This window comes from Miniopterus natalensis, chromosome 6 (genome assembly GCF_054644295.1).
Source record: "Miniopterus natalensis isolate mMinNat1 chromosome 6, mMinNat1.hap1, whole genome shotgun sequence".
Taxonomy (NCBI): Eukaryota; Metazoa; Chordata; class Mammalia; order Chiroptera; family Miniopteridae; genus Miniopterus; species Miniopterus natalensis.
The window spans coordinates 36,894,852-36,966,940 of record NC_142086.1 but is presented as its reverse complement, the minus strand read 5'-3'; the positions used below and the strand labels follow the sequence as shown (position 1 = coordinate 36,966,940).

General features: G+C 41.4%; 1 protein-coding gene across 1 annotated transcript; it reads left to right on the top strand.

Moving 5' to 3' along the window:
- Positions 1–36,388: 36,388 nt before the first annotated feature.
- On the top strand, positions 36,389–69,961 carry CCDC80 (coiled-coil domain containing 80). Its single transcript, XM_016200213.2, has 8 exons — positions 36,389–36,943; positions 37,344–39,247; positions 46,291–46,447; positions 58,187–58,323; positions 59,946–60,094; positions 65,630–65,733; positions 68,184–68,264; positions 69,287–69,961. Exons 2-8 carry the CDS (start codon positions 37,355–37,357, stop codon positions 69,631–69,633), a joined length of 2,868 nt encoding a protein of 955 aa, XP_016055699.2. The 5' UTR covers positions 36,389–36,943; positions 37,344–37,354; the 3' UTR covers positions 69,634–69,961.
- Positions 69,962–72,089: the final 2,128 nt, after the last annotated feature.

Here is a 72,089-nt window from a genome sequence, read left to right as displayed (position 1 = left end):
GTTAAATGGATGTTTTACTTGAAACTAACTACTCTTCTGGGACCTTACCTTTGGCAAGATATCTATCTCAGATTAAAGCACATCCCCTGGCCATTACTCAGCATTTCTGGGAAACTCTCCAGCCATCCAAGTTTGCAATAATCTTCTTGTTTGGCTGAATTGCCAATCAAAACAACATCATCCTCCCTGGTCCAACACATTTTCCTTAGCATGGTGGAATCAGTCCCTACTGAGTTCACACAGGGAATTTGGAGAACTGCAATTATAGTCAACGAGCTATACAAGAGACTACTATAGGGAACCTGCTTTCTCCCCATGTCAGGAATTCTCTGCTGTCAAAGGAAAAGCACATCCCAGTAAAACAAAGACCTGGGGGATTGGTTTCAAAGACCCAGCCATTTTATTGTCCAAGTCTGCAAAAATAAGCATGGTCTCTTCTGGGGCAGTGCCCTTATAATTCAGCTATTGTCTAAACTCCAAAACCCTAGAAGTTTTGTTTGGCTTGTGGCTTAGCAATAACACAGTTGCTGTCAATCTCCAGGCAGACACAACTCTGTCTGGTCCACAGCGCAAAGCCCATCTTCACTGGGAAACGTGGGATAGTTTCTTTGTTTGAGTCAGTAAAGCTCCAAGAGAAGGAAAATGTTAATTTCAGACCTACAAGTTGCTTTCTTTCCTCAGCAGACCCTAGGGTGGTAAAGGAGAGGCACCTCAGTAATAGCAGCCACTTGCTTTGAGTCTGAGAAACATTTGACTTTTTTCATCCATAAAGAAGCAAGGGGCAAAAAGCATTAGATGAAGTTCAGGTGGTAAAAAGATTAAGAATCCTCCAAGGAAATAAATTTTAAGTCCGACAATCCTTCAAACAATTTTTCCAAGAGATTTTATGTTTTACTAATTCTCCCTTTGGAAGGTTTGCATAATAATAACTGATATTTACATAATGCTCACTCTATGCCAGGCCCTAGTCTAGTGCTTTTAAAGAAATTGTACATATAATGTCCTTACATTCTCATAACCACTCTATGAAGTAAGTACTATTTTTATTCCCACTTCAAAAATGAGGCACCTAAGGCACAAGGAGGATCAGTAACTTGCCCAAGTTTTCACAGTACTTTGAATTCAGGCATTCTAGCTCCAGAGGCATAAGATCCTCCAGAAAGAAAATAAAAAGAATTTAAACGCAGACAAGGTAGCATTAGTCATTTCTTTCCTTTGATTTAGGTGGCCATGTTTATATCTGAGTGGCAAGAACTGATCTACATGTTCCCACCAGCATAAATATTCTATGTCTCTGGAATTCAGTTCTCTACCTCTTTGTTCTAACCACTCCCTACCTGACCTGGCAGGCTACTCAGGGAGCTGCTGGTATCATGGACTGATTGTGCTTGAAATGATGCCCAGGAATGTGGCATATGTCCACCTGTCAGAAGAGTCACCGTAAAGCAAAGCCCTCCGCTGGGGTTTCTGGGTGGGTTGGATCACTTTCCTTTCAGATCTGTCACAGAAACCCACACGTAGACTCTGGTTAGGCGGTATTTCATTTTCCAGAACTCAGCATTTGATTGCCAAATTTCTACTCAAAAGGTAACATTTTATGAAACACCAGATGTTCTTTAGGGTCTGACTAACGTTAAGTGTAAAAGCAGCCATGAGTTCATAAGAATACAACGATAATCTCAGTAAAGCTTTTTTTTTTTATTAATAATCTCTGAGGTCACTGACTTATAACTGAGTTCATCAATTCAACTAGATGATGATGTTATAAAGTGAATACAATCAGCTGTAATGAAAAGAAATGCTCGGTAGCTGAGCTCATTCAGGTTACAAAATAAATCTTTGTCATTAATTGGGGGGTTTTTTGTGTTTCACTTTATGACTCAGCTTTTCCTATTTTAATAGTTTCTACTTTATAATCATTATTTCACATCATAGACTCATGGTGATTGCTTTCAGTTCTAAGATCTCTAAGAGTTAAACAAACATTAGGACCACCTGGGCCAATCACCTTGTTTTGTGAATGAAAAGGCTGGGACCCAATCAGGTTAAGGGGCTTCTCAAGGTCTTGCAGTGAGTAAGAAGGCGGGAAATGATGTCTCAGCTCTCTTGGTAGCTAAAGGGTTCAGCTTCCTCCAGCCAGAGCTGGTGATCGGCAGCAGGGAGGAGAGCAGAGGCAGTTTAACCCTGCCTTTAATTCCCTTCCCGCCCCTGCCGTGGGCACCCTGTGCTGAGCACTGGGAGTCACGCTGCTGACTCAGAGTAGAAGGGCGAGGCAGGGCGGGATAGAGGCCTATTCGCTGGAGGGCGGCTTGTCTCCCGAAGTTTTCTGCCCCCTCGAATGTTTCAGTCCTTAACTTGAGGTTATTTTCCACCTAATGCTTTCGGTCACTGGATACCTAGGCCGTGTCCTCCTCAAAAACAGGAGATGGTTTTGGGCCTACAGTTAAAAAGCTGTCACAGTCTTGGTGACAGCAAAATAGATTTTTACTTTTTTATTATCATTTTTGTTAAGAACACTCCAAAGAAGTTAAGGGGCCTAAATGGCATCTATAATTGCTTATATTCTGTCACAATGTATGTGTGTATTTATTTATTTATTTGCATTTATATGTATGTTTCTGAATCTAGGATATCAGTTTCTGAACTAGGAAGGAAGTCAAGTGAGTTTCATTTTTGTCTCAGAGTTTGAACTAAGTTGGACTGAATTAAATGCTGATGGAAACTGTCGAATGTAGTGATAAACAATAGTCTGTAAGTAGATGTGGAGATCCGTGTTTCTTTGGAATCTTGTTCCACTTTAGTTACAGACTATGCATAAGAAAGAGTGATACAAGATATTAATTCCCCTAACTCGACATTTTATGAAGTTAAGCTTTTAAGGAAACATTTCATTAATATGCTTCATTCATTGAATGAGGGAAATACTATGGGCCAAGCACAGTCATAATTAAGGCACTCCCCCACCCACCCCTTCACTTGGTGGTAGCTGCTAAAGGAACATAATGAAAGAAAAAGGAGGTCTTTTTATTTATGGCAAATATCACAGGAGCCTTAAAAGCTGGGTATAATTTTCCTGTTAAGTGGTAAAAACAACCTCTACAAGTTTCTCTGACCTGACCATGATCTTGTGGCATGCTTAAGGAGGAACCTGCAGACTATTTTAAGTACTAGAGTGTTCTATTTACCTAGTTTACTTCCCTTGTATTTGCAGAAGTCAGTTTGTTCTCAGCTTCACTGGCTTACCTATTTCCTTGGATAAATAACGCCAAAGTGGACTCTGAATCATACTTGCCTCAGAATATTGGAGTGCATGTCCTGTGACCTCCTGTATCCAAGGTCTTCAGAGAATAAAGAGAAAACACCCTGAAACATCCTAATGAGTTGGCAGAGGCCATAAAACAAGGCCCTGTTGTGAGACGGGATTTCATTGAATCTTCTGAGGGAAGGGAATATTTATTCTAATTTCGACATAGTGTGGAGGGTGTTGGCTGGATGCCAGATAAGGAAATGAAACCTGTAATGAAAAAACCCCACATGAGAAATCCAACCACATCTATCCTAATACTCATTTGAATTTTGTAAAACAGCTTTTACGAAGTAACCAGATAAGTTTGAACATTACTTTATATCCACCTAGTGCACCAATGTCCCTGGGGTTAGAATGCCCTTCAGCTCCATCAACAGAGAGATAAGGGCATTCCAAACTTTATACCAGCCAAATGACTCATGTCTGAGCCAGGAAGAAACCCAGATAGGAAAGCTGAGCCTGGCCCTCATCAGCTACACGCTGCCTGTAGAAGCCAACTTAGCTGCAAAGAAACTCCGAACAGCCAAGAGCAAAACTTGACAAGCCAGAGGGTTATCTCAGCGACCTTACCTTAGACCTGGTTTGGAGGGTGTACCTAGATCAATAACTTTTTAAATTTATTTATCTTTATTGTTGAAAGTTTACAGATATCCCCCTTTTTTTCCCCCCTTGATCCCTTCCACCCCTAATCCACACCCACCTCCAGGCCTTCCCCACACTATTGTCTGTGTCCATGGGTTATGCATTTATGCATATAAGTTCTTTGATTAATCTCTCCCCATGCACTCCCCCACCCCGGCCTTTCCACTGAGATGCATTGGTCTGTCCCATGTTTCTTTATCTCTGGATCTATTTTATTCCTCAGTCTATTTTGTTTATTAGATTCCACACATGAGTGAGATCATGTAAAACAGAATCAGGAAGAATCAGAAAACCTGTATAAGCTAATAACAACTGATGAAATCCAAGCAGTAATAAAAAAAAACCTCCCAGTAAACAAAAGCCCTGGTCTGGACAGCTTCACAGGGAGCTTTCTAATTCTTTAAGTTGTAGGGTTAGATAGTTTAGGAATGTATACTCTGCAGCTTTGGGGTGAAATGTTCTGTAAATATCAATTAAATCCATCTGATCTAGTGTACCATTTAGTCACTGTTTCTGTGTTGACTTTTTGTCTGGAAGATCCATCCAGTGAAATCAGTGGGGTGTTAAAATCCATGACTATGATTGTATTGCTGTTGATCTCTACCTTAAAATCCTTAAGGTTATTATTGATAGGTCCTTATTTATTGCCATCTTAATTCTTTATGCCTATGTTTCTCTCTCTATTTCTTTTTTTTTTAATTTTTAAATATATCTTTATTGATTTCAGAGAGAGGAAAAGAGAGGGAGAGAGAGAGATAGAAACATCAATGATGAGAGAATCATTGATCAAACCCACAACCTGGGCATGTGCCCTGACTGGGAATCAAACCCCTGATCACCTGGATCCTAGGTCGACGCTCAACTGCTGATCCACGCCCAGCAGGGCTCACCATCTATTTTGAATGATATCCTTACTGGATAGAGTAGTCTTGGTTTCAGATCTTTGTTTTGCATGACTTTGAATATTTCATGCCATTCCCTTCTGGCTTGTAGAGTTTCTGATGAGAGGTCAGCTGACAGCCTTATGGAAACTCCTTTATATGTAACAGATTGCTTTTCTCTTCCTGCTTTAATATTCTCTTTGTCTTGAATTTTTGGCATTTTAATTATGATATGTCTGGGTGTGGGCCTCTTTAGATTTTTCTTGCTTGGGACTCTTGTGCTTCCTGAATTTGTGTTACTTTTTCCTTGACCAGGTTAAGAAAGTCTTCTGCCATTATTTCTTCAAACAGTTTCTCTAACCCTTGCTTACTTTCGACCTCCTCTGGCACTCCTGCCATGCAACTATTGTTACATATCATGTTGTCCCACAGCTCCCTTAGATTGTCCTGTTTTTCAATTGTTTTTTCTTTTTTGGGTCTCTGATTGAATGATTAATTCACTGATCTGATCCTCAGTTTCCTCTAATCTGCTGTTTATTCCTTCCAATGCATTCTTTATTTCTGCTATGTTGTTCTTAATTTCCTTCATAGTTTCCATATTTTTTTTCATGCTGTTGAGCATCCTTATGATCAGTATCCTGAACTCTATATCTGATAGATTGTTTATCTCCATTTCATTTATCTTTTTTTCTGGAGACTTGTCTTGTTCTTTCATTTGGGGCTTTTTTGTGTGTGTGTGTCTCTCCATTTTGGCTGCCTATTTGGGTTTGTTTCTATGTATTAGGTAGACCTGCTAGGACTCTCAGTCTTTGTGGAAGGTCTCTGGTGCAGGCCAATGTCAGATGCTGTTTGTGACTGGCCTTGAGTACCCTGTTTGGAGCTATCAACCACCCAAGGCTTGGGGCCGCCTCTGTTGAAGCTGGGTGTTTGGACAGGACCAAGATGCACACCAAAGTCTGATTTTACAAGGTCTGGGGCCAGAAGCATATCAGGCAAGGACTCAAAGCACTCTGAAGTCTGCCTCTCAAGCAGGCTGATTAATCTGATTCTCTTAATGAGCCTCAGGCTATAGAAACTCCATAGGGTAGGGCAAGAGGTTTTCCAGCAGGGTGGGCAATTGCTTCCCCCTCAGGAATAGCTGCTTGGAAGGTAAATGTCTGCCTCTGCAGTACGGGGGGGATGACTTGGTACAGGAATCCAGAGGGGTGCCCTCTGAGCTCTATCTCCAGGGCTCACAACCCTGGCTTATCCTACAAAGCTCCAATCCACTCTGCCCTCCCTCTGCTGGAGCCCAAGGTGAGTGGCTGCACAACAAACTTTGTGTGTTGGCTCTTTAAGGGGGTGCCTGCATTGCCAGCCACCTCTCCCTGGCAGACAGAAACCTGGCTGCTTTTCACAGCCAGATGTTATGTGGGCACCTTTCTCAGCTCTGGTGCTCTTGGCTGGGAAGCCCAGCCTGGGGTTTAGGCCCCAGAGTCCTCAGTGGGAACCCCCACAGCTGAGATCTCCCTCTGGACCTTCAGCTGCTGCCTGTGGGAGCCCAGCCAGCCCTCTCAGGCCTCTGCACTTCCTACCAGTCTCTGTGGTCTCCACTTTACCTTCTTGGTTATGAGGGTGCTCTCCAGCTCGTCTTCAGTTGCAGTTGATTATTCAGGGTGGTTTTTCTATATTTTAGTTGTAACTCCAGTTAGATCCTGGGAGAGTGTCAGTGTAGCTTCCATTCAGTCTGCCACCATTTTTAATCTCTATATCAGTAAATTTAAAATGGTTGAAAGCATACAAAATATGTTCTCTTACTATAGTGGGACAAAATAAGAAATTAATAACTGTATGAAATTGTGGAAATTGATAGATATGTGGAAATTAAACAGCATACTCCTAAATAACCAATGGGTCAAACACCACCAAAACTGACTCAAAAAGAAACAAAAAAATCTGAACCAATCTCTAACAAGTAAAGTGATTGAGTCAGTAATTATAAACCTCCCAACAAAGAAAAACTTAAAAAAATTAAAACCATCTAAACAAAGATTGCTTCACTAGTGAATTCTACTAAGTATTTAAAGAAAAATTAACAGCAATCCTCTCAAACTCTCTCAATAGAGGAGGAGAGAATACTTCTCAACTCCTTTTATGAGGTCAGTATTACCCTGATACTAAAACCAGAAAAAGACATTATTAAAAAGAAAGAAAACAGTAGAACAATATCCCCCATGAATATAGATACAAAAATTCTAAATAAAATTTTAGCAAAATGAATCCAATAATATGTAAAAGAGATAATATATTATAACCAAGTTGTATTTATTTCATGAGTGTAGTAGTGGCTTAATATTCAATCAACATAATTGACCATATTAAGAACTAAAAATGGAAAACAAACTGTAGTAACAATTGGATATCTTTATGCAAAACAAAATAAAACAGCAAAATAAGTTTGATCCATATCTCACATTAACTTAAGATACATCATAGGCCTAAAAGATCAAAACTATAAAACTTCTAGATAAAACAGAAAAAAAACCTTTGGTACCTTGGGTTAGACAAAAAATTATTTTATCCAATACCAAATCCACTACCCATAAAAAAAAAAATTAAAAAAAAAGACCTGACTGGGTTGCCAAGTGGTTGGAGCATTGTGCACCAAAAGGGGGCAGGTTGGATTCCCAGTCAGGGCACATACCTAGGATGCAAGTTCAATCCCCAATTGGGGCACATGTGGGAGGCAACTGATCGATGTTTCTCCCTCACATCGATGTTTCCCTCTCTCTTCTTTCCTCTCTTTTTAGAATCAATAGAAACATATCCTCAGGTGAGGATTAAAGAAAAAAGATAAATTAAAGTTAATGAAAATTAAAAACTGCTCTTTGAAAAACACTGTTAAGAGAATGAAAGGCCAAGCTATAGATGGAATACAATTTTACAAAGCATATATATGGAAAAAGACTTCTTCTAGAATATATAAAGAATCCTCAAAAGTCAATAATATAAAAACCAACTACCTAATTTTTAAAAATGGGCAAAATACTTGAACAGGCACATTGCTTCATCAATGAAGAGAGATTACAAGTAAGTAAATGACAAGATACTCAACATAGTTAGTCATTAGGAAAATGTAAATAAAATCATAATGAGATAACACTACACACCTGTTAGAATGGCTAAAGTTTAAAAAGACTAACCATATCAACTGCTGATGAAGATGCAGAGGAGCTACTGGTGGGACTGTAAAAATGACACAACTGTTTTGGAAAACAGTTTGGCAGTTTCTTAAAAAGTTAAAGGTGTATCTAGTCCACAGTCTCGTCATTTCTCTCTTGGGTATTTACATGAGAGAAGCAAAAACCTATGTCTACACAAAGACTTATATTTATATATTCTTTGCAGCTATATTTGTAGTAGCCCAAACCTCAAAACAACTGAAACATTTATCAATAGATGAAGAGATAAACTGAGGTATATCCACACATTGGAATACTACTTGCTCAGCAATAAAAATAAATGAATGATTGATAAATGTAGCAACATGGATGGGTAGTAAAAAATTATCAAGTGAAAGAAGACAGACCAAAGAGCATATACTGTATAATTTTATTTACATAAAATTCTAGAAAATGTACACTAATCTGTAGTGACAGAAAACAAACTTTGCTGGTAACAGGGAGTGGAGGGAACTGTGAAGTACTGAGAGATCACTAAAGACCACAGGAAACTTTTGGGGGTGATGTACATATCTACTCTCGTGAGTTTGAGGATGGTCTTATGGGTGTATATAATCTCAAATTTTATATATATATATATATATATATATATATATATATATATATATATATATATACACACACACACACACACATATCTGTGTATTTGAGGATTATATTCTCAAATTTTATCAAATTAAATACTTTATTTTATTATTTTTTATATTGCATACTTTAAATATGTGCAGTTTATTGTATGTCACTTATATCTCAAAACAAAAGTTTTAAAAATAACAGAGAATTATGACCATAGGTAATTTGAATTTAAAAAAATCTAAATCCAGTGGTTAAAAAAAAAAAAAAGTTTTGGTGTTGTGGCTAAAATCCCTTCTTCCTCCTAGTGTTAAGTAATAATAAATGAGAATACTTAGTGAAAACTAACCATGATTAGGCATAATTTTAGGTACTTTGCCTTTATTAGTTTGTTTAATACAACATACCTTTGAGGTAGATAACCTCATTATTATAACATTTCATAGTTGGGCAAACTGAGGCACAGATAAACTTAATCAAGCACACTGGTTAAATTAGCCAAGCCAGGATTTACATCCAGGCTATCTGGCTTTAGTATGTTCACTCCTGAGCACTGCACTATCTCAGACAAAACTCTCAAATGTCTGTGAACTGAACTTACTGGCTTAAAGTAGAAATATTAGAACTAGGAGGGAGACCTTCAGAGAACCAGAAAGGAGGTTGAATGGGGCCCAGAAAGAGTCACCCAAGTAGTCTAGATCTGGCTGTACACCTGTCCTGCAAAGGGCCCACCTGGGTCTATGCTTGATGTGTCACCATCTGTGTCAAATGTTTCAGCTGAGACTTTAACTCTTTCCTTCAGTTGTGCAGGTTGACTGTTTCTGTACCTCGTCAACCTTGATACTCAAGACCCTTTACCAGCTTTCACAAGAAATCCAACCACACTAAGCATATACAGAATTTTGTTGTTTTCATGAAGATCTGGGGATTCATGGGAAAGAGTCACACCTCCCAGCACATAGCATTTACTCTGTTCCTCCACCTCATGCCACTATCACCTTCTCTATCTCTCTTCCCTTCTCCAGCCCATCTCCAACCGCTCCTTACATTTGCCCTGGAATGCTTGGTCTCAGTCTTCCTCTTATTTTTCTTGTTTTAAGATTTCCACTTAAAACCTTGACTATGGCTTGTACTCTCTTCACAAGCCTATCAGAGCCATTTCTCTCTTAGGAAATTCTCGTGTCAGCTGCTAAGAAAATAAAATTGTCTCCATATCCTAACAGAAGCTCTCTGCCCAGCTTACGGAGGCTGACCTGACTGTGTGCTGCTGTTGTGATCACATCTAGAAGAAATGCATGGAGAACAGGCAGGGACCCTCCTTCCAGATAGAACCTCAGCACTTGGGTATTGAAGCAAAGGCCAAAGCTCAATGCACCCCTTAGGAATCCCGCCAGATTTCCTCGAACTGATGATACTAGGTATCTCCTGGTGACTAGTGGGCCACCTGCATCAGTTTGGGCGGTTCTGTTAAGGAGGAAACAGAAAGGCTTGCACACTTCTCCCCTCCCCACATGCTTTGCACAGCTGCCTCGCCCGGGCTTGCAAAACATACTTTCAAATGAGAAGGCCTCCTTGACAGAGGGGGCATTTATAACTCAGGATCTCGAGTCTCCCAGGGCGGGGAAAACAGAACTAGGATGATCTCAGCCACCGACGGACAGGATCGCCCCTGCCACCCTGTCTGCAATTGCAGGTGGGAGAGGAAGGGGTGGGAAGGAAGGAAGAGAAAGCCCATGGGCCCCTCTCCAACAGTGCTAAGTGTGGGAGCAGAATAAACACTGCGAAAGGAAGTGAAATCTCCTGATGGGACAGTCTTTGCTGTGTCGCCCCCTCACTCCAGAGATGACTAAGCTGATTCACTCATGGCACATCCACTTTCAAATGGAGAACAGCAGTTAGGGGTTGAGAGAGGAGGAGGGGACAGGCCACAGTGGCCGAGATACAAGAGCAGAGAAGGCGTGGGCCGAGGGATCTGCAGCGGCATCTTTCTTTCTTTCTTTCTTTCTTTCTTTCTTTCTTTCTTTCTTTCTTTCTTTCTTTCTTTCTTTCTTTCTTTCTTTCTTTCTTTCTTTCTTTCTCTCTCTCTCTCTCTCTCTCTCTCTCTCTCTCTCTCTCTCTCTCTCTCTCTCTCTCTCTCTCTTTCTTTCTTTCTTTCTTAAAAATATATCTTTATTGATTTCAGAAGGGGGAAGGAGAGGGAGAGAGACAGACACATAAATGATGAGGGTCATTAGCCACCTGCCTCCTGCAGGCCCCCAACCGGGGATGGAGCCCGCACCCCGGCTCGTGTCCTGAGTGGGAATCCAACCTCCATCTCCTAGATCCTAAGTCGATTCTCAACCGCTGAGCCACTCCCTGCAGCTGCAACTGCAGCCGCCCCTTTCAACTAGCAATCAAAGTGTTTTACAAAAGCTGGAATTAGTTGCCAACACTTTTTTAAAAGAGGGATTATTCTACATAAAAAAAATATATATATCAGAATTCACGAATATGCGCTAATCTGGCAACCTCACCTCTATTACTTGAACAGCTTCTTGGAAGGTCTCCCTGTTTACAATCTGATTCAAGCCCAGTGGCCAGAGGGATCCTTTTACATGTAAATCAAATCATGTCACTTCACTCATCAAAAATTCCCCAGGACATTTCCTGTCTCATTCGGAGTAAAAACCGGAGTCCCCGCAAGACCCTGAGGCCTTCAGGTCGCAGATTCAAGTTCTGACTTTTTTTTCTGCGTGTCCTCGGGTAAGTAACTATTCTCACTTTCTCATCTGTAAAATGAAGCGAATAATCATATCTTGCTCATAGGGTTGTTGCAAAGACAAAGTTAATATAGAAAAACCCCTTAAAAGAGCGCCTGGCCCCGGGCTGCAGCCCTGCTGGCGCCCTTGACCTGCCCCGGGAGGGCCGCCCCCGAGCCTTTGCAGGCGCTGCCCCCGCGGCCCTGGCTCCCACACCCCCCTCGATATTGGCTCCCTCACCTCCTCCCAGCCTGCTCGCCAGTACTTGGGATGAACAAAAAATTTAAAAATTAAAAGCTGAAATGAAGAACAACAACAACAAGAAGCCAGCCAGGAAGAGGTGAAATGAGTATTGACTGAATTCAGGAAGGAGATGGAGGAAACGGTTATCTCAAAATGACTCCTTTACAGGGTAAAGGAGAAGATGATTAAATAAAAATTTAACAAGGAGCATTGAAGAAAGACTGGAAGATAACTAGGAGAGTTAAAGATGTACAGTAATTTTTTTCTAGAAAATCATGATGAACACCTAAGGTTATAAACAAGATACGGAGCAGCACTGCCTGGTTTAGGATTTACCAAATTATTTATTAGTCTAGATTTTTTTCTGTCTGAGCATCTAGACCAGTTTGTCACCACCCCTGGGTATCAGAAAACTCTTTTCTTTTCTTTTTAATTTTTATCGATTTCAGAGAGAGGAAGGGAGATGGAGAGAGAGAGAGATAGAAACATCGATGATGAGAATCACTGAAGGGCTGCCTCCTGCACGACCCCAGTAGGGATCCAGCCTCCAACCCAAGCATGTGCCCTGAAGGGGAATCCACCCGGGATCTCCTGGATCGTAGGTCGATGCTCAACCACTGAGCCACGCCAGTGGGACTGTCAGAAAACGTTTTTGCCAATATTTCCATTCTGCTTCTTTCTTGCCCTGTCCCCCCGGGATGCAGAGCACCCTCACTCCTTGTCCTCGCCTCCAGGAAAGGCTGAGACCACCCATCCCCAGGCTCCCCAGACTTTCCAAGCAGCAAATCGGTGCCACAGATGAGGCTCCCTCACTCCCCCTCCATCCCTCTCCTTCCCCTCCAATCTCCAGGTCTTCCTTTCACCCTTTGCTTCTATTTCTTTTTTTTTTTTTTTAAATATATCTTTATTGATTTCAGAGAGAGGAAGGGAGAGGGAGAGAGAGAGATGGAAACATCAATGATGAGTCATTGATTGAGCCCACAACCCGGGCATGTGCCCTGACCGGGAATTGAACCCCAATTGCCTGGATCCTAGGTGGACGCTCAACCGCTGAGCCACGCCTGGCCAGGCTGCTTCTATTTCTATTCAGCATGCCAGCTGTTATTGCCTTCACTCATTCATCAATAAGATTTATTTTATTCAACTAAGTACCTGGTATCGTCCCCCACCCTACCCTCAGCCCCCAGGGAATTCTGAACAATTTTATAGTTTGTTTATTTTTCTTATTTTCAGAGAACTCTGAACAATTACAAGTGGAGACTTCAGTACAAGTAGCTAAAATAGATATCACCTCTTCAGAGTCAATGGGAGCATGGGAGAGGGGCACTTTCCACATTCCCTCCCAGGTCCTGGGGGAGCTGAGGCTACATAAAAGGGTCTCTTCTAGGCAGTTTGGAAGATTGCTTGTGTGCCCCATCCCACCCTTAGCCACGCCTGTGCTGGGCTCCACAGCAGTGGGCATCGTAGAACTGGAGGCCCTAATCAAACTATAAGGAAAAAAAAAAGACATTTTCTCTCTCTCCCCCACCTTATCCTGAAGAAGTGAGGCTTAAGGTGGAGAGACCCAAACTCACCAAAGTGGACTCAGAGATACATAAGCCACTAAGGGATGCAAATGAATATCATATGATTGAAAAGTTGTCAAAATACTAAAAACCTCAGGGTGGGGAAGGGGAACAGAAATATAGGAAGACAATATCTCGAAAGATTTGTGCAGATGCTTGGCGTCGCTTGAATTCGAGCTAAGAGTGGTGAGGCTCGAGTATAAATGGCTTTCCCTTAGCAGCCTTTTTTTTTAGAGGAGGGAGGATTTTATGGACACAGATGCGGACTAAAATCCTTTATTTTCTTTTAGGAAGCTGGTCTGCTGGAGCCCTTATCTGCCCCTTCAAATTAGATCATTGTTTTGCTAACAGGTTTTAGGGTGGGAGAGAGTTCTGTGAATTTGCTCCAGAATAGATAGTGTCGGTTTAACTGAGACTCACCCTTTGATTACAGAGTTTTCCCTACACCTGAAACAAAACCTACTTCCCTGTCCTGTCACATCTCTCCTCTCTTTTAACTAGAAGCGTGGCTCTGTGGCCTGCGTGGGGAGGAAGTGAGCCAAGCCAGTGTTCCCACCCGAGTGGAACCCAGCGAGCACGGGATGACTCTGTTCAGGATGGTCACTGTCACCGCACACAGTGGCTTATGGAACAAGAGGCATGGGGCCAGGGAGGATACATGAACGAGGCCAGACATAAAGAACATTCACGAATGCTTTTTAATTAAAATTGAAGTTTGCACACATATGTCAATTCTATAAATACAAATTCTGGAGACATTCTAAATTTGTACATTTTCACATCTGAAGGCCATGTTAACCTACATTTTTGTAGTTATGCAATACACCACTTCCCCCAGTTTTCTGCTCAACTTTAATACTACTGCAGCCCATAGTTATTTAAGATGTTTCTAACTCCGTTTTGACTTTTGAAATTAGACATATTTGTAAATATAAAATAGACTGCAATTTAAAACCCAGAAACAAATGCCTTTCAGCCTGTCATCCACATTGAGAATATCAGGGTTTCTGGGGCATTTCTGTGCATGTCCCCACTCCCTTCAGATTCCACCCTCGGCCGCAGGCACGTACTTGCCCACATCTGCTGTCACTTGCTGCCCCTGGACGCAGCCTGGCTGCTGTTCACAAATAGTGGTTAAGACCACATTCTGAAGGCTGACTACCTGAGATTACTTCGCGGCTTTGACACGTCTTAGCTGTGTGACTTCAGAAAAGTCACTGAATCTCTCTGCTTATATTTGCTCATCTTTAACATAGGGGATAATTTGGTATTTATCTCATAAGACTATTGTAAGGAAAATTAATTTATATGTGTAAGTACCCAGAACAGTGCCTGGCAGTGTTATGTGAGTGTTAGAGGTCATTACTCTCCAATCCTGGCGTTCATGTTCTTCCTCGTGGGCCCTCTTGGGCTGCTTCACTTTCTGATAATCTAAACCCTCCCTGTTTCTTTTAATCTCAGATAAATCTCCTCTTTCCTCTGAAACCATTGTCTGTACCATGTCCTTTATACAGCATATCCTTCATAACTGTGTATTTTTTCCTAAGGTACCTTTTATCTGCTTCAATTAGAGTGAAGTTTCCAAGGACAGTAATGCTGTTTTAAGCATTTTTTTTGTATCTCCTGTGTCCTGTACAGTGTTTTGTACACATAGGCCCTCAAGTAATTTTTGTTATTGGGATTAGTGAAAACAGTGACAATGCAGAATTTGGAAAAATGGAGAAGCTCTGTTTTGGGTGTGTTGGCTGTCATTCTAACACCGAAGAGTCCAAACAGTTTATGCAGGAAGGCAGAATGTTCATCCCTTCTGGATTGGAGAGCCGGCATGGTCACAGTTTCCTTGGTTGACACCATGTGGGTTTTATTTGAAATGTTGTCTCTGCAAACCAGATGGGAATTTTCATTTATCCTCAGTTTTGTCTGTTAAGGTAAAGAGGATGAGATGCTTTAACCAATGTGGTTCCAATTCAGTGTTTCTCCCGCAATAGTCAGCAAGTCCCTCTGCAGAAAGTTCTGCAGGGCTTTGACGTGCAGGTTGCTCAGCACTTTGTCACCACACATGAGTATCTAGAAGGCAGGGACCCTACATGGACCAATGTGACTGATGTTCCTCTGGGATTCTGGGTGTGTTTGTCCCAGTGACTTAGGCCATGCCAGCAGCGTCTCCTGAGTTCTAGAATAAAATGACATCATAAATTTATGAAATCTTTCCACCCAGGGTTCTAACCTTGTACAAGCCTCTAATCCATTTTTAGAGTTATCTAAGACACAAATGTGATTATGTTATACTCACTCCTTCAATGGCTTGTTGCCTCACTCAGAGCAAGAGCAACATGCATGTGTACAGATTGACACAGGCTCCCTCGCTAAACCTGAATGTCAATGGTCACATGTCTTAGACACAGGTGATATAGCCCAGGGGAAGAGGAGAACCTTACCCTAGGGGGGAATTGACAGAGGCACCTTCACCAATTTGCCTGCTTTCAGAGAATTGTAATGTATTATGGTTATGTGTGCCTGGCTAAGTGTATTTACAGTACTGTGTAGTGTTTGGTTTAAACTAGACAAACTCCTGCCCGGCCGAGCGTGGCTCAGCAGTTGAGCATAGACCTAGGATCCAGCTAGATCGAGATTTGATTCCCGGTCAGGGCACATGCCTGGGTTGCAGGCTCGATTCCCCAGTCAGGGGCATGCAGGAGGCAGTCAATTAATGACTCTCTCATCATTCATGTTTCTATTGTTCTCCCTTCCTCTCTCTGAAATCAATAAAGATATAGTTAAAAATTAATTAATTAAATAAATAAACTAGACAAACCCCACAAAATAGATAAGTGGCTAAAAAAAAAAAAGATTTCTGAAAAAAAAACCAAAAAACATTCCACATCCTGAAGATAATGCTAACAGTACAAACACAAGGAAATAAGAAAACATGTCAACCTGACACATTTCTTACTTTTAGTTGTTAAAAGATAAATGGGCATATTAAAATTTTTGAGTTTATTTGAGCAAAAATCAATTTGACTCTGGCAACATACAATCTAGGAGATAGAAAGGAGCTCAGAGCAGCTGTGCAGAAGGAAAAAATTTTATAGGCAGAAGGGAGCAGAAACAAGGACGTTATACTGGTCAAAAAATATTGTAAGATTATTTTCCTTTGGGGGATGGTAGAGGTCTATCAATCAGATTATCTAACTAGTACTGATAAGGCAATTCCTGATTGAGTCTAAGATTCCATTTCTGAGAGAGCCAGAACTGTAACTAAATTAAGTCTCAGTTTGGTGACATGGGGCTTAGCATAAGTGACTCCACTTTGGGTCTGTTGTTTTTAACATAGTATAAATATAAACTCTGTCAACCCTGAAATGATGTAAAAACATTGATGATTTCAGTGGATCTGGCAGTATGCTACATTGTAGGTACTTTTGCAAAGGTAAGTTCAAAAGAAACCCATACTGTGAAAAAGGCTTTATAAAAATGATATTTCCATTAATAAGTGATTTTGTTGCTGAAAATGATTTAATTTATCAAGTACTTTTATTTTTCTACACACCTATAAAATTTGAAAATAGAACTGTCTTAACTATTTTTTAAAATCTTCTTTCCAAAAAGATTCAGAGTAGCTTTCACCCATTTGTTTAAAATATATAAAAGTGCAACATCTTGCAGTTCACTTGAAAGGATAATTGATAATAGGACAGATGCTAATTTACTAGTTCATTTCATTAAAGGCTTTTGCCTAATTTGTGATGATTTGATTACTTATTCAAATTCTGGCAGCAAAGAAGAGTGAATAGAGGTGTCTTTTCACCCTGCTGTCCTTTCTTTATTAGACACCTTTTAACAAGTTAAAACATCCATCTCTGGAACATAATTTTGCTTTTACATCAAATAATTTTCTTTTCTCCAAAACCATACATTTTTCTGAACTGTTGTGTGTCACCAGACAGATAAAAGCCACGCAGGAGGTGTGACCACAACTGATCATGTTGTTCGTTCCCCAAAAGGAAGTTTTGGCCACAACTGTGTACTGTTCTTGCTGGGACTCCACGTTGTTGGGGATTTTTCTGCAGAAATAAAGAACTGGCCGGCATTCAGTTAAAATTGAACACAGACCCAGGGACTCCGATTTTAAGATTTCCTGTGAGTTAATCACATAAATGAAAAGTATTAAAACTGCAATTTCATTTAATCTTCATGAGAAAATTAGAATTGTGACATACTCAACATTGTATGCACACACACTGTTGGGATTAAGAGAAGCAAGGAAAAATTACACTGATATTTTACTGTCCTGTATTTCATAGGGTAACAGGGGCCAACTCAGCAGTTAATCCAGAAAGTGTTTCTGTTTCTAGATCAATGGCTTCTTGTTCGCCTTTCCTCTGGAGGATCACGCCCACAGGCGGCAGCCGTAGCAAATGCCAACCGTCTGACTCGTGGCCTGTCCTGCCTACTGCCCCACTTACCTCCAACTTTCCCTCAGACCCAACACCGCATTCCAGCAGAGTCCTTCGGGGAGAGAATAAAATATATCGGTTAGGATTAGGTTCACCTGAGAATAATATGGACCACTTCTCGCCCTGCCACCAACCCCCCCACACAAGTGCCTTAAAAATTAGAAGTGTCATTCCCTCATAGAAAGTGAGCCCAAGGATGCTGTCAACACGGCGACCATCAGGGAAACAGCCTTTCTGTAGGATTCTGCTGCAGCGAGGGGGCTGGGCCTTGCTCTCACGGGGCAAGGCGACTGCTGGAGCTCCACCATCGCACCAGCAGGCGAAGGGAAGGCAAAGAAGGGCCTCTTGATCTTTCAGGAGAACTCCTAAAATGTCACGCAGTACTTCTTTCTACCTATGCCATATGGGCCAAAATTAATCACATGGTTAGCCTGAGCTGAAAGAGAGATTGAGTGTATATATTTTTTGTTACACTCTAAGCGAAAATGGGTTTCTTACTGAAGGAGGGGAGAATGAATATTGAAAGACAACTATCAGTCTCTGTCATACGTCTCATTTCTGTTCCTCTCCCTCCCTCTTTCTCTAAAAATCAATAAAAATGTATATTTTTAAAATTTTATTTTATAAAGATAGCAAAGACCATATCAATTACGCAAAGGTGACCCTTTTGTACTATGGAATCTAATTCCTTTTATTCCATTTCCCAGAGAATTTTAAGTTTTCAGCCCAGAAGCCAAACTCTAGAAGGCTACACTTCCCTGACAATGGGTTTTCAGTGTGACTCATCTTTGCTCCGATCCAAAGGCCAGTGATTCCTCCAACTATTTTGTTTTTTTATTCTACCCCTCATCTTATTATTAGTAGCCATAGAAACTGGATAATATCAAATATAGTCATATTCACAACATGTACTCAGAAGTCTAAAGTTCTAAGTGGTGCTGTTCAAAGTGTGAATCATTATTCTTTAAAAAGTGAATAAAATTATAGGGCCTATACCATCAAATATCTCAATGTTTCCAAATTTCTAGATATTAAGGCATTGTGAGATCCCAGCTATTTGATAATGGACCAATTACCTCTTTATATGGATATTTTTGGCTCATTAAAAAGATATTTTCTTCTGTTCAAATTCCAAATTTTGGAAAAATCATCTTCTTGTTATTTCAGGTTCTTTTATAAAAATTTTATGAGTTATTTAGAGCATCTGCTATCTCTCATTTGATACTTATTAAATTCACTTCTTTATTTTTGCTAACTTTCTTCTTTTTAAAAAATATATCTTTATTGATTTCAGAGAGAGGAAAGGAGAGGGAGAGAGAGAGAGAGACAGAAACATCAATGATGAGAGAGTCATTGATCGAGCCCACAACCCGGGCATGTGCCCTGACCGGGAATCAAACCCGAATCGCCTGAATCCTAGGTCGACGCTCAACCGCTGAGCCACGCCAGGCAGGGCTGTTTCTGCTAATTTTCTAATTTGTCTTCTTAGGTTTTTTTCTTTAACATTAACTTAAAATCATTAGCCTTTTCAAAAATTGAAGGTGTCAGTATTATTCCTTTGGTGGTGTTCTTGTGGTTTTGTTTTATCTCTTTTTCATTTTTTCTGATTCACATCAGAAGAAGGAGAGTACAGCAAGTAAGAGAGCTGAAGGCACACAGAGAATGAGATAAAATAACAGAGGTTATAGGGAGTATAGGCTGTCATATGACATTAGTTAGACAACTAATTCCTTCAAAAACCTTATCTCCATTCATTATATTATGAACTCACTGGATGTATCTTGCCACAACCTGAAGGGTGAACTTCCTCTGGGTCAACCAGCTAGAGTTACACCTATTTAGAGCAGAAAAAAAAGCATTAAATAGCTTTTATGGTGGGAAATTTCAGTGGGAGAAGAGGACTGGAGAATTTACAGGTGGGCAGTAATGACTGGAAGTAGGCCAGAGCCCTGCCATGACCATAACCAGACAACTGAAGTGGAGTGATATTAAACCTGATCACCAAGAAATGACAGTTAACACCAAGATGTGTGATAGTAAATCCCAAGGGGTCAAGACTAAGAACTATGGTGAAAAAAGGAAATTGTGTTTGTCACATGCAGGCAGGTGGGGCAGGTGAGATGGACAGAGTTTTAGAGGCATTTACAAGGACCTCTTCTCTTGCCTTGTGGTTCTTAAAGGATGCCGATGTCTCTGGATCTGGGACCTCTGCAGAAATGATCTAGAGCCCTGCAAAAGTAGCCACGAGAACAGAAATTTCTACAAAACATTCTGTGTGATGTCAGTTTTGGATCACATTTTGAGAGTAATGTTTTTATCCAAGGATGATTAGATGTTGCTAATCTACCATGTTTTTAAAAGCTTTCTTTAAATACTTATAATGATAGAAACATGCTGTAGCTACTAAGCAGGGCTCATGGGAATGGTATTAGAACACAAAGCTATGGTCTTAAGGTCTTTTGTTTTGATGTAATACACTGTGTGAATGACTAACTGCTTACCAGTAGTTTAGTAATTGAGGTCTGCACAAAAACAAAATGAGATACATTGTGACTAAAGGCACAGTAAAAATTAAAGATGCAAATTAGATAATGGGTAGAAAAAGCAGATTAACGGAGATTTGTAAAATATAAAAAAAACTAGACTTCCTCTTAGAAATCATCTTGAAACATACTACCTTTCAAAAGGAGTAGTTTCAGATGGCTTTCCAAATGTATGTTGAGAAGAAGTAAAGGAAATATATTAATCTTGTGACAAATGGAAAAGAAATACATTAAGTAATAATAATATTTTGGCATGCTCATGTTAACCAGACAAAAAGTTTCAAGCCTAATGACTTTCCAACAGTATAAAAACATTATGAAAGAAGGCTCAGCAAAATACAAATTTAAAGTTTCTTCTTTTGACTTTGGATATTAAAAAAATGTTAAATCAGAAGAAAATCTTTCCCCAGATTTTAAATAAAGAAAAAGCAGAAGATTTATACAATTCAATGATAAATTAAAATTTTAATAGCTATCAAAATAAATCATACTTAGGAATAAAAGCAATAATGGCTTCCCTTGTAAAATAGAGGTGACAATAATGCGCCTACCTTATCAGGTGAGTCACCTAAATAAAGTACTGGCATAAGGACATTGCCCAATGTATGTTTGTTTCCTCTCTTCAAAGACAATGACCAAAATGTAACTATAAATATTCCTCCTGATCACTTAGGACAAAATAAATTGTTATGGGAATTACTTTTCACTCTTAGGTTAACATCAGAGAACTGCAGTAGAGGCAGAAAAATGTTTAGAAAATTACTTCCTGTCTTCCAAGAATTCACTCCCATTTACTCTCTCACACAATGACACTATTGGACTTGGCAATGGTGACTAATACCCTACCCACCCACTATTTTGCTACTTTGATGTCTGTAATTAACAGAGTTCAATATTTAAGAGCTAAGGTGACTCTTGAAAATTTCATTCTTTCTACAGAATTATAAAGTGATTAAGAAAGACAACATAAAGGCACTTCATGGAAAGCTGGTCATTTGATGGAAAACTCAAGATCTCTGTAATTATGAGATCTGGGTTTCAACTCCAGCTACACACATAAGCACTGTGTGTCCTTGCCTGTGAAATGGAGATGATACTTTCTGTGAGAGTAAAACGGAGCATCTAGAACATTCGGCTCGCTGTTTGTCTCACAGTATTCACTCATTTATTCATTCATTTAGCAAATATTTAATGAGATTTTACAGTGTCTGGCAGTGTGTTAGGCACTGGAGGCAACAGTGAAAAAGTAGACATGGTTCCTGATCTCCAGCTTAACAATATGGCAGAAGAGACAGAAATTAAGAATGATACGATAGTTTAATAAATAGCTGAAAATTAATTCTGACTAAAAATTACTTTCTTTTCCTTTCTCCTCATTTGTAATAAAGAGTACTTATCCTTTCTACTTTCACTTATGAGAATTAAATGAATTAATGAATGTGAATCCACTTTGGAAATTCTAGAGCTCTGTACAAATGTCCATTGCTGTATCTGTAACACAAATTTATCAAGCATGTGCTCATTTCAAGGCCACAGGGAAAGTACACAGATTAGTTGGACACAGGTCCTGCCTGCCTCTGCTGGGGAAAGGTAGGGCGACTGGGCACTGTGAGCTGTAATTCCACGCAGAAATACTGAGAGGTGCTTTTAGAGAGGGCAGAGAAAGTAATTGGATATTTGGAGGAAGCAGAGAAACTCAGTTGGGAGTGCTCAGGGAAGGCTTCATGGAGCAGGTGCATTAGAACTGGCCTTGACAGATGGGGCTCTTGGACTTGAGGCGAACAGGAAACAAAATAAGCCAAAGCACAGAAGTGGGGGAACAGGCGCAACAAAGAAACAGCATGTGGTGCATTTTGGTTAAATTGAAGGAGGCATTAATGGCAGTAGGGTGATAAGGGTTTGGAAAGTAGTCTGAGATCAAATCATAAAGGGCTTTGAATGACGAGTTAAAGAGTGTGGCCTGTTTTCTTGACAGTTGGAAGCCATTTAAGGAATTCGACCAAGAAAATAACACAACTGGAGCTAGGGGTCGGGAGGAGCACTCATCCTACAAAAGTGTGTCAAATGGATCATTATGACTATTGATATAATCTTGCTGAAGGGTATGGAGAGAGAGTTTTGAAGTTTTATATTTTGGTCGTCTTGAAATCCAGGGTCCTGAAGCTGTCAGAGTTGGAGTGGTCTTGGGAACTTGAAGTATCTTTGTATTTGGCAATACTGACACAGGTAGAAAATAAACTTCTCTGAATACTAGGAAACTCATAATATAGATCCAAAGAAAACACATTTCTTTGGTGAAAATAAAGCACTCTTTGTAAATACATCTCTCATTTGTCTTCCCAGGGAATCACATTTTCTATAATCTCATTATCATAGAAATAGGGAAGGAGATAAAAATAAGTGTTTGAAAAACTAAGCTGCTATGACTCACCATTCTCCGAGGCACACAGCAGACCTCCCAGCTGCTTCATACTCACTCAGGGCCATAACTAGCACTCAGTAATACCGGATCAGAGCAGCTTAATGAAATATCCCTGCTTCTGGAACTCCCATAGGCTGTGTGCACAGGACAAGCTGACCCTAACCTCCTCCCTCCACACCCATGAGCCTCTCGGAGCCAGAACAGCTGTGGGAAGTGAGTGGTGGCTGGTCAGCCAATCAATATGCAGCTGACAGAAGACAGGTTCCATTTGTGACTTTACAGAGGAAGCCAAGTTGCCCTGCCCAGTTGTGTTCAGAAACTCTCGACTGAAAGACAATAACAGATGTTCATTTAAGAAAAAAAAATACAAGCCCCAAACAATTTTACTACATAAACACATGCCGGTGAATATTTGAAGAATAAGAGCACTTTCTGCCAGCCCTCACAGGGCGTCTGGAGACAGACACAGAGAAGGGTCTGCATATTTCTCATCTGTCACATTTCCGTGATGAACCCCAGAGAGTGTGAGACACTGTCTTGGTATGCTCCACAGAGGAGCTCTCAAGGCTTGTGCTGGGTTTATTTAGATCCAGAGGCAAATATGGGACTGGGCTTCCTATTCCCAAGGCAAGGAGAACTAATTATGTAGGAGCAAGATAGGTAGCTGAAGACTTTGTCAATATTACTTCATGAAAAAGTCATCCCATTAAATAAACACATTTGGCACAAATTTACCAACATAGAGGAAAATGACACTAAGTCATCCAGATATGCTGTTAAAGAATTCAAAGTCTAGAATTTAAAATCCTCTTTATCCAAATAAGCAACCAGTGACTCAGGTTGGGCCCTCAGTCATGAACGAATTATGTAAGAAAGGGAGGCAGCCAGAGGTTAAGCCCTTTCTCCTAATGAAGAGCAAGTAAGTCAGAAACTCTCCGAGAGGAGAATGCTCCCTCAGGGCCTGTTCAGAAGCTTCCCCTTGCTGTCTTGGCCCAAAGGCCAGCCTGACTATGGCCAAGGTGTGACATGAGACCTGTAAAGGGCAAGGAAGGGGCTGGAAAGGTCTTAAAAGGCTGTTTGGGCTGGTCTTTGAACTCTAGTCTATACCCATGGTTCTCTTATCTGAAGCTGCTTCCAAAGTCTTCTTACTTCAATTCTGAGAAGACCTAAACTTCCACCTCAGTATCAGGATTTCCTGACCACCCAAATCTTCCCTGGGGCATAACTCGGTAATTAGGGAAGGACCAAAGTGTGTTCCAGGGTAAACTAGAGGTTATGCCTGTCTAGGGCAGTCTTTCTTGGTAATCCACTGTTAAGGTAGAACCTTGGGGTAGAGAGAAATTTACTTTAAGAATTTTAGGTAATGCCCCTGAGGATTATAGGAGTGGTAATGAACTTCAATTGGCACTTGGACTGATGCGCTGGATCCAAAACACTAGAGGCAGGTCAAGAGGCCAAGCCAGGGTTCATAAAGCAGAGGTCACAGGCAGAGATGGCACAGACCAGGTCAGGAATAAATGAGTGTAGGTATATTGAATCACCTAAAACTATGATCCACAGTCATTCTTAATTGCTTTCAGTGACAAACATCCCAGGGGATGCTTCCCACCTTGCATAAACTGTTTTCAGTATAATTAATTAATGGAATTATCTTAGATTTCTGAAGATGCTTCTTGACACAACAGGTTGGGACTTGTCTCTTTGGGGTAGACGTATATCTGCTATTTTTGCTGCAGATTTGTGTAGGGTGGGAAAGATTAAATAATTTAAAAAATATTATTAATATAATGTATTTCATTTTATATGTATGTTTTCATATTGTTTTGAGGAGCTCCCTTGAAGGTCTTTGTTACTCAATAAAAATTTAATCCTGAGGGAGGGCCACCAAAAGTAATCTATCTCAACAGGTACTAAATGTCACAGCAAATAGTTGAAAGTTTGTTTGCAACTTTATCTTCATATCTGAGAAAAATGTGAAGTTTATTTTATTTTAGATTTGACAGATTGAGTTGTAATTGCAAATGCGCACTAAATTCTGAGGACGATGAAAGAGAGACTCAGCTGTTGATTTGGGGAGAATAAAATTTTCCCAACAAAATTGCCTAACAAGACCTAGGACCCATCACTTCACGGTTGGACTATTACAGCACAGTCCCAATAAGGATCACATTTTTAAGCCCTTTTCAACAACTTATTAATGCCTTAATTGATTTTCTGTGAGACTTATTTTAATCCGTTGATATCCAAGTAATTTTCATTTGAAGTGCTGGTCATTTGTTCATTCTTGTTGATGTTCTCTGCTGCCAGCTAATTTTTAAATATCTTTGCATATAATTTCAGTAGTTCTTCACCATTTCTTGTTAAAGATGCTAATTGATGAACAAAGTTGTTATACAGAGAAGACTGTTTGCAAATTAACTTTGTTAGTGAACAGTCCACTATTTTAGTGTTATGATGACATGTGTTTCCTACCTGGTGGTCTTTAGATGGCAATTCTGACAACTCTGGTATTTCATGTAAAATTTTTTTTGCTCAAAAGAAAGAAAAATTTATAGCATCAACTCACACATAGTAATTATAGAAACCATAGACTCCCAGAATTTTCAAGGCTAAACATTCACCTGGGTTAGCTACTCACCTAATGCTTAAATTCTCTGCTAAGGAACCCCTATTTTAACATTTAATCCAACAAGGAGCTTACTGCCTTTCCAGGCATCTCTCTTCATCTTTGAACAGCTCTTACATTTATAACATTTTCTTTGTTAGTAAGCTGAAATGTTATCTAGTATTTGAGCATATGAAAACATAGGTGTCAGGGTGCCGGAAAACACCAGGAGGGAGGGTAAAAATCAACTGGGAAGCTTTTCTCTGAGGTAAACTGAGTTTGAATAGTTGGGAGAACATTTACCTAGCTCTATTATAGTTAAAAACACAGGAAAGAAATTGGTTCTTTTAAGCATGTCAGATTGTCACACTCTGAACATCTATGGAACAGATAGTTTCAAATCTCTCTCTAAGCACTTGTGGTATTCCAATAAACTGGGGGAATATTATTCATTTATACATGATAAAGTATTTGTTTTTCAAAAACACTTAAAAGTAACCTATGGATTTAAAATACTGTTTTATGCTATATTTCTATCTATAACCACTCGCTCATTAAGAAATCTTGGTAATTTTTAGAAATCTTGGTGGTAGTTCACCGTGAATAGTAGGCATGCATAGGTCATGTTTTAAAGTTCATCTATTTTGGGACAGCATTAAATTAAAAAATAAAATTAAAGCCACAATCTTTTAAAAATAAAGTAAGTTATTTTATTTCTAAAAATATAATTAAAACCACAATCTTCTTCCTGCCTTTATTCTTTATTTTATGTTTTAAAGTATAGCCAAGTTAATTTAGGTCCAACATGGTAAAAACAAATTTTTTCCATCTAATTCCAAATTTATACTCAGGAAAACTTTTTTTATAACCAAGTTGTTAAAACCCTTAATGAAATCACTGCCCCTCAGTTTCTAAATTACGTAGTTGTGTTGTTCTTTAATTGGAAGCAGAGGTTCTGAGGCTCTGATTTCCTTTCATATATGGAGACGTTCACTATTCTATGTATACTGAGATGTGCTGGGGTGTTTCATAGTTCCAGTGCATTTTTTTTATATGTATCTTTATTGATTTCAGAGAGAGGAAGGAGAGGGAGAGAGAGAGAAACATCAATGATGAGAGAGTCACTGATCAGCTGCCTCCTCCACATCCCCCACTGGGGATCGAGCCTGAAACCTGGATATGTGCCCTGACGGGATTAAACTGTGATCTTCTGGATCCTAAGTCGATGCTCAAGCGCTGAGCCACACCCAGCCAAGCAGTTCCAGTGCATTTTGTGCAACTCCAAGACAAACCATCAAACGGTTTTCTCCTGAAGCCCGTGGCCTTGAGAACATGTATTTCTCTGGCCCCTCTAGGGTGTATTGTACATCACACTCATCCCTGTTGGTTGGAGTTCAAAACCTTTGCAGGAGGAAATCTCAGGGTGCCAGGCTCCACCGAGGTACTATATTGCAGGCATGCATTCCCACTACCCCTTTCAGCTCGGTCTAACTTTATACCACCACCAGGTTTCCATGGTTACCGCCGGGCTCACTGTCTGTTTCCCGGTTCACTTCTAAGCCACGGGAGCCTTGAGTTTTTTCTTGGAAGTTCTCTGCTCACTGTTGAGGAATTTGAAGCAGGAATGAAACGTTGATGCTTTAGGAAAATTAGAGTAATGGTCATTTGGGGGATGGACTGGAGAGGATGAGTCTGGTGGTGAAATGACCAGTTGGAAGACTTTTACAGCCATAGAGCTGAGAGCCAACAGGAGACACAAAGTGTAAACACCGTTCTGGCTTCTGATTTCATGACAGATGGGCACAAAATACTTCACAGGTACATCTCCTTCCACTGTTTGATCATTTATCTTTATACTTGGTGTTTAGCTCCTCTCTCTGACCTTTTAGCTCCTTCCCACGTTGTTTCGCTGCCTTAGGCCGAAGTCTTAGTTTATAACTGTTCTTGCGCAGGCACTGTTTCCACCACCGTTAGCTGAGCATTAGCTTTGTGCCTGGTAAATTTCACACATTAGAAATAACCATTCACACTCTCATTTATAGACACACAACGTAGAATAGTAATTTCCAGCATCTGAGGAAAGGGAGAAACAGGGAGTTATTGTTTCATAGGTACAGAGTTTTGTTTTGGGAATATGAAAAATTTCTGGAGACAGAGAAGTGATGGTTGCACAGCAATGTGAATGCACTTAATGTTGCTGAACTACACATTTAAAAACTGTAAAAATGGTAAATGTCATAGTATGTATATTTTACCACAATAAACAACAACAACAGCAACAAAGGACTGAGAACTGAACAAAATCAACCCAGAAGTTTGCCCCGCTTGGGCACGTTTTATATGTGTGAGTTGACAAATTTCTCATTATTTATAGTAGATAGCTGTGAATTTTCTGTTATTTGAGCCACGAAGCATGCTACTAAAATTATTAAAAAAATAAATTAACCTTATTATTTATATAAAATATTAAACATTCACATTTTTATAGATGAAGAAACTGAGGTTCAGGCAAGTTGACAGCTTGCCCAAGTCACAAAACTAGTGAGGAACAAATCTGGGATTTCAATCTCAGTTTAGTTTGTCTGCAAATGTTGTGCTGCCTTTTTATAGGCAAAACAAATCATATTCAGTGAATGAACAAAATCCCCAAATATGGGATGGTCCTGTAACCAGGATTTCTTTTTCCCAATCGCAGTGATTTCTCTCATTTTTGATGCAGTTACTTACTAACGTTTATTTGTACTGTCTCTGAATTTCCCCAGTAGCTAATGCCAAGGCTTTTTCCAAAATCCACCATCACAAATTATGTGTAAAGGGACCACATGCTTTTATTTTCCATAAAAATAAAAGTATTTTTACGTAAAAATAACATTTAGGACTTTGGAATGTCACCTGTTAACATATTCAGAATGAATTCCGCTTTGAACTTTTTAACTCATTTTGAAATCCACATTGTATTTGATCTTCACTCTGGAATGTCTGCAACAGACTTTGGTTAAAAATGGGTAAGTTACAACAGCATAGTTTTTTAAACAGAGCTTTCTAAGATGTGATTACAAACTAATGTGACTGTTCAAGAAAACACAAAAAAAAAATGGAGTTCAAATGAATATCGTTGAGGTCAAAGCAGACATCTTAAGAAACTAGATAGTGACGGTTTGATTATTCAAACATGTAATAAGTACTTATTCTATGCCACACACTCAGAGAATTTTTGAAATTTCTTTTTCCTATTTCCTCCAAAGCCATTAATGAACCATGCAGGAAATGGTTCATTATGATACTTTGTAGTCATCTACTATTTTGGCCTCGACCAGAATTATACAATCTGATCATGTACCTCATTCAATAGACTTGGCTCCTAGAGACATCAGACTGTGACTAAAACACAACTCTAACTTCAAAGGTTGAAGAATTGACAAAATTTAAGATATGCCAAAAGTTTCCTGAAAGCACCATGTAACTGCTTTGACAACGCTGGCCGCTGGTAGCATCTGATCACATCTTGAACAGCGTGTTTCTTCCTTCACTGGCTATTGCTTTCTCTGCATCGATTTTCTTCAGGTTACTTACCTCTCACTAGTAGAAAGAGAGTTTTATAAGGAGCGCAGACTTTTATCTGTTGCTTTATCCCCAACACTGGAAAAATGTCCAACACCTAAAAGGTGCTCCATAAACAGTTTCTGAATAAGTAAATAAATAAAATTAAGATTTATAAAAAATGTTTTATATAAAATGCTTTGTCTCAATTTCATAATTTTACATAAAAAATGCTTTATATAAAATGCTTTATGTAAAATTTTTGTCTCCATTTCACAATTCTATAATTCAATGCAAGTATAAGGTTTAATTTTGATGATTTATGGTGCTATGTCTTCTGTTGCTACTGTTATTATTTAACAAAGTCATTAAGCAGCTCTCTGGTGCTAGTAGCCGTGTAGATTTTCTTTTCTTCTACCTTTCCTTGTCTAAAGTGATAAGTGAAAGATTATGGTCGGTGAGGTGTGGGCAGGTGAAATGGTCATCTCAGAAGGTGAATAAAGAAAAATGGAATTTATTTAAGGAAAAGGGGGTGGGAGGTGGTGATATCCAAAGGGAGGGGCTACACAGCACTGAGCCAAAGGGTATTGGGTCCATGATCGCAGCAAAAATATACTTAGGGTGGTGAAACAAAGAAGGTGCACAGAAGAGGCAATGGGAGAGCCTAGGCTGGGCTGCTCGGGCTCACTGCGAAGTTAGAGAAAAGGAGGCCTTGGAGGCAGGTTCAGAGGGTTAGCCCTGGACGAGCTGCCGCTGCCCATAGCTCCCCTGGTTGCAAGTCTTGTGGGGTCCCTTAGAGGGAAGAAGGGGGAAGGGAACGGTGCAGGTGTACTCCCCTGGGGAGGAGTGTGCACTGGGTCCTTTATCCTAAGTGTATTTATCTCTCTCTTGCAGATGAAAATCTTCGGGGAGGTCTCAGGGAAGGGTCTTAATAGAATATTCACCAGCTTTCCAGGTGTGCTCTTTCAGGGTGGTGGTCTCCACTAGTTGGTCGGTGCCACGGCAGGGGATCATTAGTCAATGTAAATGGTCTTGAGGCAACCATGATACTGCTTGTCTGGTTTTGCTGCTTTTCTGGGCCTAGAGCTCAAACACAGCTGAGGTCTAGATATTATCTTTGGGGAGGAAATGCTCAGGGGGTTTAAACAGCATAACCAATGGCATGCTGGGGGAGGATAGGTCACCTTGGGGACAAGATTCTTGTTTTGCCCCTTGCTAGTCACCTGGAGCTTTCTGCCCTGGTGACTTTCTGTACCTGGCCCATTGTCCCTACTCTGCTCCTGTCTGTTTAACAATAAGCCATATTTGGGTGGCCTTCTGGGTTTTTGCCAACTCTCCTTCTAACTGTATTTGATTGGCACAGACATACCATTTCTATACTTTCTCTTTATGCAGGGTGCAAAGAAAAAGGCAAACTAAATGGAAGGTTACTCCATATTCTCAGCAGCTTAAAGATCCTGTGAGAATGAGAACCCATAGTTGAAGCACAAAATGATCAGAAGAGTGATGCTCTACAGAATATCTTCTCAGAGAAAGGAGGGTGGTTCATATTGGAGCTTCTGGGAAAACCTTCTGAAAGAGATAATTCAGGGCTCAGACACTGAAGAGTGAACTGAATGAGGATACGTGTGGTAAGAACCTGTGGAGACAGGGTCAGAGGTGACATGTTGTTCAAGCTGTGGGCAAGTGAAAACCACCGTGCCCTCCCTCCTTTCTCCCACCACACCAGCCACATCTCCTCCACACCCTTCACTCTTTCTCATCTTCTAAATGCTGTACGCCAGGCCAGAGGACTTCATCTTCACCTATACTCTCTCCTTAAGTAATTTTTTTTCCAGCCTTATGTTTTAAATAGCCTTTCAAATTTATCATTCCAACCCCAGTCCTCCTTGAAGTACAGGCTCATGTACCAACAGGCTGCTCAAGCTCTGTGCCAGAATGTCTAACAGGGTTTTCAAACAAAATGTTTGATTGTCTCTGCTCCAAACTACTCCCATCAACTTTGGCTTCAGTATTTATACCAAAGAGGATGACTTTTTTGCAACTACTGTGCTGCTGGCACCATAATTCAAGCTACCATACCTTTCACTTGACTAGTACATTATCTTACTAACTGGTCTTCCCCCAGCCATTCTTGCCCCCATACTCTATTTTCCATGAAGCACCCATAGCGAGCCCTCTACCTTATACATCAAGTCTTGCTATATCCTTTCTTAAAACCCTTCAACATCACTTCTGGGGCACACTTGTGACACAATCGTGCTTCAATGCCTATGTATTTGCTGTTCCCTCTACTTAGAATGTTCTTCCCCTCTGCCACCGCTGGAGTGACTGGCTTCCCTAGCATCACTTAGGACAATTATCCTTGACCTCTATCTAAATAATGGCTTCCTTCTCTTCATCACCTTTTACTCCCTTCCCTTTAAAAAAAATTTCTCCCAAGCATGTATCTAGGTATAGGTATGTTTTTTATTCATATTCTATTGTTTACTTTCTTCTTTCTTTTTTAAAATATATTTTTATTGATTTCAGAGAGAGGAAGGGAGAGGGAGAGAGAAACATCAAAGAGAGAGAGTCATTGATCGGCTGCTTTCGGCATGCCCCCTGCTGGAGATTGAGCCTGCAACCGGGGCATGCACTCGGACCGGGAATCGAACCACAATGTTCAACCGCTGAGCCTACTGCCTGTTTTCTACCACTGGAATATAAGCTCCATGAGGTCAGGAGCTCACTCACTGTTATATCCCTAGGAACTAGAACAATGTCTCACGTGAAATAAATGTTTGTTGAGTGATTGTATGGTCATCCTGTTGGTTAACCCCTCCATATGTCAGGTGATGTTTTGAGTGATGCAATCAAAACATGGAGTGAAGGGTCAATAAAGAGAAACAAGAAGTGAAAGACAGGGCAATCCTAGCAGGGCAGGTGCAAGAGGCAGAGCCAAGATGGGAACTGGGAAATGAGAATGAAAGGACTGTCAGGCAATCCAGCACATCCTGCCAGACAGAATGTCTTGGACTCTTGTAGACTAATGGAATCTAGAGCCAGAGGAACAAACTAAGCAAGATTTTCCAGGTGCTAGACAGTGGCTGCCGCGGGAAGCCTCATTCTGGGTAAAACCTGCTCCAGCAATCAAAGAAGCAACTCTAGGACAGGAATGAACTCTGTGCATATTGGCTGCAGCCACAGTCAGCACTGGTTTTTTATATAAGGAGAAAGTCATCAGTACTGCTACAGAGAGTACAATTGACTAGTATTTGTTTCTTTTCCAGTGGACTGTGAGCTTCTAAAGGGAATAGACTGCCTGGTCCTCTGTCGTTCCTGGTACAAAGTCTGTACTCTTGGAGAACTTTTGAGAGCAGAGCTGAAAGAAGGGAGAAAGAAATGGGATCATAACTCTATTTTGGGCTGTACCTAAAAGCATGGAGAGCACCATAATCAGAATTTTCCCCTTCAAATCTGATTGATATAAATCTTTTGTATGCATTAAATGGTCAATGGTTAAGACTTTGAACCCAGTACTGTCCACCTCTTCCCAGCCTAGAATTAAACCTCCCAAGCAGCCCGGCTGGGTGTGGATCAGTGGTTAAGCATCGACCTAGGATCCAGGAGATTGTGGTTCAATTTCTGGTCAGGGCACATGCCCGGGTTGTGGGCACCATCTCCCGTCTGGGGGCATGCAGGAGGCAGCCGATCAACGACTCTCTCATCATTGATGTTTCTATCAGTCTCTCTCCCTCTCCCTTCCTCTCTCTGAAATCAATAAAGATATATTTTTTAAAAAGTTGCTTTGGCCTTTTAAAAAAACCCAAAACCGAACGAACAAACAAAAAAACCTCCCAAGCAGCAAATCGATACGCCCACAAGTTTACACTACTCACACAGAATGACAGCTAATAAAAATATGGACTTTAAATCACTGATGTACAAAATGTTAAATGAGCCATTAGGTCACTTACAGAGCTCCTTAATGTCTACTAGGGCAAGATCCTTCAATTTGCTCTAATCAGGAACTTGACAGTTTGTTAATTAAACAACTTTCCACCTAGAAAAAAAAGTGCCTTCTGGGTTCCTCCAGTAAATCCTAAAGTAATTAAAAAGAAATGAAATAAAAAAGAATATTAAAACTATTCTTCCAAATAGTTTTGGCCACTATTCTCTATCAGGTAACCTGAATTTCTATCTATTTATTTATTTATTTTTAAAGTCTACGTATCCTTCAGCTTTCTATTAAAGATGTGACCTTGTTGCCATTTCAGAGCAGTTTCAGAGAGTTTCTTTGGGGGAGGTAACCCTTTCTCAGAGCTTCTCTGGGCCGCAGCATCCTGAGGTAAGAGCCGCCGTGGGCTTTCCCCTAGACCTTGCCGTTTACTTCTTTAGTGTGTCCTACTCTGTGGCTACTGAGAAAGAGAATTATTTTTTATTCTGAAGGACGTAAACGTGACTTAAGACCGAACACTGATTAAAGTCTGCAAATGGAAAGAGAAAGCATGTAGCATTATCTTCAGTGTGAATATTGTTGTGTGTGTCGCTGCCACAAAGGTGTGATAAAATGGCTCGGCTAGTTTTTCTGCTGGGGAAGCAGGTTATCGCAGAGCAGGAGAGAGGCGGTTTCCCTCCTAGAGCTCACTGAAGAGCTTGTGTTTTGCCTTCTTTTCTTTTCCCCAATTCCTTTTAAGCAACTGATTTTTTTCAAGCAATAGAACAATATTTTGAATCAAGTAACACCCACCAAGTGTTAAGTCTGTGCAAGGAGACAAACTAAGTGTCACAGAACCTATGGTTTCTCTAGGATGTCTGCAACAACTTATTCCCCTGGGTCTTGCCCCAGGTTGCTGAGGACTTAGGTCAATGTGGGTCTGATCAGTTAGCACACCCCCTTCTGGATGATTCCTTACATTTACTCGGATTTTCATCAGATAACTGCCCCCATCCCAGTGTTGCTAAAGCAGTTCTGTTTTGCACATTCTGGCTTTTTTTCCACCTCCAAATTACTATGCAACCAATGTCACGTAGTTTCTTGTCAGTGGATTTCAAAATCAGCATTTCTAAAATCTACTTTTGAATTTTATTTCTCTTACCTTTCTTTGACTCAACGTAAATCTCTCTCTCCACTCCCCCCCCCCCTTAATTCTTGCTCTTCTCTGTAATTAGTTAATGTTTCTTTCTTGGGTTACAGAAAAAATGGAAATATCCTAGTGGAGGATTTTTAAATATAGGGCTCTTAAATCATGGATTCGAAATTGAGAATCATTACAAAGTACGTATCATCATGGGCTTCTCCAGAAAAGGGTGGACTTGCTAATTTCTCTAATCGGACATGTACTTCCTGACTTCCCTGGAAGGCTTTTCTGAGGTCCCAGGGAAGGCTTTAAGCATTGAGGTTCAAAAATCTTGAGTAGGCGCTGAGAAGCCCCATTTTGCCGGCGGGGGGGGGGGGCAATAGGGAGACACCAAGGTGGCAAAATTCGGTCCTCTCCCACTACGTGTTGAGCGCGCCATCTGGTGGCCGAAGCTCACAGAAGGGAAGAAAACCTGAGGCCCCGGGGAAGACAGACACAGCTCAGGGTTGGGCTGGCTTCCCGTCTGAGTGACATCCTGGTCACTAAAGTGGCTGTAATTGAACTTCACTAGTACACAGGTGACAAATGTTGTGCACATTGTTAAGAGGTTGGTAGAAGCCATGTGATATTCAAAAAAAAGAATGAGACTTTAAGGGTCAATTAAGAAAGGTAAAAATTACTACTATAAAATTACTCTGGAAAGCAGGATTCTAAAAGTGTAATAAGTGCTCTGGTTGAGCAAATAAATGAGAATCTTCTATGAATATGGGAAACACAAAAAGTATTAAAGGAAGAGAAAAAAGGAGGTGTGGGAAGAAAATAAAAGGGGGAGGCAGGAGAACACCTACTTTGCAGACAGTTCTAGACCTGGGTTCCATTTTAGGGCTACCGCTTAGCATTTGTGTGATGGTAGGCAATTTATTTAAACCCACTAAGCCTCAGTTTATCCAATGGGAGCAATTCTGCCTATCTCCTAGGGGTGTGTGAGGGTTAGATAAAAGAATATATGAAAGTGCCAAATCCAGTGCCTCACCTAAAAATGCTCAATAAATGGTGGTTTTTATTAGCAGGGAGAAGCCAAAAGGAAAAAAAGAAAGAAAGAAGGGAAAAGGCCTTGGAAGGGATGGTATAGAATCCATTATGCTTTGAGAAAGGAAATAACATCTAGGACTGTACAACTTAAGAGGTGAAGCCCATGAAAGAAAAATCTTCTCTGACTGGTAGACAGAGGGTCTGTGTCCGAAGCCTACCTTCGTTACTGCAGTTACAAGAGTCAGTGGGGGCTCCTGAGGAGGGCCTTCCCTCTTGGCACCCCTTGTTCCTCAAGCTGTGGACTGCGAGCCTTACACTCAACCCTCTACAGGTCTTCAATTCTGTGCTGGGAGCTTCTGTGAAGGAAAAGCATATGACCCATTGGAGATGGCTGATCAAGGGGTAGCAACTGAGGACCAGGTTTTAGTCAGTGAGTAGCCATTAGCATGGCCTAGTTTGCAAAGGGCCTTCTGAGAACCCTGGCTTTCCACTGCCTGTGGCAACTCACACCAACTGGATTCTCTTAGAAAAGCTGGATGAAATATTTGTATAACCTGCGGCAACTTTCCACCCACCTAAAAGCTGAATTCCCATGACAGACCCAGGAGGTGGACACACAGAGCTGCCTCAGTGTCTTCTTCAGAACCTGATATGGCTGTTTCTAAGCATTGCCTAACGCTCTCTAGATGCCTGAAGCTTTTGGGGAGCAAAATACTGCAATGCTCACCCCCTCCACACATACACACACGCACCACACTCACGCCTCTAAGGAAGGTCTTAGCCTGCCATCTCCAGCCAGAACCCAGAACTGGAGGTCTCAATGCCTCTCCCCTGATGCAACGGCCGACCAGTCTCCGGGGAACAACAGCTATTGCCTGCATTTCTAACCTTTTACCAGCTTCCTTCCATGCCAAGGAGAAAACTAGGAACAAGAATAGAGTAATACGATCTCCAATTAGCATAAAATAAAAACAACCCAGTCATGTTTTCCACGGGCTTTTCCAACCTCCAACTAAATGCATGAAACAGGGAGAAAAAGATAAAAATATCTACACGGAACTATAAATACATATACTGTCTTTGGGTGTGCAGCCAAGCACCCTGACCCAAATGACTGTCTGTCTCTGGGAAAGCCAAGCAGCCAGATGCAGAAACCTGAGCATTTTCCCGGTTCCGGAGTGCAGTGTGAGTACTGGCAGGACGGGAGAATGTCCTGATTGCTCGGTGTGGAAGGGGTTAAGTGCTCAGCCATCCTATTCTAAAGTGATTTATGATGATGGGTAGTGTTTCAAAACTTTTCCCCACCCAGAGAACAGCCCCCTCCCTCCCCACCGAGTCCACTCTCTCAACGTGCTGAAATGGGAAGGAGGCGGTGTTTTGCTGATCTGTTAAATTCTTAGTGAAGTTTCCTTGATTTCCAGTGGCTGCTGTTGTGTGAGTTTGGTTTGGATCAAAACTGAGGTTGTCCTGGCATTCCTGGGACTGGATCCAGGCAAGAGGAAGAAGCAGGAGAAGGAGAAGAGGAGAGGAGAGGAGAGGAGAGGGGGGAAAGGTGGGGAGAAATAAAGGGAGGAGGGAGGCGAAGGAAAAGAGAAAAAGCCTATTTTCAACATCACATTCCTGTGTTTTCCCTCAGCCTGGAAAACATATTAATCCCAGGGCTTTTACGCTCGGAAACAAAGGGACTAAGCCAGACTGTGGGGGAAAGGGTGATAAGAAGGACCCTGGGGCTCTAAAGAAAGAAAAGAGTGAGGTTCAGAAATAGCTGGGGCTCCACTTCAAGGGGCGTCCTGCCTGTCGGCACAGGGATTGGCACACACGGACGCAAGACGGAGCAGGAGCGACAGAAACATGGAGATGCAAAGGCTTAAAAGGACAGCTCCTGTCACCTCATCCTACTTGTCAAGAAGGTGAAAAGACAGCAAGAAAAGAACGCAGCAGAGCCCCTCAGGTCAGGACAGGCGACTTTGGGAGCTGGAGCTGCAGCACGCCCCAGCCTCGCGAAGGAGACAGAGAGTTGGGAGGAAAGCATTTCATCGAGGAAACTGTCCTGGGACCACACTTCAGATTGCTTTTTAAACCCTCTGCATTCCATCTCCATGAGCCACAATGTAAGTGTGTAATCCTTTCTGTCTTCCGTGTGTTTGTTTCTTTGTTGCTTGTCTGAAGAAGTGAAGTGGGAATGTTGTCATGATTAATGCGCCCCGTGTGCATTTTCTCTGGAGCATCAGAGGCAGAGGAAAGGGTGCAGCTGAAAGGGGCACTGAGTTGACTCAATGTAACTGTCTCTGCTAAACGCTGACGAATTATAGGGGCTTAAAAGTAACAGGATCTCCCCCTGTTTTCCATTCCCTGACCTCTCTCTCCTTATTCTCTACCCACCCCTTCCCCCCAGCGTTTGGCCAAAATAGAGAAAGGGAAAATGCCTGGCTCTGTGTGCAATGAAATAATTCTCTTTCTTTTCTCCCCCTCGCCTCCCCCTTTGTCTTTTGACCTCGCTGCCTCCCAAAGTGGACTGCACAATGACATGGAGAATGGGACCCGGTGTTACCGTGCTGTTGGCCATGTGGCTGGTGTGCGGGTCCGAGCCCCAGCCCCAGGCCGTGAGTGGAGGGAGCCCCGGAGGGCAGAAGGCGCCTGTGGTCTCCCCAGCCAACAGAAGGCCAGCCCGGCTGCTGAGGCACACGGGGAGGTCTCAGGGAGTTGAAAGAACCGCTCTGGGAGAGCGAAACCTCCAGCCCCTCCAAAGAAGGAGCAGTGTGCCCGTGTTGAGAATAGCTCACGAAAAGGCCCCTCCGGCCCCGCTGCGCCTCGGCGGGGCGCCGGTGAGCCCCGAGCGGAGGCCGGCATCCCGGAGTTCTCCCCGTGAGATGGTCCGAGACGAGGGGTCCTCGGCTCGGTCCAGGGCGCTGCGCTTCCCCTCTGGGTCCGGCTCCCCCAACATCCTGGCGAGCTTCGCGGGGAAGAACCGCGTGTGGGTGATCTCGGCCCCGCACGCCTCGGAAGGCTACTACCGCCTGATGATGAGCCTGCTGCAGGACGACGTGTACTGCGAGCTGGCCGAGAGGCACATCCAGCAGATCGTGCTCTTCCACCAGGCGGGCGAGGAGCGCGGCACGGTGCGCAGGATCACCAGCGAGGGCCGCGTGCTGGAGCAGCCGCTGGACCCCAGCCTCATCCCCAAGCTGATGAGCTTCCTGAAGCTGGAGAAGGGCAAGTTCGGCATGGTGCTCTTGAAGAAGACGCTGCAGGTGGAGGAGCGCTACCCCTACCCCGTGAGGCTGGAGGCCATGTACGAGATCATCGACCAGGGCCCCGTGCGCAGGATAGAGAAGATCAGGCAGAAGGGCTTCGTGCAGAAGTGCAAGGCCTCGGGGGTGGAGGGCCAGGTGGTGGAGGAGGGCACCGGCGGCGGGGGCGCGGGGAGGCCCGGCCTGGGCAGCGAGAGGGCCAAGGAAGACCTGAGGAGGGCGCAGGTCCCACCCACCAGGGAGAGTCGAGGGAAGGTGCTGAGAAAACCAGCCACCACGACGCCAGCACCCCCGCCACCTCCCCCCACCCCAAGGGTCACCACCCTGCCTCCCGCTCCGGTCACAACGGTGACTCGGGCCACCTCGAGGGTGGTAACCGTAGCTGCAAGACCTGCAACCACCACGGCCTTTCCCACCACGCAGAGGCCCTGGACGCCCCGGGTGCACCCCTTCCCGGAGGCGCACAGGCCCCCGGCCACAGCAGAGGGGGCCACTGCCAGGAGCGCCGTAGCCGCAGAGAACCTCTACCCTGCGCCCAGGAGGGAGCCGCAGAGGGAGAGGCCACAGCCCACCAGGAGGCCCAGCAGGGCCCCCAGCTCCGAGGGCTTCGCGGGGGCCCCCCCCACCCCCACCTCGGAGCCCAGCACCAGGGCTGTCTCGGGCCGTCTGCGGGACAACCGCACAGACAGGCGGGAGCAGGGCCACCGGGACCCCAACGTGGTGCCAGGTCCTCACAAGCCAGCCAAGGGGAAGCCTCCCAAAAAGAAAGCCCAGGACAAAATCCTTAGCAATGAGTATGAGGACAAATATGACCCCAGCCGGCCCCCTACCTCGCAGCTGGAGGAGGAGTTCCAGATGGGGAACATCCCCCCCCAGAAAGCAAAGGAGTCTAAAAAGCATGAAAAGCTGGAGAAACCTGAGAAAGAGAAGAAAAAAAAGGTGAAAAATGAGAAAGCGGACAAGTTACTCAGAAGCGAAAAGCAAGTGAAGAAAGACAAGGCAGAGAAAAAGAGCAGGCCCGAGAAAGACAAGAGCAAGAAGAGAAAGGCAGGGAAAGCAGAGCCCGACGGCTACCTGAAACCCACCTCCAGGTACCTCCCTCAGAGCCCCAAGAAGATGGTGGCCGACCTGCTGGGCTCCTTTGAAGGCAAGCGCAGGCTCCTGGTAAGTACACCTCCCCTTGGCCTTGTTCCGTGGGCCCAGCAGGGGCTGTTCACGTTTGGTTTGTTGTTTTTCTAAAATCAGGTCGCTGGCTGGCGGGCCCTGGCTGAACCCGTGCCATGTCAGGATGGCCAGGAGGTGGGTGAGGGAAGGGCAGCCAGGCCAGCAGCTCCCTTTGGTTTCGATGCTCTGTGAATCTGTTCCACACAGACTCAGAGTCATTGGCCAGGAGGGCCTTAGACCTGGGCTCGGGAAAGCACCTGGAGTCAGCTTCTTCCAATCCCAGCAGTACCCATCCCGCATCTTCCGGGGGCTAGTTCTGGATACGGCTCCGTGGTAGTACATTCAAAGAGTAACAGAAGAGTGAAGTTCCTAAAATGATAGATGTTGACGCCGGTCACAATTTAGGAAGATGGTTTCTCCCTTCCTGAGCTTAGAAACCAGAAGCTTGTACATGGGGAAATAACAAGGGTTTTCCTCTGCCCCCTAATTAGGTCTATATCAACAATTGGAAAACTCAGAGGGGAAAGTAAGGCAGTGTGGGTGGAGAGTGGGTGTGGCCCTCATGACTGCTTTTAAACCAGCTGTCTGAAATCTTCATCCCGTAAAGGCTGCCTCTTCAATCACTGCCCAACCAGTAAGAGGCCAGAAGGATGGAGTGTGGGAATCTGGATTAATTGTTCTAATTTTCAATACCATAGCAACACACTTGGAGCCCAGACGTCAGTTGCCTTGAGACTCTATAAAATGAGCATGAACGTGTGTGTGTGTGTGTGTGTGCACGCACTACTAGAACTGAGCGAGTCACAGGTTTATCTCAGTAGCTATCTCTTTGGGAATTAGAGAAATCTCATATCTCTTTGCCACCATCCAAAGAATAATAACAGTATGCGGTCAAATCCCAGGGAAAAGAATTTGGACAGGAATAAGCCCCCTCCTAAGTGTAAGGGCAGTTCTCATGAGCGATGTGAGAATGTTTCTTCTCCAAGTCTCCTTACCCACTCTTTTAGTGCCCTTCCAAGATTTTACCCCTAGCCTCTTAATGCTGTCATTTTACTCCAGGCTGTCAAAGAGGACAAGAGTATGATACAATTACTTCAGAGAAAAAGACCAATAATTAATGGTGGGTGATATGAATCAGGGACAGTTCTCTCAGGTACCTGGATGGGAGGGAGCCATCTCATGCCACTGAGGACACCATCTTTCCTACTGAAGGCACAAGGTGACTCCATACCCCCCATTTCCCCACTGGAGGAGATAGGCTCTCTTCTTTCAGGGCATCTCTCAGAAGGTTTTTTTAGTTTTTTCCCAATGTGGCCTAAATTTGGATTAACGATCTGAGCCAGAGAGACTCTGGTACCCATCTCTCTTTAGTGGTTTCAAAAGTTTAAATGTTATTCAGAGCAGAGTCTCTTGTGGTATTTATCTTGGGTGGGGCATGTCCCCAAATTCTCTTAGCTGTCGCATCAATAAAGTATTTATGTATTAGGAGAAAACCTAAGTTTTGATAGATTCTATGGGTTGTGTGTGTGTGATTTTTTTGTATGTTGTTACTTGTTTTAAAGAGAGCCTTAAAGTAACTGTATAAACCGAGGTTAGCAGAGGACAGGCTGTCAGAGCAGTTTAACAGCTACTTGGTTATTCCCAGAGTTCATACATTTAAATGGGAATGTTCCAGTGAGAACCAAAAGAATCACTGCTTGTAGAGTAAAACTCTACCTGGTACTTGAATGTCTGCTAGAGAATCTGTGGGGGAAAGCTCTCTCTGGGCTGTGAAAAGCATTAGTGGTGTGCTCCGTTGCCCTCCTCCTGAGTACATGGGACTTTGTCCAGCCTGCTAAAGCACATCACCCAACCGTGGCCATTTAGCCAACAGGGCAAGCAAAATGTTCCTCATAGTCAGGGTTTATACAGAGGGAAATAATCATGGGTAAACTGTGAGGATTGTAATTGTACATGTATGGGTAAATACTTCCATTACTGCTAGTTTGTGAGTCAAAAGAAAGGGCTTTTCATAAATATCCCTGACATTAGTCATGTCTTTTATTTTTCTCCCTTTCTCTCCACTCCCTTAGTCAGGGATTTGAAAGCCCAGCTGGGTCTTTTCTGCTTTTAACGGTATCCCTGATCATAAATTTCTAGCAAATGAAACTCCAATGACAGCTTCTGCTGATGTCATGTGAGGCAAAACAGAAACCAGCTGGGATTGCTCATGGCAGCATTGCTCTTGGTGGCTGGTGAGAGACCCGGGTTTGTTATTGCAAAGAAAGTCCCAACAAGAGCCGTTTTAGTCTTGCAATCCCACGTGTGCCCAGCTGATGATCATATCAGAAATGTGTTTTCTAAAGAGCTCATGATATCCAAAATAAGAATGGATTAGAAAAGACAAGATGAAATAAACATGATGTAATATCAAAAGATGGAGAGAAAAGACTGACCAGACAGAGAGAAGACTTGTGTTTCTGGGTGAAAGAACTAGTTGGTGCCATTTATCGTTTTTCCACTCATTTTCCCCGTCCAGTATGGCTGATGTTATTCAGGAAGCTGGGCCATTCAATTAATATTCATTAAGGCTTAGCACTCTTTGAGCTGTTCAAGTACAGCTGACAACATATACCTCTTACTGGCCTCAGCCTAACCCAGTGTGCTCAAACTTAAATGAGGTTCACGTTCCAAGAAACTGTGCATGCCTTTGAGCTCATCTTTCCAGTGTTTCTTTTTCTTTTTCTAAAGAATAGTTTATTGATTTTTTGAGAGAGAGGAAGGGAGAGGGGCAGAGAGAGAGAAACATTGATGTGAGAGCGTAACATCGATCAGTTATCATAAACCTCCGATGCTATGTATGCATTTATTGATATAATTCTTTAAATGTGAAAACATCACATAACCTCTACTTAACCAGTTACTTAGGGAAACGCTGGCAGCAATGGTTTAGGTTGTGTTTGGGCGAACAGCATCCTAGAAGCCTTCAGAGGAGCTGCAGGAGGAGCCAGGTGTCTGTCCTTTTCTTAGGCTTGAGGTCAATCCTCCAACCTCCTGCCTCACAGTCTATCAAAGAAGGAGCATGTCCTGCCAGGGGGTTTTGAGACTGTGTGGTTTAATCTTCACGACAACCCCATGAGGAAGGACTTAACTCCATTTTACAGACAAGGAAACAGAAGCTTAGAGAAGTTGAGAAGTTTCCCAAGGTCGATAGTCAATATATGGCAAAGCCAGAATTGGAACTCAGGTATGTTTGATTTTAAAGCTCCTGTTCAAGCCACTCCCCCATTCTGCCCTCCTGTGGGTGTGAATGTGGGGGAGATGCCATAAAGTGAAGGGGAAACTTTCCTGTTAATCAAAACAGACATTTAAAAATTCATTTTACACCTTGAATTCCTCGGGTAAATGGTAAGACATATCAGTTGTCAACGTTTTGTGCTGAGCACCGATGTAGAGTTTCTGCATGGAATACCCAGCTAGTTCTCGGCACTTCAACTCTCTGGCTTTCCTGGCAGTCAGTCAAGAACAATAGATTGAATCCCAGTTAACCTTATCCCTCCGACTGGCTGGTGTTAGTTGGGGGTGACAATGGTGAGAATATAGATAAGCTGCTTATCACTTAAACATTGGACTATGTGGAATATAGCTGACAAGTCATCATTTTGTGCCCTGAGAATCTACCTACTTGTCAGTTAACAAGAGGCCTCATAGTGCTGAATTGCAGAGATTCAAGTTCAAGTTTAAACATTCTTTGGAGACCGAATCTCCTGTAGTTCAAGTGGGTTAATACTTTCAACCTTACTTCAGAAATCTGGATATTGGGACAACAATCTACTTATTTAATTTTAGAAAAGAATGTAAAGCTCTGATTTACTAAGGCAGATTGCTAACTTAAGTGTTATTTTTCAGAATTCTGTGAAAATCTAGTGTTTTGAGCCTAACACAGTATGTAGAATAATCTGAGACTTAAAATACTTTCCCCCTAGCATTTCCTATTTCTGTTTGCTCCCTTTATTAATGCAAACTGGCTTCATTATACTCAGAGGCTCCTTGTGCCAACACACTGTTGGAACAGAAACCTAAAAAAGAACCACAGCACAATTCTAAATTCATGAGACATGCCCTGATTTATCGCCACCAAACTGGAAAGAGGCCAAGAACCAGACAATAATGTTTACTGAGAAGTCCTAGGATGCTCTCTTTAGGAAGAGGGATTGGAAGTGGTTACCACTTTAAATACCGTTTGAAATACTGCCAAACTAGAAAATTAATGGGATGGCAATGTTGATACACAGGGAAAGAATCCTTGAAATATATTCAGATGATCAACCTCCTCTACTTTCTCTGATGTGACCTTGAGGAACAGATTAAAACCAGCTGGTTTGTGGGCTACAGCTAGACATTCATAGGCAGGGGACCATTGCGTTTCTGAGTGGCTCCCCTCTCCTGGCTGGAGTGGTCCATGTAACCTGAGTAACGTGGGCCAGAATTTGCGCTCCTGTCACAGGCATGGCAGTGGTAGGGGCTGGGGCTTCAGGGCCTTGAAGGACGTACACTCTAGTTGGGGAGGTGTGACATAAACATAAAATATAAGGGTAAATCAAGGAAATATGTACATTCCAAGTGAACAGCAGACTATAAGAACAGTTACATGATCATCAAGAGATAGAAAAGACCTGCTGCATTTGAAGAATGACTCAGAATCAGATAAGGTGGAGGGGGCAGGAGGGTTTTTTTGGGTGGCAGAAGTAATATAGGTCAAGGCAGAGGAAGGAATGTGGAAAAACTATTCAGAGGCGATATACATGTAGGGTACTCGGGCGCACACAGCCTTACAAGCATATTTTTATTTCTTTTTGCTCAGTTCTCACTGCTTTATGAGATTGGCAGGGAAGTTGTTCCATTGTAAAGATGAGAAATCTAAGTAAGGTTCATAAGGTTAAATGACCGTGTTAAGGCTACGTGGAAGCCAGGGGTTGAATAAGAATTAAAATTCAGGCCCTCCAACTTTGGCTATAATCACCCTTTCTCTGTGTCACTCTGCCAAGACTTCTTTCACGGCATAATTTAGAATAGTCTGGCCTTGGGGTGAAGACAGAACATAAGGGAAAGAAGGGGGAAAGGTTAGCAAGAGAGAGCCTGGGGCCAGATCATCCAGTGCCAGAAGCTGGGAAATGAGTCATGCAAAATGAATGTCACCTCACCCTGGGGTAAGGCACCCTTGGGCAAAGGTCCTGAGGGGAAAATAAACATTAGAGTTCCTGATTTATTAAAGCGTGATTCCCACTGGGTACCCATTGTCCTAAGACTACTATATTCAGAGATCCCTGAGAGAAACTTCCAGAAGGGAAGATGAAGTTCTGTATGCTTAAATATTGTCTGAAATTCTCAATTATGTACAAGGAGGAGAAGAAGACCAAAGGGAGTTTTGAGGGCTTTTCAAATCCTGTCCTATCATGGTCTGTCCATGGACTCTAAAGGTCCATGGCAAAGTGTGAGATGAATGAAATGGAGTCTATGTACGGATTTGAAGTTACAGAGGCAGGTAATTATCAATCATTTAGCTTCTGGGCAGCTGTGCCCTAGAGACTCCTCTAAATATATTCTAAATATGGGCTTATCCTTCATTTAGAGTAGGGAGCCCAAAATCACAACCAGTAAACCTGACCTTTGTTTTTGACTATTTTGTGTTCTCACTTAAACGTTCATTTTATTTATTTCAAAATAGTGTGTTTGTGAGCAAAGAATAGCCAGAAAGAAAAACAAAAAACATACCAACTAAAAATATAACTCCCAAGATTTGAGCTACCATAAACACCTAAGGAAATATTTTCAGATGTCATATATCTAATTAAAAACTAACAAACCAAAAATACCATCACTATCTCTTTTTATAGCCACCTTAAATCTTTTTTAAGGCTAAGTATGAATCAATGAATAAATCTGAGGAAACTTGATTATGTTTCCTTTTGGGAAACTGCATTTCTAAAACAAGCATTTTCTATATATCATGTTCATCTGAACAGGCTTATAAACACAAAATAAAAAGTAAATGAAATCATGTCTACTTAAAATAAATAACAATCTGAGAAAACGACATAACTTTATCCCCAAAATACCTTTGTTAATGTTCCACTCAAAAGTTGTTGAACACATCTTGATTTCCATGAGGAATAGATAGTATTTTGTCAAGCATAGAGAATTCTTAGAAGGGAAAGCCTGCAGGAAGCAATAAACACAACTCTGAAAGAGAAAAATAAACCGCAGGATGGAATTGGGACCAGATATTAACCATTTTGAAAAAGAATTTGAAAGAGGTTACAAATGGTGACTTCTCCTCTGAGAAATGCCAAGTGACAGACTTCAGAATGATTTTATAAGGTTAGATGGGTAAGTAGAGAAGTGGCTGATAAATTTTAATGTTGTAGAATGGGAGAACACGTATAGAGACTGACCTCTGAACCCAGTGACGAGTCAGCAAAGGCTGAATAGACAATGTTCAGTGCAGACATCAGCCATCGAATGTTCCCGAGTGCCCAAGGCCTGGCTGCGAAACTCTCTCAACCCCGTGAGACGTGAAATGATAGTAGTAACATCTCAATTCACAAATGTCAGAGCAGCCAATTAGGATAATGAAGATTAAAATGCAGGAAGGAAGGTAACGTTTATCGAACAAATTTTCCATGCCAAGTATTTATGCTGTGCCCACAACAGCTTTGCACAGTAAGTGCTGCTGTGCACAGTTCACAAGTGAGAAAACCAAGACACACGGAGACTAGGAAGGAATGTAAACAGTGGAAATGAGGAGAAAAGTCGAAGCTGGCTAGAGCCGTTTATAAATAAAAGCCCTTCACAAACAGTCTTTCGGCCCTAATTATGCTAACTGTCCAACTGAACCATCTAGTCTAGTTGAGTTGAGTTTAGCTCAGCTTAGCTTAGTGCAGTTTAATTTAGCTTTGGTGTCTGTCACTCCCAGCCCTCTATTCCAAGTGAGCCCTTTGGATTTTGCCTCAGTATGAAACGATCACTGTGAATTAATATCTGCTTGCTTCACCCACCTCCAGCTGATCACCGCTCCTAAGGTTGAGAACAACATGTATGTGCAGCAGCGAGACGAATATCTGGAAAGTTTCTGCAAGATGGCCACCAGGAAAATCTCTGTGATCACCATCTTTGGCCCTGTCAACAACAGCACCATGAAAATCGACCACTTCCAGCTAGGTTCTCTTAACCGTTTTAATTATATTATTGTTTTGTTCATAGCTAAGGTGGGACAAATTCTATGGGAGAGGTCGGTGGGGAATCACAGGAAACCAGATATCCAGAGGGCTCTTTCCTTGTGGAGCAAAGATCAGTTTGCCTAACGTTATATTTGCATAACCGTTCCATATGGTTCTGGTTTCAGTTTTTGGCCCTTTAAAATGAAAAATACACGAGCATTTTATGGTTTGAAAGTCAGTAAGGCAGAGAAGAAAGAGAGAAGTAATACAGCGGGAGGGGAGAACCAGAAAGGTATTCAGAAACTTTTTCTGGACTCTCAGTCTTCTTGCCTGTGAGCAACATCATCCGATGGTCCTGCAGCCTTTGTGCTACAGGCGATTCACTCACAGATGGGGACCTGCCAGACCCTTGAAGTACTTGAGTCTGGCTAGGCTGGGGAGGGAATTAATCAGGGCAGAAAGAAGCTGTTAAGATAAATGAAAAGTCACTGAAATATGGACTGAACTATGCCCGAGTCCTTTTGGAGAGCAGAAGAATTTGGCTGAATGTAGAGTTTTCACAATTTTTCAAATTAATGATGCATGTGGGACTCTTGAATCGTACAGCTCAGTGTTGGGCAGCTGAGATCTAACTTATTGCAGTTCTCCTGGGAGCATGCAAGACTTACTGTGAGCAGTTAAACCTCATAGTCAGAAGCCCTGAATCTGCTCCACCCATTTTTTTTCCTAATTATTACATCTCTAGGGCTTTAATTTTTTAAAAAAACATTCTCTTATGTGCATTCTCTAATTTTTTATTCTCATTTAACTATACTGGAAAGCCTTCCTGTTCTACCATTTGCATGTTCTGCATATGTTTCATAAAATACATCTAAAAATACCTGAAAGAATATAAAACATATTTTTCCCATTAGTTAATATTTAACTTCAATACATATAACACATTATCTCACAGATTTTTCTGTCATGTGATCTTGGTATAATTGAACACATATCAATTGTAATTATGTCATGATAATGTGAATCTGATTTTTAATATGGTCTAGCTTTCTAAATCATATTTTTTATTGTGGAAAAACAATATGAAATCAACCCTCTTAACTAATTTTTAAGTACATAGTACAGTACTGCTAACCTTAGGCACATATTGTACAGCAGGTCTCTAGAATTTATTCAGGTGTGAAGTTTCAGTTATGCACTCTCTTTTATTGGCCCACCTTCCCCTGACATAGATGCAAAGGAAAATAAATAGCATCCTTTCCAATGATCTGCCATATATCATTGTGGATCAGTGATTTATCTGTAGCTGTGCTATGTGTGTGTTTGGGAAGGGGAACAGCCACAAGAGCAAAATGTCCTTACCTTAACCAAAATAATCATAAAACAGAAGACACAAAAGAAGTTCTGGAGTCAAGCAAACCACTTCAAAAACACAGTCACTACTTCTTTGTTGTGTGACCTTGGCCCACTTCCTAAATCTCAGCTTAGAACATAGTTATCTGTATTTCCAGGCTGTGGTGAGGATTTAATAAGATAATGTATGTAAATACCCATCACAGAATGAGCGCTATTACCGTGGTCATCATTACCACCATTGGTTCTGGTGGGCATCTGGAGATCAGTGAGCTGTCACAGGGATCAGAGCACCTGTAACTGAAAAATACTTGTAATTGCTTTCTGCTAATTACAGAATGTTGACAGTGAACCCTCACAACTGCTCTTCAAGATCAGGCAGCATTAGGACTCCTGGTGCTAATACTCCAAAGCCACATGTTCAGTGGTTAACTGGGATTCAGCCATTTGCTTCCTGGACTTTCAAATAGTAGCGTGAGCCAGCGAGTGCACTTATGATCCAGATGTCTAGAGAGGAAGCGGGTATTCTATCCAGTGCAGAAACGGGTTCTGGCTGGTGATGAAAATTCTCCTTCACCAGGTGTTCCTGGTGTCAAATGTGTTAACCACTAACTCACACACAAAGAATTCTCATTCCTTATTTGAGGGATGTTTGGAAAAACCATTATGTCTCCTACCTCAGCCTCTATATGGTTCTGTTATAAACATCTGGTGCTGCCTTGGCAAAATTTTAGCATTATTCCTGCTGTTTTCTAGACATCTGGATTGAATATGAGCTGTAGAGGGACTGAGGTTTTCTTTTTTGCCCTGTTAGAAATCAGGTATTGTGATTTGGGTGTTTGCCTCTCATTGAATGGCAGCTTGGACCTGGTTTGGGGAGCCTTTTATCTTGTTCCTCATCGAGTTCCTGGAAGGCCTTTCTGTCCTTGTGTCATGTCCCAGGTTACCCTTATGGGAAAGATTATAGTACTCTTGGCCAAGTCTGGGAGTCAGCCATGGGAAAATAGGAATTGGCATGCTTCATGGTCTCGGTGAACCAAACTCCAGCCTTGACCGATTTTCAGCTGGAAATCTATCAAATGGCTTTACTTTCCTTAAAAATAAATCAGGCACTCTGTACTCTTCCAGACTTTTACTGGATCTAAAAACCAGAGGCCCACATACAGTTACGGTGTGAGCTGTCCTCCCACCTGCTCCACCTTGTTAAATGTCTGTGAACTATAGATGGTGGACCTACAAATATCAGGAAACTCACCTGAAGATGTCGGGCATTAGATTAGCAAAAGTTATTCAGGCTTGAGCAAATTCCAGGGCAGAATAAGCCCGTCTGCTTTTGCCAGCCCAGAGCGTTATATGGGGGGTTTTAAAATAACCTAACGGATAAAAACATTCTTAATTGTTAGTGGTATTTAAAATGTCCACCTAGGGTAGGAATATTGGTGTATATGTCAAGAGGAAGGATTATAGACAACTTCTTCAGATATGAAGAAGTTGCTGGCTAAAGGCACGTTGTTGCGCAATGAAAAGACAATGAGGGGAAATTGCAGCAAGCATGTTTCTTAGCAAAATAGAAGAGTTTGAAGATAATTGATAAAGAGGAGGGTGGGAAACTTGATGGAGACAGAATGTGACAAGCAGGAGAGAAAATGTTAATTCCTTGTTCATGAGCATACAATTCATAGGTGAATTTCTAAAAAAAAAACAAAAAACTTTTATAAGTGAATAGGATAGACTACATTTCAGCATTAAATACTCTGCCTTTGATCCTGTTGAAGAGAATTAGTCTCCATGGACAAGCTTCACAACCATCAGGATCCATAAAGATGCAGAAATACTGCTTTTCCTCAGGAGCAACTGAAAAATTGACCTTTTGCCCCGACCCCTCCTTCCGTCACTGGTGACACTGTCTGGCAGCTGCCTTCCCTGGCCCCTGCCACCCTGTGCTGGAGGGGAAGGCTGGGTGCCGGATCAGGTGTCCAGACACCGGCTGCAGTGTCCTCCGATGTTTTTTCAGTCTTTGATTATCAATCACTCAATGCCCTGGAGGCGAGCGAGGCTGTCCTCTAGCCTGTTCAGTCATCCCACTCCACTGGCCTCAGGGGCCTCTAGTAGCACGAGTATCAGTGTCAAGATCAGCCTCTGAGGCGCAAGGCGTGTAAAGTGCCTAATAGGCAATGGTTGGAGTGTCTGAAGAGTGTGGTGCCATCATCAGAGAAGGTAGAGTAAATATCAGAATTTTGAAAACTGGGTGGATTCAATGGAGGCGCCTTGGAACTGAGTAGATTTTTTTTTTGTATGTGATGACTCTATCAAGGTGGTTTTTGTTTTTACTTAATTTTTCTTAAATGATACATTTTTGGGGTTCCAAAGTCAGAGGTGCTTAAGAAGGTATACACAGATAAGTCTTACACATTTCTGGCTCCTATTCTCTTACTCTCTGCCCCCATAAGTATTTTTATGATTTCTTGTTTGTTCATTTAGTGCTTCTTTGTGCAAACACAAATAAATATAAATACTTATATTCCCCTTCTTTTTATACAAAATATAGTATATTATATATACTGCTCTGCACTTTGCTTTTTTCAATTAAATATATTTCCTGGAGATCTTTTCTTATGAGTTTATAGGGATCTTTCACATTCTTTATTAAGCCATTGTGGGATTGATTCTACCATAGTTTATTTAACTAGTTCCCTTGTTCATAAACACTTGGATTGTTTTTAGTATTTTGTTATAAACAATTTCACAGTTAATAACTTCATACATTTGTCATTCTGTGTATATGGGTATATCTTTACAGTAGATTTGTAGAAGTAGGATTGTTGGACCAAATGGAAAATGTATTTAGTTTTGGTAGATATCAACCTATTTCTGTCTATATGAGTTGTATCTCTTTGCATTCCCACCAGCAATGCATAAATGTCTGTTTCTCCAAAACTCTCCATAGAGGATATGCTCAAACTTGTGAATGATTTTAGCCAGTGTGGTCTGTGAAAAGTGGTGTCATAGTGTAGTGTTAGGTTGCATTTCTTTATTTACGAGTATGACTGAACATCTTTTCATATGATTAAGGAGCACTTATATTTTGTTTTTAGTGTCCTTTGCCCATTTTTCTATTGGATTGGTACTCTTTATAAATTAGAATAAAAACGCAGACCCCCAGGGCCTCCTCCTCACTCCAAGATACTGACTCAGTTTAGGGATGGAGTCCAGGAACCTCTTTTCAAAAATGTTGCTAATGTGATCCTGATTTGCAGCTAGGTTTGGTCTAGAGCAGAAGGTTGGGTGTTGGATAAATGGGAAGAGAGGGCTAGATATGTAGGTTGGCACCACATTTTAGAGAATTTTTAAATACCAGGACAAAGAATTCAAACTTTATTTGGTAAACTATGTGAAGTCACTAAAGATATTGGAATGTATTTTTCAAATAAATTATAAATGACTTTTAAGGTTTGGTAGAGTCAGTGTGTAGGATACATTCTTCATAGATAGGACAGGTTACTCTGTCCAGGGACCAAGCAAGAGCAGCAGTTTGTGATTAGGAATGGCCAGGCTAGTCTGATCTATCAGTGTAATCCAGTCACTCATCCTACGATGACTGGAGGCAGGCAGACGACCCACTCACAGAGTGAAATAGGAGCAAGCAGATCAACTACAAAGTCACCTGTTTCCAATTAAAAGGAAGTAAATCCCATACCCGGAGGCCAAGGTTATCCGAACTGAAATAACCTACTACTGACTGCTCAGCAATCCTGGAAATATTCTTGAAATAAAAGCAATTCAGCCTCTGCTGAGGTCTTTGTCTCCAGATTTATCCAAAGTACAGCAGAGAGATTTTTGGCTAGTACTGACTTCTTGAATAGTATAGTTACATTTTAAGTGCCTTGTCAGTATGTTTTATTTATGTTATATGTTACCCCAGGATAGAGTTTATTAAGGTATAATGGTGAATGATGCGGCCCAGTGAATGACATTCAAGAGACTGGAATGTCAAAGGAAAATAGAATTTACTACTCACAGACCCCAGACAGGAAGCTGCAGCATGCCTCTCAGGGTCACAGGAGAAATACCAGGTTTTTGTGAGGAAGCAGGTCACGGTCTTTATTGGGGTTTCCATGGGAAAAGGCAAGGCAGGACAGGGTGAACAGCTTCAGGTTGACTAGTTTGAATTATTTCAGTGGGCTTCAGGCTTTAGGGAGGGTCCCTAGCTGTCTGGTACCTGGTCCTGGAATGATTAAGGCAGAGAGGGTCCATGGGCCAGAGAAAGGGCTTAGGGCTCTGGATTGGTTAGTTTGCATTTCAAAGACGTGCTTCCTGCTTGGCCCTTTGCTATCCCTTAGAATCGGCTAGCCTAGAGAGGGCCAGTGGCTCCCCAGCCAGAAAGGTTTTTTAAGATCTTAAAACATCATAATATGCAGAAAAATTTTTTAAATGCTTCATTTAATTATAAGACCTCATACATGAAAACCCAAATTTAAAAAATAAATATATATAATAAGTTTCCTCAAATTACACTTGTGGAATTTGACTGCGTTTGGGGCTCAAGAGATAAAGAAAAGTGTAAAGGGTTTGACGGTGGGTTTTCTACAGACCAAAATTGCTCACCTTCTTTACTCTATCCCTCACTACCCCCTTCTTTCATCTGATATCTTTAGGGGACGTTTTCATGATTACCAGATCTGTGTCAAGTGCCTGTGTGTGCCAGGCTACAAGGATTTAAATGATGTCCAAGACTCAGTTGCTGTTGTTGAGTCGATCTGTCTAGTGGGATGATGGACGTGTAAACAATTGGTGGCAATGCAAGAGGCTAGGCATTTTCACAGAAGAATGTAAAATGTTATGAGTGCACAGGTGAAGTAAAGCAAGTTTCCCAGGTCATTAGGAGTTCCCCTGTGAACAAGGGCAGGGTTAGCATGCCAGAAAGGGAGGGCAGTTTCTAGACACTGAAAATAGAGAGCTGGAGCATAATGTATGCAAGAAGAGCTAAGAGATAGCTAATGAAGACAGGCTGAGTCCAGGGTATAAATAGCCTGTGTGCTATGCCAAGGATATGAATTTTATCTCTGCCATTAGAGTGTATAACAATCTCCCAGGAAACTTGTTAAAATTCAGTTTCCTGGGTTTTCCTGCTAGTGATTCTGATCTGAGTGGTCTGGATCCAAGGATTGTAATTTTGACGTGAACTTGAGGTGATTCTGATGAAGGTAGACAGTGAGTCACACTTTGAAAAAGTGCTAGAGGAGATAGGGAAATCCCAAAGCAACGGGAGAAACTAAAGTGGTCTAGGGACATTGGTGGCATGGGCTGGACTTAGGGGTGAGAGGGTGGGAGGAGGAGGAACCATGGATATTACAGAGAAGCAGCAGTCCCAGATGAAAGCTTCAAACTTAATGCTTGGAACAATTGGTGTTTAACAAGCTGTAATTGAAGCTGAGCTTTTCTGCAGTGTCATTGCTGTCTATGGTCACACACAGAAGAGCAAATCCATGAAGAAATTTACTACTAACTGAATTTGAACACTGACTTTTGGAGTTGGAACTCTTTTTTTTTTTTTTTTTTAAATATATCTTTATTGAGTTCAGAGAGAGGAAAGGAGAGGGAGAGAGAGAGAGATAGAAACATCAATGATGATAGTCACTGATCTAGCCCGCAACCCGGGCATGTGCCCTGACCCGGAATCGAACCCTGATCACCTGGATCCTAGGTCGACACTCAACCGCTGAGCCACGCCCGGCCGGGCTGGAGTTGGAATTCTTAAAAGACGGAAAACCAGACAAATGTCCCACGTGTAAGGCCAGTCCTTGCCAGCACACAGCAGAGTTCATCTTCCTCCCATCCCTCCTCAGTAATCTTAAGTCTGGGGCAGGCTGTGTGGAATGACCAAATTCCACCGAATGGGCTTGGATCTGTGAATCATTTGAGCTGGATGAGAGCCAGATGGTCAGTTTATAGGATGTTTCCCGAAGAATGTTTGCTCCTTAGTCGGGCAACCCTTAACAGGACTACAGAGCTTTGGCAAAACAAGAAGCTGCCACATTTATGCTGCTTTCCCAGGGAACCTCTTGTTCCACCCAACCCTGACTTAGACGGAATGCAGGGCGTAACGGAGACCTGTGGCAGGAGCAGGCCGGAGACGGAGCTGGCCTCACATGCACCTCTCTCAGAATTCAGCCAGAAGTGGGCTGTGTCTTGCCATTGAGTTGGATCCAGTGTCAATCAGTGCTTTTATTGCTTTTCTTTGGCAGATTCTCCTACTCAGCTCTAACATTCATTTGTGATGTAGATCTTTCTGTAGTCTAAGAGTGCAAAATGTTTTATTTCTAATATTCAGTCAAAAGACTTCAGAAAATATTTTAGTTGAAAGGTGAAACCTTGAAATTGGTTACTTACCATATCCTAGTAGAACGAAGTTTGCCTTAAATCTTGGTCTTGGGTCCTCTCTATCCTTGAGTGTGACATATTTTGTTAAAGTAGAAGGAGCACTGGAAAGGAATGAGGTCATTTTATTTGAATCCTAAACTTCGTTCTGTTATTAACTAGCACTTTGAACTTGAGCAAGTTGCTCCCTTCCTGGTGTCTATGACAGGTTGGTCTCCTGGGAAACAGACTCTGAGATTTTGAGATTTGCATGCAGGAAGTTAATGAAGAATATCCCCAGGCACAATACCAATAAGGGATGAGGGATACTAGATGACAAAGGGAGAATTTGAATTGCAGTGCAGTTGACACCTCAGAGTTGTTCACTTTAAGGCACAAGAACAGCTTTTATATCTGCGCGTCGTCCCCCCCCACATACACTGCATCAACCATTGAATACAGCTGTCCCCTAGTAAAGGTATAACTCGTGGCAAGGTGGTTCTTTTTTAAGAACAATCTTTAGAGGGATTCAGCTATTAACATTCACAGCAGCCTTAGCCTGAAAGTCAGATCTGGACTGCACGCCACAGCATGCACTACATACTGTTCCTTAGTTTCAGCCTCAATAATGAGACTAGGTTGGGCCTGATAATGCCCATATCAGTTATCTAGCACCACAGTAAGGCTATGTAATAAAGACCCACACACCTCAGTGGCATATAACATTAAATATTCATTTAGTCACAAGTTTGTAGGGTTCAGCTGATCTGGGCTTGGCTAGGCTAATGTATTTCAGTCAGTTACAGGTTGGTTAGGTGTTTCTGCTGATCTTGGGCTGGACTTTTGCCACAGGTTAGGTGTCAACTAGGTGTCAGATGATTTGGGATAGCCTTGGCTGGGATGAGACCAGAGTAACTTGACTTGACTTAGTTTCCAGAAGTCTAGTATGGATATGTAATCATAGCAATGGCAGAGGCAAGAGCAATACCAAATGTGAAAGTCCATTTCTAGCCTCTATTTGTGTTACTTGTGTTATTTGTGTTACTTGTATAAACAAGTCAGAAAGATGAGCTCAGAATCAAAAAGTAGGATAGCTGCCTGGCCAGAGTGGCTCAGCGGTTGAACATCGACCTATGATCCAGGAGATCGCGGTTCGATTCCCCCTTAGGGCACACGCCCAGGTTTCGGGCTCGATCTCCAGCAGGGGGCATGCAGGAGGCAGCTGATCAATGACTCTTTCATCATTGATGTTTCTATCTCTCTCTCCCACTCTCCCTTCCTCTCTCTGAAATCAATAAAGACATATTAAAAAAAAAATAAAGGCAGGATAGCTCAACCCATTCACCATAACAGGGAGCTGTGCAGTTACTGGGCAGAGTGTAGGTACAGGAAGGGGTGGGGAATTGGGACCATTTCAAAAATCTGCTATAATCTCCAACTTAGTTCTGTTTCAGCCATTCAATGGCTTTTGTGATTTTATCTTTTAGGTAGATGCTAATAGTCTAATTTTGATTCTAATTAGGAACTTGAACTCTGTCCAGGCATACTTATTTCTGATCCAGCACCCAAAACAGAATCAGCTCAGGACATTGGAGACAGATATTTTGTTTAATGAACAAAAGCAAAAATGAATGTATGTTGGGAATTAAAAGTAGTAATTCCTAGGTTCAAGATAGAATCTGATTTGTAGTCTGGTTTGTATAGACATGCCTAGAGTAAACAATGAAAGTTTCCACTCCAACTGTCCCCACTCTCCAGAGGTAACTTAGGAGCAGAAAATGAATTTTCTTTCTATCCTTCTAAGTTCTTCTGTCTGGCCCAATAATCAAAGTAACTTGAGACTTATTAACAGGAGAAAATGACCAAATTTATTACTTATGTACATAAAAGGGTTCCATAAGAATGTAGGACCCAAGGACAAATTGAGCAGGTTTGAGACCTCAAAGTGCAGGGAGGTAATTCACATGGAGATGGTAAAGTAAACGCTTGATAAGCAAACTGTTTGTTGGGCCAACTTTAACAATGGAACACAGTGAAGACTTTGATCAAATAGGCCTAACTAGGTCCCTTCATTTCTATCATACCTACTTCATAGTAAATTACAGTTATCGATGATGATAGCTCCCTTCCAGGAACAGGTCCTCTATCTAAATTCTTTAGGCAGTTAGAGAGAAGGTAAAGGCTTCTTCCTGGGTCTCGTTTCTTAGCTCGTTTCTTTACAATAATCAGCTTAAAATAATCAATATCCCAAAAAAGGCATATTTTGGGGTGACAACTTCTGCTTCTCCTCACAATCATGTTAAGAGCTGTATGTCCTGCTGGACCTTTTCCTGTGCATATTCACATGTGGTGGATGTATTATCTTTTGTCTTGTTTCCTTTTAAATGAAGAATAAAACCATGTTATACATTTTATTCTGCAACTAGGTTTTTTTTTTGCTCAATGAGATATAATAAACAAAAACCAACAACATGAATCTAACAATTCTTTTAAATTAATTTGTATTTTATAAATGACAGCAAAAATATGCATTTAAAATAGTTTATATGTGTAAAGTATATTATTTTTCTTTTTTTATTATTATTTTTTAATATGTCGTTATTGATTTCAGAGAGAGGAAAGGACACAGAGAGAGAGAGATAGAAACATCAATGATGAGAGAGTCATTGATCGGCTGCCTCCTGCACACCCCCCACTGGGGATCGAGCATGTGCCTTGATAGGGAATCGAACATCCATCTCCTGGATCATAGGTTGATGCCCAACTGCTGAGCCACGCCGTCAGGCTTATTTTTCATTTTGTAGACAGTGCTTGGTCCTCACGCAGGCTCTTAGCTCCCATGCCTTTGGACCATCTCCATGAAAAACTGTTATGATTTGGGAAGGAAAACAGATCCTTTCTCCTCTCATTTTGATCTACTTGGGAGAAATCAAGTTTCTTGTTTATATACTTTCAACAAACCTAATCAAATAAACCAAAGTAATAGTTAAATTGTAATTGTTCTTTAAAAAAAAAAATCAATACAAGAGTAATGGTCAGTGGTACTCAAGCTGTATAACATCAGGATCTGCAAATTTGTGGTTGTTTCTACTGTGCTACAATTTATTGGGTAGTAATGTTAATTATAACTGATAGGTTCTCTTCACTAATATATCAATCACATATTTGCTAACTTTAATTTTTCACATTTTTAAAAAATACAGGGGATTATTTTGCAGATAAAAATTCTAATAGAGTTGAGGGAAACACTGTGCCTTGTATGGGAGAGAAGTAAATAAAACTGTCTTATTTCCAAAATGGTTTCTTACTTCCCATTAACCCAGTGGCACCTTCAGGAATCATTCTGGATTATAATAATTTATTTTTAGGTCTTAATGTTTGAAAAATATATGTTTAAAACTCCCATAAATGCAGTAACACTGCTTAAAATTGTATCACTTACAAAATTTGTATTATAGAATAACTTGACTTTTTTCTGGAGCCAAAATGAACCAGATACCATGTTTCAACATAGACTTTTCACTTTTCTCTATAGCAATGACATGGTTCACTGAGTCCCAAAGTGATCCTATAGTAAAAGGAAGGAACAGACACAGATTTTAGACTTAACTAAATAAATAAGACTAAAATAAAATTTAAAATTAAGTAAAACTTGAAAGTATCTGGCCTAGTTCCCTGGTGAGTTAGGGTAATGACTCATTCCTGGGTGAGGTGGCAGTTTTCTTGCAGGGATGACTCAGTCTTCACTTTCATTTTGCTCCTATTGATTTTTCACAACCAGGGTGGGCAGAGATGGAGCTTCATCATCTTTAGAAGAGTGACTTTCACGATGAGTTTATTTATTCATTCATTTATGTATTAATTTATTCACTTTGTAAACTTTTGTTTAAACCAGATGTTAGTTGAATATGTGCGACGAATGAAAGCTGTTCTAATTAATTCTGGATGGAGACCCAGAGCCTCTACTCATTTGTTCCTACGATTTCTATCTCGTCACACCCACATTTATTCACATTTCATTTGTTTTAAGATAATGAGAAACCCATGCAAGTGGTGGATGATGAGGACTTGGTAGACCAGCATCTCATCAGCGAGCTGAGAAGAGAGTATGGAATGACCTATGATGACTTCTTCATGGTGCTAACAGATGTGGACCTGAGAGTCAAGGTAGAGTTCCTGTTTTGGATAATGTGGTGCCATTCTTTAGAACAGCAACTCTGAATTTTTTGTCAGTGAGTCTACTAGACATATGAGTAAACACTAATTATTTTATAAATGGGAAGATTTTTAAATGGTCCAAATATTCCATGTTGGTCTATAGAATTTGTGTTCAAAAATATAGTCTCTGGAAAAGACCGGGCTGGATGATCTCCTATGCCCGAGCTATTTGACTCAGACTAAATTCTTCTGTAACATCAATGACTTGCATTCATTAGACACTTGTTGAATAGCCATGATGTACCAGGCCCTGGGGATAAAAGGTAAAGAGTATTTGGCCTTTGCCTTCAGGAAAATCAGATTTAACATAGACCTACTATGGAAGAGCCTAGAAGTTTAACTCCTGATTGAACATGAACAGACAGTAGGGTTTTATACTTACTTTCTTCATATGCTTGGGACAAAGGTTCTGAATTATGAAAAATAATTTTTAAAAATAATAACAAAAATAGCTAACTTCATGGAGTGCTTTCCTTATGCCAGGCACTCACTTCAACTCTTTATAATCCTTACTTCAAACATTTAAGGTAAATAACAAGAATTATTTTTGTCTCATAGAGGAACAAACAGATCCAGAGGAGTTAAGTATCTTGCCCAAGTCACCTAGTTAGCACAGGACTTCATATCCACACAGACTGGCCCCAGAGTCCACTGTCTTTACCATTCTGCTGTGCTGAGAGTGCACCATGCTTATGTGAGTCATCAGGAAAAAGGCTGCCTATCAGAATAGCTGATTCAACTTACACTATTTTTCTGGATCTAGAAGTAGTTCCCTTCATTAATTCATTCTGTACTTGTGCTGCCCCATCTTAGATAATTCCTAAGATTTCTGCCAGCTTTCACATCCAGTGGTTTACTGAATTTCCCACTGGGAGCTTATATAGCTCCAAGCCATGTCCAGACTTCTCCTTAACTTATGCTGGTATGCTCACTCAGCCAACCCCCAAATCCATCTAAGGTTGCTGTTGTAAGTCCAGACAAGTATGATCCAGGAAACTGAATTTCATTATCCTTAAGTTGGATCCCCATTCTTTTCTGAGAATGCATAAGGAAACATGGCCTAATTTTAAGTGATGGCCACTCATTAAAATAATCTCTGGGAATCACAAAGAATTTATGCAGATTCCTAATGGCCAAAGAACAGGCCTTCTTCTGGTGGAAAATTATCCTTATTGCTCAGGTAGGATATTCGAACATGGTATTCCATTCCTGTATTAGATATAGTGTTTCTCACTTTCTCTCCAGTTGTGTTGTGAACAGGCTGCACTTTAGTCGCAGAGGTAGGGAAGTGAACCTAGGGTATGTGTGGTGAAGAAAGCATGGACTCTTTCCAATAAAAGGAATGCAGTTGAGAAGCAATCCTCATAAAAGGCAAGTGGCAGTGGTTTCATAGATTCAGAAGTTCAGAACATCAGCAGAGGTACTATTACAGGAGACAGTGTCTAAGTCACTGAGGCCTTCAGGCTCTGATTTTCTCAGCACTCCCTTGGATTCTCCTGGCTTCTCTATTCTCGGAGCAGAGGGAAGAAACACCCTTGTACATTACATACCTTCTGTTCTTCCTTAAACAGCAATACTATGAGGTGCCTATAGCAATGAAGTCTGTGTTTGATCTGATCGATACTTTCCAGTCCCGAATCAAGGACATGGAAAAACAAAAGAAGGAGGGCATTGTTTGCAAGGAAGACAAGAAGCAGTCACTAGAGAACTTCTTATCCAGGTAAGTCACCTGTGGAGTCTCTGAGGAGGCAGGTGGAATGTGTTCTGGGTGAGCTAATGAAAATGCCCAGGAAGCACTGAGCAGGAGCGTGCAGAGAGTGACCTTCCCTGGTGAAAGGTCTGTTTGCTACCCAGCCCTCTGGCCACTGGGCTTAGTCTTTGCCCTGTTGGAAGAGGCTCTGGTCATAAGGCTGGCTAGGGTCAGCTCCATACTTGAATGTTGATTTGGTAGCTTTGGATAAATCTTTTCTGCTCCCTTTTTTATTTTTATTTTTGGCACAGAATACAGAATTCTGACCTGTGAGGGTTAATTTATTCAGTCAGTGAATTTGGGGGACTTTGTATGCAGAATTTTTATTTTACATATTTATTTATTAGGCCCCTTCTAGTTTCAATACGACTTGGAGCACTGTGCTTGATTTTCTGCTTCCTTCCAACTCTGCAGAGAACCACAGACGCCCAACCAGGAGCTCAGAGGGAGAAATCCTCTTGGCCCAGCTCCCTGGTTCCCCAGGGAGTGTGGTTTATTGCAAGCCATTGCAGGGAAACTCTTCTGTACACACATAGAAGAGTGTAAAAAAAAAAAAATCTCTTCATGTTCTCCCTTCTCCATCCCTTCCCCCATGTTGGATAAAAGTTCTTCAGGGTCTTTGGGATCCTAGGAAGTACAAAGCTGCAATAATTCCACCCACAACAAATAAACTCACAGAGACCTCAGGGTAACCACCACCCATAATGAATTGTGTGGCTGAGGGGTGCCTGAAATGGAGCAAGCCTTTGCTTGGAGTCTCAGTGTTAACTGTGTATCACTCTAGGCAGAGCTTCCCTACTTGTGTCTATAAAGCACATTCTCCATAAATGAGTCAGAGAATCAAGAATTCTAAGATGGGCCTGGCCAGCATGGCTCCATGGTTGAGTGTCAACCTATGAACCAGGGGTTCACTGGTTCGATTCCTGGTCAGGGCATATGCCTAGGTTGTGGCTCAATCCCCAGTAGGAGGTGTGCAGGAGGCAACCTATTGATGTTTCTCTCTCATCGATATTATTCTCTCTCCTTTCCTCTCTCTCTAAAATCAATAAAAACATATTTAAAAAGATAGCAAGTAGGCCTACCTCCATCCCAGGGTTGATGTGATCACTTTCTGTTTGCTCACCTCTGTGCCAACACTTCATCTTCTTTCCTGGGTTTAATCTTCACAAGATCCCGTGACCTAAATACTGTAACTATCGTCATGTTGCAGATGAGACCACTGAGGCTAATGGAGATTAAGTAACTAATTTGCTCTTATCATTCAGCTAGTGTCAGCTCTAGGACTCAGTGGCCCCAGGATAACCTGGCTGCCAAAGTCCCGGAATGGAGATGGAAAGTGAGGCCTCCACAAGGACCTAACGCTCACCGCAGCCTTCATGCCACTCTCCTGGCTGAGAAAGGGCTCTAGGACTCCCCCGGGCAGGTGGCTTCTTGTTCAGTCCCGGGGCCACGGAAACATCAACTTCTGATCCAAGGTCATCCCTCTAAATGGCAGTGACTTAGAAGATTAATAATAAGAGCTTGTTGTACTTGAAGAGGTGTTTTTTTTTTGTTTTTTAAATTTTTTTCCCTTTCCTTTTGCTTCTGTTTCCCATTTCCTTCTTTTCTTTCTTCCTTCCTGGCAGAAAAGATTCTTTAAAAATTTACTTTCGATCTTAGTTCTCCCTTAAACATTTAAGTTAGACTTTTAAATCTTATTATTCTATTTATAACATAGGAAGTTTTAGCTATCAGTTTTAAGGGCTTTGATAATGTTTGATCTTGCTTACAAACTCAGTAAGTAAACAACTTTATTATTTCAAATAGACATTTTACATTTGATGTATTTCTTTTAATTGCTTGAGATAAACAAAAAATTTCTGAGTATTTAAATGATCCTAAAGTTTAATAAGTTAATCTTGTGAACACAGTAAATCTAAAGTTCTCTCATATGTTACAATGACTGTATACACTTAGTAAGATTTCAACTTAAAACCATACATTGACACCTATTACTGAATTACACATTCTAATTTGGAATTCTAAAGATATCATTTTATTAAGTCAAATTCTCTTAAGTTTCATAAGAACATAAATTATATAAAGAAAACCAAGGTCTTCTTAGAAATATATATTATTACTATGATCTTGACTCTTTGAAAACATTCTCTTTTTAGTTTAAATCTTTCAGGACTAAAAGATGCATACCTTCTGAACCATCCCAGTAAACTCAGGTTGTCCAACCTTTAAAACACCCAGTTCATTGATGTTATTTATAACCAAGGATTTGGGCCAGTCATGATACCCTCAGCCACAGACTTCATGGGGGATTCTTCTTACCACCCCCAGGCAGAGTGTCTTTTTATAATCACTGCGTCATGGGTTTTAAACCTGAAAGGGAAATCTGACATCTCAATTTTATTCACTCACAAACTTGCTATGCTCATTCACGTTGATCACTGATTTGAATTTCTCATCTCTCTGATTCTTAAGGCTTGTTTACACATGTTGCATCTAAAGTCTTTTGAACTGCGTAGGGCCCTACAATATGTAACCATATTTTCCTTATAATGTATATTATTTCAGGGATATATATCTCTTATAGATATTCAGAATGGGATATGATTATAATTTGGGTGTTCTATGCCTATACATGACTGTGGTCACAAGTCATGAAATCACTGCGATCATTATCATTGGTCTTAAAAATTAAAGTCCAATAGTATATTACTTAAAGGCATGAGTAAGAAAGCCCAGAGTTTAATTCCTGGTTTCTCCACTTACTAGTCGTGTGATCTTGGACTGATTACTTAACCTCCTGGGCTGTCGCTTTCTTATTTGTAAAATGGAGATAATCGGTGTATCTAGTTTTAAGATTGTTGTAAAAGATAAATTGAATACTACAGGTAATGATGGGTCAGAATCTAGCACAAAGTGAACAGTCAATAAGTGCAAGGTATTAGTAGTATTAGGGCCAGTTAGTCAGCTCCTAGTTAGAGAATTTTGTCATCTGGGGAGAGGTGAGGAGAGGTGAGAAAAGGAGATTTAGTAAATACCTCAGGATTAAAACCCAGGCAAAGAGAACTGAAAAAAATTTTTATTTTTTTAAATAAAAGTTATATAAATAAACCAGTATCCAAATGGGAATTTTCCTTCAAATTGGCTGAGTTGTCGGTGGGTCTATAAAGCCTGGCTTCAGGGGCCAGACTCTGCAGCCAGCCTGACCTTCAGCCACACTCCTCTGGTTCAGGCTATAATTACCTTTCTCTGACACAGAAGCCCTAAAGAGTGGGCGAACGCACACTAATTTAAGACAAGCAAGCATGTCCATAGCTCATAGAGTTTTTATTTACTGAGAAGCTTAAGCGACAGAAAAACAAGTTGTCCAGAAGAAGGATCTGGGTCACACGCACATCTCGTGTTACATCCTATGGACGTTATTTCCTTCAGAGTCGCGAGCTGGGGGCTTTTATCTTCATGGAAAGGGCTGTGGGAGAAGAAAAAAAAAATCATTCCTTAGGGGAAATGACCTTCTTTTGGTGTGTCTGCGACAAGGAGTCTCAGACCCCATCCCTCTGCAATCAGGACAGCCGACAGTGGTGCACACAGGTAAACAAGTCAAAATATACCTCGCCCAAAATAGCTGCCTGCAGGACACCCCAGGGCTTTGTGTGGGGCCCAGCGGCCTGGCCTGGATGCTGGCTGGGGGGCCGGCGCTGGGCTGGCGCGTTTCCTAGGGAAGCAGGGAAAGTGCAGGAGACCGTGTTTGTGACCCGACAGCAGTCACTGGTCCTTTCCCCAGGAAACCTTGGACTGTCTTAGATGCTCCTCTCTCCTCCTCCGTGCCAAACACATTCATCTCCCAATCCTCGGTGGAGATTTTCGTTTTTCTTTCCCTTTGAAGAAAAACAAGCAGAGGAAGCGAATGTAATGTCACAGCAAGCAATTCTTGGCGAGCCTTGCTCCAGGCATCTATTCAGAGGTTGTATTTCATCAGACTATCATTTTCTCTCATTCACCCAAACCACTATTCCCCCAAGAGGCCATTTTCTTTGGGTTGAAAACTCTCATGTTCACTCAGGCTGGAAGGGGCGCCGGGAGAGGAGCGGTGAATAAAGCCAGCTGGCCTGCACTCGCGAGGGCGCGCACAGCCCCCAGCTGCCCGCGCTGGCGGCGGAAAGCAAAACCCCTTCTCCAGTGAGGGCGCAATCGGAGACAACTCCATAGGCCGCCCCTCGGCTGCGGACGCTCCCTCCCAGCCTTTCAGGGACCCTGGCAGCGCCAGCCACGCGCCAGGATCCCTGAGGGTGGTAGACGTGGCGAACCACGGCCTGGGAGTCAGAGAAATCTGTGCCACCTCCCAGATTTCCGAGTTCGGCAAGTTACTTCACTCCTCTAAGCTTCTTTCTGTCAACTGCAAAATGAAGACAACACGTTGTGTGCTCACTGAGCTCTAATGAGGAACACATATGGTGCAGGTGAAAGTGAGCTGTAAAATAACACAGAACACGAGGGTTAGATCGGTTGTCATATAGCAGTGTGACAATGTCCAAGGCTGGTAATGGGTGAACGTCTGCATCTAGGAGCCTGCGGATGAAGGCGCAATCTATATCCATGTCAGCACGTGGATAACTTATGTTGGTGAGCTTTGGTTTTATTCTTATAACACCTCTTTGAAGTAGATGCTATTTTTGATTCTAGAGAAAAGGAAAAACTGAGATTTACAGGAATGGAGGGACATGCTTAAGGAACCCCCAAAGTAGCAGTGACTAAATGTTTCCTAGCTATAAGACAAAAACTCTTTCCACTGTCCTACTGTGTTGGAGCTATAATAGCAGAAACAAGTTTACTGTATATTCTAAAATTCTATGGCTATAGGTTTAGCCCCATTGTATGTAGTTCATAGGGGTACTTCATAAGTGTTTGTTCTTACTAATATAATAGGGTGCATTTTAGAACTTGTGTTTGCCTCAGGAGAAACCACTAGCAACTGAGGAAGGTAAATAGAGCTTTGTTTTTCAGGAACCCTCCTTGACCCTTTGAGCTACTTTCCCATTTTCCTTCTTCCTGTGATCTACTTAAAATTCAGTTCTCTTTCCCTATTCTATTTCCTGTCCATATAATTATTCCTCAGCCCCCTCCAAGCGCTAGAGAACTCTACTAGATCTTTAGTTTTCCTCAGTCCCCTTCTGATTCCTTATTTCTGTTGTTACGATATGACATACAGTTTTGGCCAGTCCTCATTGCATCTGAGAGCTGTGTCTCCTCTTAAGTGACCTCATCAGGCTTGGTGGCCAAACTCATGCCTGACATACCATACAAATGCCACAGTAGGCAGACAGTGAAGTTACAACAGAAAAAGTGCAAGAAATGTGCCAATGCAGTTGAATGGCTTTGAGGAGCTATGAGACGTTTCTAAGAGTCAGTGTTTTTATTCTGGGTACAGGAAAATACCAACAGCTGAAGTCACTCTCACTAGGCTCTATTGTTTGAAGCAGTAATTGTGGCCTTCTGCTTCTTTTCCAGGTTCCGATGGAGGAGGCGGTTGCTGGTGATCTCTGCTCCTAATGATGAAGACTGGGCCTATTCACAGCAGCTCTCGGCCCTCAGTGGTCAGGCATGCAATTTTGGTGAGTGGGAAGCCTCGTCATCTTTGCTGTCCCACACCACTCTCTTCTTGGTCAACTCTAACATGAAACATAGAAGTTTAGCTCATTCAAATATTCCCCAGTCCAGACTGTGGATTCCCAGACACTTACTCAATTATGTTGAATATAAAGTTGCTTTCAGACTAGAGCCTTGGTCGACTAGGGTCTATTTTTCCCCCTCAATATTCTCCCCTCTCAGGTTCTTCATTGAAGTTTTGAAAATACCTGCTGCTTTACTTTCAGTGATCTGTATTATGTCATATATATGTCTCAAGATCATATACAGGGTGTGTCTCCCCAAAATGTACACATACTTTAACAACTGATTGCTATTACATTTTGAAAGTGAAATGTATTTTAATAAACACAGCCTTTATAATTATTCAAGGTGTGTATACATTTTTGGGGGGACACTTTGTATATCATCATTTACTTAACTAATCATCATTTACTTAGGTAATTCTTTGGTACCAACATTGGGTACTTCTCCACAAATCAAATGTTTTTTGTAAAACATGAATGGCTTTGGGAATTAAGGTATTAATTGAAGCACATTATACTATATTGCCATTCCTTTAAAAGGCACAAAGAAGATAGCAAGATGTGTTAAACAGAACTTTATTTTTAAGACAACCATGCCATTGCAGTGAATTTCCCAGTGTTTGGAAAACTAATATATATTTGTGTGTGTGTGTGTGTGTGTGTGTACCAAACATTCTTATCCTCATGGTCTGATAGAACTAATACCATTTTGAATGCGGATATATAGAAAGGAAAATGCATAGTACATAGAACTTACTACCAAGTTCAATGGTGAACCACGGAGATAATGGCAATTTCAAAAGTGGAAATCACAACTGAAGTCTCATTTAAGATACATCTCTGCAGAGGAAGAATTTTTGCAAGAGTCATGGGCGTGGGGAAGCAGCAGGGGCCACAGTTTTTAAAAAGTTCATTATTGGACCATAGATGAATCAGCATTATTTTGATACTTCTATTAGGAAGAGGAATCCATAGTTAGTTATAAAACTGTACTTGATCTATCGAAGGGGAGGGAGAGAGTTTTATAAAGCATGAACAGAGCCTGGCTTCTAGCTATGTACCAGTCAGTACCAGTAAGTTATAAATACATTTCAGTTTTTATTTATACTCCTATTATCAAGGTTAGTAACTTAAGACTTTATATCAACATACACAAGGTTTCATTGTGCCACTATTCTTAAGCATATCTTAAATTATTTATTGCCACAAATGGTGCTAGAAAACAGAAGTTCTTAGAGTAGTTAATGACCCTCCACAATAAGAATATAAATAAAATCATGACTCGTTAATTTTCTAAAGACGCCTTTGCCACAGCGATTCAGCGGTTTTTAATCTCTGCACACAGAGCCTAAGTCACATTACTGTAGGCAAGCTCTTCTGTTTACAATATATAGGACATGTGAACAAATCCTGTTTGTCAGGAATAATTAGATTCACGATCTTCCCTTTTGGAAACACGACTCAACCATGCGTGGAACAGAATGTTTCCCTTCTCTGGAGGAAGAGTCAAGACCACGAACATTTTTTTAAAACAGCGTTTTTTCTTAAGCTCCTCCTTAAAAGAGGCCTCCCATAGCAGCTTTCATTTACTCCCCTGGACAATAAACACATCAGTATTTTTATTATTAGCCCCAAGTTATTACCCTGACTAGGCTGGGATTTTGTCTAAGCTCTTGAGAGGATGAATTGACAGCCCCCTGGCCCTCCTGTTCCTTTCTCCTGAATCCCTCCCGGGTGCTTCATCTTCAAAAGAATGCCAACGAGCTACCAAGGCATGACCTCTCCATCCTGAAATTTAGCTGAGGATGGGAAGCAGACTGTGCTTGCCTAGGTGTGACCTACCCCTCTGAATCCTCTAAATAAGTGATAAGAACCTGCCCTTTAAGCGACAAACTTTATGAGTGATTTGGGAAGCCAGAATTATTTCTTTATCAATCACAACGAATGGGGGTCTTCAGGCTTTTCTCTGAAAGTTATCCAGGTATGTTTATGTGACTTTTTTCAGAACACTAATCAGTTTAGATCATCTCAGGTACTTTAATGTTCCAATGACTTTATTTTCGTTTTGTCATTTAATAAAGTGAGAATCACTGTTCTAGAGCAGATTCTTCTATTTTAATCTCAGAAAAAGCCACACCCCCCAAAGCAAACAAATCTGACCCTGTTGTTAATTCCAAAATCTGCAGTTCATCTTTTTCAAGGTTTTAGAAGTATTTAAATATTTTCTATGGGATAATTTAAAAATAGATTATTCTATCTAATCAGGTTATAGTCTATATTCTCTAAGTTCTATAAACTTAGAGATTTTAATTGTCAGACACTGATCTTTGGAAATAAAAGATGACGTAGAGCCCTTTTCACTAATTCTATGGCTATCTTTTTTCTCTTAGGTCTGCGCCACATAACCATCCTGAAGCTTTTAGGTGTTGGAGAAGAAATTGGGGGAGTCTTAGAACTGTTCCCGATTAATGGTATAGTGTTATTATTTTATAACAGTGTGAACGACTCTTAGGTTCAGTTAAATTATATTGAATTATGTGCAAACAGTGGGTATACCTCTAAGGTACACTCTACTTCCTTTGTACACACAGACATGTGTATGTGTGTGTGTGTGTGTGTGTGTGTGAGCATGCCCACACAGTATGTGTGTAGATGAAGGGGAAGTGGAGTGAAAAAATTAACATTGTTTCTAATATAAAATCACTCATAAGTGATGGTAAAAATATTCACTTTCTTAACTATTGATTTATGTCTGCATAGCACTGTCTGGTTTACAAAGCATTTTGATCTCTGTTATCTCATGTAATTCTCACAATGGTACTATGAGGCGCATAGGTTATATCTTATTGATTCCCTTTCAACAGATGAAGACATTTACTAAAAGGCTCCGAAAAGCTGAAAGAAAATGCCTAGTGACTAAAGGTTTCAGAGGGCACTTCCAGCCTTCCTTCCGAGATCACGCTCTTCACATGAGAAAATGTGTATAAAATCCAGGCACAATGCAGGACAGTGTCACTAATCATAATAGTTTGAATACATTTGCCCAGCTCTTACGTAATTGGTGTTTTTCACTTTCGACAATGAAATAAGCTTTTTTTATACAGACAACAGCATCAAAAGAAAAACTGCAATTGCAAAGAACTAATTAAGCTAACTGGAAATCAGCTTAGAAATATAAACAATATAACCTTTGTCAGTGACAAATTTTAAATAAATTGATCTTGGCAGGATTAAATTGAGGGACTGGGTTTATATGTTATAATGTTCCTGTAAAAGAGACATCATGTGCCCCAAAGTCTGACACTAATACTGTTGCAGAACAGCAGGGACCTTTACTTTCTAGCAAGAAAAAACAGCTAACTTCTTTCACTGGATTTTGAGCCAAAGAGAATAGACTCACGGGACCTCTCTTCATTCTTGCCGTGATTTCTTCTCACTTTGTTTTCCTGAGTGCTGACTTCCATCCACTGACAATTTTCCTATCCTATTCCAGGGAGCTCTGTTGTTGAGCGAGAAGACGTACCAGCCCATTTGGTGAAAGACATACGTAACTATTTTCAAGTGAGCCCTGAGTACTTCTCTATGCTTCTAGTTGGAAAAGACGGAAACGTAAAATCCTGGTATCCCTCCCCAATGTGGTCCATGGTGATTGTGTACGATTTAATCGATTCGATGCAACTCCGGAGACAGGAAATGGCCATTCAGCAGTCACTGGGGATGCGCTGCCCAGAAGATGAGTATGCAGGCTACGGTTACCATAGCTACCACCAAGGATACCAGGATGGTTACCAGGATGACTACCGTCACCATGAGAGCTACCACCATGGATACCCTTACTGAACAGAAATATGTAACCTTAGCCCCAGCCAGTTTCCCCTTCAGCTGTTAAAGCCGCATGTGGCCAGCTGCATAAAGGAGCTCTACCCACATTCCACACTGCCTACAGTCCTTCCTTTTTCCTTCAGTGTTCTTCCCAGATTAAATAATAGCAAACCTTTGCTTACTCATGAGTTGTTATTGAAGCCTTAAATCATAAAGACGTTTAAAAGAATTGCTTGTTTCCCTAACTGAAAGGGATCTGGTGCTGAATAATGGTACTGAAAATGGATATTTTACTTCTCTTACATGATGGACATCATTTGGAATATAGAATTTTATAGAATAAGAATTTATGTCTCTCTTTTACAATTTTTTGGTATTAATTGGTAAGTGAAAACTATGATAAAGAAAATTAAAGATCGCAGCCTATATTTTCAGGAAACACCTGAACAGTTGGAACAGACAGAACAGATAGTTTCTTAACCTTCTCTGAAATGTCAATCTAGAAATGATTAAGATGGCTCTGCTTTCTTTATATTGTTATATCTTTCATAAAGCTTGATACCACAGGAGTCCAGTGATATTGGCTGCCAAACCAGGGACAGTACCTAAACCAGCTTTTCTATCGTAGCCACTTCTGCTCTGTTGCTGTTATCTTCAGTGTCTGCTCAGAGACAGGGCAGGGAAAAGGAATCCCTAAAGCACCAGCAGAATCTGACGCTGCTGCTAGAGGTGACACTGACAGAGTTCCACAGGCACCCTGGACTTCCTGGCATGGAACACCTTGACCCCTCACACTTGACTCCTGTACTTACTTGCTAATGGGCCTGTTACCACACTGGACCTTGTAAAATAAAATCACAAAGAAGGAGATTATATCCAGGCGTTCTTTTGTGTTTTCAAAGGCAAATGTTTCTGTATCACAGTGGATAAAATTGTAGCTGGAGTGCAAAATACAATCTTTTTATTTGAAAAAGAACATTTATTCCTTACCTATGGCACACAATACCCTCCTTTTCTCCCTCCCTCTTTTCCTTTTTTCTTTCCTACTTTTCTTTTTTCAGAAAACAACTACCAAGTACTATTAGCAACTAATATCCATGAGCTGGCCCCAAGGCAGTCAGTCAGATTCCCAGGCATTAGCATCCTGACAGTGCCAGCCTCTACTAATAATGGGGTGCTTATGTTTTGCCACTGTTACTAATAATAACTAATTCTTCAAATAATCTTTGTACTGCTTATTGACTCTAATGAGCACAGATATCAATAACTGCATTCAAGCCACATGTGAATGTTCGCTATTAACTTACCTGTGCCTATTTGCACAAATCTGCCTTCACATCATCTGCACTTTGTTATAATTAGAGTAAAAGTGGACATTGTGACTCAGTGAGCTTGAGAAATCCCTTGTTTCGCCCCTCATTCTCCATGAAGATCATTCTTACCTGTTTTACAGGCAACTGAGGTCCAGAAAGGTCAAGCGACTTTGGAACACAGTTCTCTTACTGTGTAAATTATGCTCCCACCACAGCCCTCTCCCATGGTAGAGAGCTTTCCTCCTCCCTCCTTCTAGAACAGTCTGTACCAGCTGCTAGAGAAGTGCATGGGGGAGAGCCAGGCTGATGTGTGTTGCTCTTAAATTTATGCCAAGGTGAAGCACAGCTTAAAATCGCCGATAGAAAGGAATTTCCTTACCATTGTTTCTGAAACAATGCAGAGACAATTTTTAAGTAAGAGGCCCAAATAGTTTCAGTTTTAGGAAACATGATAATGATGGAGTTTCATGTCCCAAGGAAATGAGTTAGATATAAATAGAAAATTTACTTCCAGAATAATATCAATAAGGTTGTAGCTCCTGCAACCAAAGACAGACAACCCTTTTTCATCACCTCAGATTACTTTTTCAATCATTCTTTTGGTTTCACTGGCACAGAAATTAATAATTAGCAATGCACCTGGATTCTTTCTCTAATGAGTGGGCAAGAAGTCACGGGTCATTATTTGGAGCTCTGTACAATTAGCCATAGCTCAGCAAAAACCCCAAAATACCTTCAGAGGAAGATACTACTGGTAAAAGTTCACAAATTCTATAATCTGATAAAATACAAAGTATATTACAGCAAATGAGAGAACTGGAGAGTTAGGTTACATGAATCTGTTGTCTGAGGGTGTTGATCAGAGTTTGAAATCTGGGTACTGTTTTTCTGTAAAAGCATTTCCTTCCAAACAATAGCAACAAAGAAAAATGGTAAGGAACAAAAAATATATGCGGTCCCAAAAAATGTAGACACACTTTAACAGCTGATTTCTATTACATTTTGAAAATGAAATGTATTTTAATAAGCACTGCCTTTATAATTATTCAAAGTGTGTCTACATTTTTTTAGGATACTCTGATATAGTTCCTGAGAAAGAGTGTGGATTACTGTATTTAAAGAGAAAAGCTCCCAGTTGAGGTAGGGAAATCTGGAAGACTC

Excerpts from the sequence above, each read along its gene's own strand:
- CCDC80 (XM_016200213.2), top strand. The coding sequence starts at position 37,355 with ATGACATGGAGAATGGGACCCGGTGTTACCGTGCTGTTGGCCATGTGG. Across the intron at positions 46,448-58,186 it reads AATCGACCACTTCCAGCTAG|ATAATGAGAAACCCATGCAA; the intron begins GTTCTCTTAACC and ends ATTTGTTTTAAG. Across the intron at positions 65,734-68,183 it reads TGGTCAGGCATGCAATTTTG|GTCTGCGCCACATAACCATC; the intron begins GTGAGTGGGAAG and ends TTTTTCTCTTAG.